This window comes from Amborella trichopoda, chromosome 1 (genome assembly GCF_054954075.1).
Source record: "Amborella trichopoda isolate Santa Cruz 75 chromosome 1, AtrichopodaSantaCruz75HAP2 v2.0, whole genome shotgun sequence".
In the NCBI taxonomy this organism is placed as follows: domain Eukaryota; kingdom Viridiplantae; phylum Streptophyta; class Magnoliopsida; order Amborellales; family Amborellaceae; genus Amborella; species Amborella trichopoda.
The window spans coordinates 54,718,317-54,778,059 of NC_142336.1; the positions used below are offsets into that span (position 1 = coordinate 54,718,317).

General features: G+C 36.7%; 4 protein-coding genes across 11 annotated transcripts; 2 read left to right on the forward strand and 2 right to left on the reverse strand.

Annotated features, from left to right (window-relative positions):
* Positions 1-1,428: 1,428 nt before the first annotated feature.
* Positions 1,429-3,308, forward strand: ATN (cyclin family). Its single transcript, XM_020671149.2, has 4 exons — positions 1,429-1,636; positions 1,753-1,895; positions 1,992-2,050; positions 2,152-3,308. Exons 1-4 carry the CDS (start codon positions 1,541-1,543, stop codon positions 3,126-3,128), a joined length of 1,275 nt encoding a protein of 424 aa, XP_020526808.1. The 5' UTR covers positions 1,429-1,540; the 3' UTR covers positions 3,129-3,308.
* A 12,018-nt stretch (positions 3,309-15,326) lies between these two features.
* FZL (FZO-like protein) lies at positions 15,327-26,319 on the forward strand. Of its 4 annotated transcripts, none has more exons than XM_006851044.4 (11): positions 15,327-16,156; positions 17,010-17,560; positions 17,695-17,763; positions 19,254-19,451; positions 21,300-21,431; positions 22,171-22,257; positions 22,424-22,864; positions 23,036-23,203; positions 24,383-24,613; positions 24,753-24,868; positions 25,918-26,319. In XM_006851044.4, the coding sequence occupies exons 1-11, from the start codon at positions 15,580-15,582 to the stop codon at positions 26,201-26,203; spliced, it is 2,856 nt and encodes a 951-aa protein (XP_006851107.3). In that variant the 5' UTR covers positions 15,327-15,579; the 3' UTR covers positions 26,204-26,319. The 4 variants fall into 4 exon arrangements, 3 of the variants coding, with proteins under 3 accessions (XP_006851107.3, XP_088730808.1, XP_088730812.1); XR_016061450.1 differs by having other exon boundaries at positions 15,328-16,156; positions 23,793-24,613; XM_088874686.1 differs by lacking the exon at positions 15,327-16,156 and having other exon boundaries at positions 17,331-17,560; positions 17,695-17,814.
* Positions 26,320-27,741: 1,422 nt separating this feature from the next.
* LOC18440908 (RNA polymerase sigma factor sigD, chloroplastic) lies at positions 27,742-30,574 on the reverse strand. The gene is made up of 5 exons (XM_006851043.4): positions 30,077-30,574; positions 29,435-29,665; positions 29,062-29,202; positions 28,630-28,830; positions 27,742-28,082 (listed from the first exon to the last, which is right to left on the reverse strand). The coding sequence occupies exons 1-5, from the start codon at positions 30,566-30,568 to the stop codon at positions 27,798-27,800; spliced, it is 1,350 nt and encodes a 449-aa protein (XP_006851106.1). The 5' UTR covers positions 30,569-30,574; the 3' UTR covers positions 27,742-27,797.
* Positions 30,575-32,203: 1,629 nt separating this feature from the next.
* SMC5 (structural maintenance of chromosomes 5) lies at positions 32,204-56,758 on the reverse strand. 5 transcript variants are annotated; one of them, XR_016061447.1, is made up of 31 exons: positions 56,617-56,758; positions 56,050-56,209; positions 55,672-55,849; positions 55,407-55,560; positions 55,117-55,190; positions 53,365-53,514; positions 53,132-53,236; positions 52,891-53,036; positions 51,955-52,066; positions 51,618-51,773; positions 47,064-47,185; positions 46,830-46,974; positions 46,662-46,727; positions 44,569-44,697; positions 44,358-44,456; positions 43,942-44,107; positions 43,709-43,854; positions 43,567-43,630; positions 42,908-43,032; positions 42,389-42,466; positions 41,981-42,048; positions 37,173-37,276; positions 34,979-35,095; positions 34,828-34,905; positions 34,425-34,524; positions 34,285-34,339; positions 33,322-33,370; positions 33,146-33,233; positions 32,983-33,055; positions 32,782-32,885; positions 32,204-32,587 (listed from the first exon to the last, which is right to left on the reverse strand). XR_016061447.1 is itself a non-coding variant. In XM_088874668.1 (31 exons), exons 2-31 carry the CDS (start codon positions 56,127-56,129, stop codon positions 32,523-32,525), a joined length of 3,201 nt encoding a protein of 1,066 aa, XP_088730794.1. In that variant the 5' UTR covers positions 56,130-56,209; positions 56,617-56,758; the 3' UTR covers positions 32,204-32,522. The 5 variants fall into 5 exon arrangements, 3 of the variants coding, with proteins under 3 accessions (XP_088730794.1, XP_088730797.1, XP_088730800.1); XM_088874668.1 differs by having other exon boundaries at positions 41,981-42,053; XM_088874671.1 differs by lacking the exon at positions 56,617-56,758 and adding an exon at positions 56,370-56,521 and having other exon boundaries at positions 41,981-42,053.
* Positions 56,759-59,743: the final 2,985 nt, after the last annotated feature.

The following is a 59,743-nucleotide window of genomic DNA, read 5'->3' on the forward strand; positions in this document are numbered from 1 at the left end:
TTTAATGGTGATCCTTTGTGGTCATACACACATGGATGTGGAAGGGTCTCATAGGATCATTATATATATATATATATACACTTGTTTTGAGTGTGGAATCCAGAATAAACAGGGTATTTTGATAATTATTGGCTACTTGTGTCATAAGCCAAATTATCAAAGTATATTTGTTTGTTCATGATTCCAAATAAAAAACAAGGTTGTGACATTCTCAAAAAAAAAAACACGGTTGTTTTTAACAAAACATTTGAGAAGATATTTGAGTGAAATGACTTTTAAAGCGTTCACTTATTTCGATAAATGACAAAAACTTATATAAAGTGTCAACTTTATTCCATTGAAACAAGGCATTCTCACAAATCGTCGGAAAAGGTTGTTCTGATATTAGAAGACCATCAAATTGATCATCTCAACCTTGAGATTTATGCATATGAGAATAAAATAATTTCAATCTTAAAAAATAATGCATATTGTGATGTCATTATCTACCATCTATTTTTAAAATTTTTAGTTGTTTATAGTTCTGTTCAACCTGCACCACTTTTGGAGCTAACAGATTTTCATGTCATGACAAGGCTTTGTGGCATGAAAATTACAGCTTTTGGCATAGTTTTGAGATGTACCTTACTATTGTTATTTAAGGATGCAAGCCTCACAATCAATAAATGGGTTTTTCCGCTTCGCTTCTTAAAGTGATGCAACCATTTTAATTATTGGAAAATTTTTATCTAAGGTTGACACCTTAAAATGTAGAATTACGATATACCTACAAAACCTTTGAATAATAGTTTTGATGTTGGAAAAATGTCTAATTGATCATCTCGACATCGAGATATATAGATATGGAGAGAAAAAAAGATTAAAAATAATACATCTTGCAACCCATTCTCTAGACAATCTATTTTTTATATTTTTATATATTTTAAATTTTATAATTAAAAATAAAAATAGATTTCCAAACATCCTAAAAGATTTTTACCGCAAAATTGCATTGATTGTTTAAGATTGCAACCTTACGCAAGCCACACCGTTAGTTATTTATGTAAGTTATTCTCAAAAATTTTGAATTCATGGCAAAGTGGTCTTAAGTTAAACTTGAAACACAAAAATTAGTGGATCAGATGGACGGTTCAGATTTTCCGCGCTTTTCTTATCTAAGCCGCTGATTAACCACGATGCGCTGGGCCCACTTAAATACATTGGAGGCGTCGGGAGCGAAGTTCCAAGTTTTAAAGACGGGAAAAGTAGCCGTTGTGTTCGACTTTGAATGTTACCGTTGTGGGATATAGCGCTTTTTGAGAGGCAAATCTCTTTTGACTCGCGTAACAATATCCTACATAAAATGTACGAAGTTAGAGAGAGAGAGAGAGAGAGAGAGAGAAAGATGAATCCATGACAAGATATAGAAAGGCGAAAATCTATGTTACAGAGGTGTAGAAGTTAGAGAGAGAAAGGTGAATCCATGGGGAGAAGATAGAGAGACAGTGTGTTAGAGAAAGGAAGAGAGGTCTGCAACATATCCCTTGTAGGAATCAAGAAAATGGTGGCTAAGACTCCTCCATCCAAGGAATCTCACCGCCCAATGGACCAAATGTCAGCATTCAACCCAATTCTTGTGAGAGAAACAGTGAGAAAGGTATCCATTGCAAACCTTTAAATGCAATCGCCATTTCTTTGAATCGATTTGTTCTCTTTTAAGCTTTTTGCGGAGAGCTAACTGGCGTTTTCTTCTCATGTATATGGTTTCTAAAGGTGGATAAAGTGATGGCTCGGCTTCAAGAGCTACAATACACAGTGACAGGAGGAACAAAGGTGATAGGAGGGGTTAATCTCAGCCCTCGCAGCACAAGAGGCTACATAAGAACCAGCCTCAGATGCAAGCAAGAATCGATCAGGTTTCATAATCTCTCTCTCTCTCTCTCTCTCTCTCTCTCTCTCTCTCTCTCTTACATGGGCTTATTGATCCAATTGGGTTTCCTGAATTTATGAAGGATCCGTAACACAGCTCTCAGGAAAGCTCCATGTGCCGAGATTGAAAGGAACAGCACTGGTAAAAACCACATCTTTGCAAACTGTACCACACACACAATCTCTCTCTCTCTCTCTCTACTTTTCTAACTTTTTGTATATTGGGTTTTTGTTTATTTGCAGGTGAATGGAGGAGAATGTCCCTTCCGGCCATGTTGGTCGGAGAAACAGTTGGAGAAATTTTGCAGGCAAGCAAATTCGCAAAACAATTGGTTGATGCCACTCGGGTTCTCTCTAACTCGAATGATCCTAAAACTCCAGTGGGCACAAAAACAAAGCCTAATAATAAAACCAGAATCGAATTGCACACGAGAAGGAAGAAAGAGAAACAAGAGAGAGGAAAACCAGAAGTCCGAGGATCCCCACCTCTCAGAAGGGCGCGATCACGCATCAATTTCAAGGTTTCAGCTGCTAGTGAGAGACTGATGGCCTCTAGTGAGAGAGCAGAGGCGTCTAGTGAGAGAAAAGCGGGAGAGAAGAAGGACAATCAGCAACAGCATGCGGCCCTTCGAGTTTCGCCAAAACACAAGCCATGGGCTAGGAAGGCGGTTCTCTTTCCAAACCCACTTTTTCTCTCTTCTCCCTCTTCTCAGAAACCCAAATTCATTGGAAAAACCAGATCGCCAATTATAGCTAGAACTTCTTTTGCTTCTCCTTCACAAACGCCCAAGTTCACAGGGAAAACCAGGTCCCCTCCATTTTCACAAAAACCCAAACTCATGGGGAAAACCAGGTCCCCTCATAAAACCAGGTCTCCCCCTCATATATTCGCAATAAAATCACCTGATCCTCCACCTTCAATGAAATTTTCAGTGAAGATCAAGAGCCCACCATTGAATATAGCTAAGAAACCAGGTCATTCTTCTTTGAAGTCTCCACCTAGTCGAATGAATAGAGCATCGAGGGTTTATCGGTCGATTTCTCCATCAAATTTGGCCAAAAGATTGGGTTCGCCATTGAAGAAAAGATTGGGTTCGCCATTGAAGAGTGCTAAACAAATGCTGGTTGGTAGTCGTAGTTTGAGACAGGGGAGCTCTGTTTCTGAACTGTTAATGAGAAGATTTAGTGGATCATTCTCAGGTATTCAAGTGGGTTCTTGAAGAAGCTTTGGTCGTTGAGAACTTGAGATTGTAACTCTCTCTCTCTCACTCTCAGTATATGATGTTTGCAGATCAATAATTTATCACTACTTGTGACATGGATGGTTTGTGTAATATAAGAAGCATACATTTATTAATATTGTTACGATTCTTAATAATGCATTCAGGGCTATTTAGTGATATTCAAGTGAGTTCACAAAGCCTGTTGGCTGAGATTGTATTTTTTTTTTTAATTTTTTGTGTGATTTTGGATGTCGCAAAGTGGATTTTTTTTTGATATATATATATATAAAAAGAGAGATCATTATACACTTACTTCCTCGGGCAAAAGAAATTTTCATTCTCAATTTTTTGGTATAAGCTTTGGAATCACCAGATTAGTATTTAAAAAAATGGATTTTGAGTTCCCAATGACTTAGGTCAGACTATCCAAATATCATGACATTATCTTCCGGGTGAAAAGTGTATTACTGCTGATAGAGGGCTCTAGACAGAGATGGCCTCTAGGGAGAGGGTGGTCCGGGGTGGCTAGTTCCACTATGAAACTGTCAAGAGTTTCATTCTCAGGCAAAAGAAATTTTCAGTTTTAGTATATGCTATGGAATCACCAGATTAGTATTTTGAAAAATGGATTTTGAGTTCGAGAGTACTTAGATCTGACTATTCAAATATTAGGACATTATCTTACGGGTGCTAAGATTGTGTTAACTGCTGAGAGAGGGCTCTAGGTAGAGGTGGACTCCAGGTTGAGGTGGTTGGGATCACAAATGCCACAATGAAACGTCTAGAGTTCCATCCTCACCAGGTCTGCAGTTAACATTCCAATAAAAAAGGAGGGAAAAAAAAAATGAGGACAGGTTAGAACTTGCGTGTGGGAGGCTTTGAATGCAGTCGAGCCCGGTGGGTTTGAGGGAGATGGATTCAAGAACTATTCTTGAAAGTAGATTCTAGAAGTGTGAGCGTGTTCAAGAGTGTTGGTGAAGGTAAGTTCCGAGGCTTTGAGCCCAGTGGGTTTGAGGAGTAGGTGCTAGTGCGTCGCAGGTTAGGACCCATATTGATTGATATTGGTCCTTGTTGATGTGTTATTTGGCAAAGAGGACTAGCCTTTTTCTGCCTCTCTCGTCCTTTGGGGAGGCAACTTTTTCACCAAAAGAGGTAGGTCTTCCTTTTGTTTTAGCTTCTAATTTGTTTTCAAATAAAGTGTAAGATGTTTCCAACTTCCCATTCTTTTGCATTGTTTGCTTCTGGAGTCTTTGTTTTCTTTTCATGATTTTAGTTTTTTTTAGATTTGTTTGAAACCAGAATTAGAATCCTAGTCTTGGGCCTGGCCTGATTCGAAAATCTTAATATTTTCGACATTCAATCTTTTGGGAGGTACAAACCCAGTACAATACATGTCCGGAAGTGTGAATTGGTTCCATCAGAAGGCTCCAAAAGAACAAGGTTTAAAGTAGTGAGAAATGTTGAGTTCATGTGGCTTTTAAAGGCCTTATGGGTGCTTGTAAAATGAAATGATATAGTGGATCATGAACTCAGTGGAGTGGTCCCGCGTGGACTATACTAAGCAAACGATAGTTTGCTGATACCGATATGTGCTTAACGATCTAGGCCAGTCGGTTGGGAAAAACTCATGTTATCTGGGTATAAAGAACAAACCAATAAGGGTTTTAATGGATTAGCTCTTGATGAGGTCGGAGAATATGCCCGAATGAGTGAGCTGAGGGACTGTGTGACCCATGTGTGTGATGGTGGCCTATAGAGACAGGGGTCAAAACCTCATCCATGTACCATCACACGGCATGCATATCGATAGATCATTTGGGAAAGCTAGAAATCCAGCTTTTAGTGTGAAGCGCATGAATGTGCGAGAGATACCCATATACGCCATAGAGCTGTGGTAGCGTAAGGTCTTGGTGACTTTGACTTGTCTCTAGAGGAGAACCTGAAATCCACATACTACGATTGCGATCCCTTGGCTCATCGGTTGGACATTGGTGACCCGCTAATGAGCCCCTGCTTAGACTGTGGGTCATGAAAAACACTAGGTCGATCTGATAAAGCAAGTGTGGTCTGTAGTCTACAATTGAAGGTGGAGTGCCCCATGATTGTTGATTCCTAAACCATATGGATCATTTTTCCATCAAATTAATTTAATTGTATTTGTTTTATGATGAAAATTATTTTAAGGTTATTATTTGAATTTTTATGAATCCCTCGATATTTTATTTATAATTTTTGGATTTATAAAATTAAAGATATTGATGTTACAATTATTTAAATATTTAAATAATATTCTAAATTTTTTTTATTAATTTTAAATATATAAAAATATCATGGGGGTCCATTGTGCACATGGGCCCGCCATATTTTTAGAAGATGGGGCTTATGAGTGCCTCCCTTGGCTGGCACGCCCCACCCTTATTCTCTTTCATATTTTTTGGTGATATGGCATATGGCCATATGGTTGGAAGTTATTAACTAAATATTGACTTGATATATGTTTGAAAGATTTTGTAGAAAGATTGAGTAGATTTGTGCTATTTTATGGTATACACAATATTTTAATTAGATTTAATTTATTTAATTTCTATTTATGGGAAAATGATTTAGAAAAGGGGGATAATGGTTCATGCACCTTCTATAATATTGATAGCCCATCTATGGAATTGATGGCTCAGATCTCTCACCCCACAAGTCACCCTTTATCGACAGTCTATGCTCAATCTCACAAGAAGAGGCAAGCCAAAGAAAACCCTAATCTTATTCAAAAGCCTATAAAAGAAAATTGTCTCTACCAAAAAATCTCTACACCTTATCTTTTTATTTCTCTCTCTAAAGAAAGTTTATCTCTCTCCTGTATGATCTCTCTCTCTCCCACATTGTGAAAGAACCTAAGGGTTTAGGTTATGGAGTGCTTCTCTCTTATCTCTCAAATATGGATTTATGGCTAAGGGTTTTAGTTTAACAAAAAACGAATCCATCTCTCTCAAACTAGGTTGTTAAGAAAATTCACCTAGGGTTTGAGTTTGTGATCAAAGGGGTTCATGTTCCATTGGTGGGGCCTGTTAGAAATTTGTTTTCTCAGTTCGAGATTGAAGCTAGACCGTTGATTCCGCGCCATCGGATGGTGGTGACTTGGTATGAGGTGTAATAAACTCGGTTGAGGTAATCTCCGACACTCTTCCTTTTGTTTCTTGCAATCTTATCTTTTATTCTCAAATCTAGTGCATAGTTATTTCAATAGCATCAAGTTGCTAAGATCTTGGTTTTAATGTTATATTGATTTTATTTTGAAATTTATCTTATTATAATAAATACCACCTGTAAGTGATCTTTTGCCGAAAGAAAGGGGTGAAAAATAAATAAATAAATATATATATATATATATATATATATATCTATATATATATATTCTTCGGTAAAAGATCACATAGGTCTTTCTTTCATTGGTATCAGAGCTATTGATAGTTGATGTCACTAGTTATCATTTCTCTTTATTGCGTTGAAATCAAGCTTGAGAATGAGATATAAGAAAGCTAATGACCTTTGTGGTCAAGAAATACACCAACAGTTAAGAATTATTGAAATATTCCAACACCGAAAAAGCACTCTGCATAATGAGTATTCTGGACTATTTTGGAGTAAAGATATGAAGAATATAATGAGGCATTTTTTTATTACATACTTCAGTGCTATTTTGTGTATTTAAGAGTAGGATTTACCTGCAAAATTTCAATGGGAAATTATAAGGGAATTGAGAGTTATGGAATCATCAATGAAGGGTGCCAGTTTTGACCCTGTAAAATTCAAGAACTGTCCATTGTGTTCCATGATTTTTTCCACCAATCATATGATTTTATTTCTTGCTGAAATTTTACTATAACTCACAAAATTAAGTCTACTTTCAAGTAAAAAATTCATCAAGAAATTCCTTGTGGTTTGAAAGATATGATCAATTTATTGAAGAGTGCGCAAGTTTTGTTTTCTGTAATAAAAATTATTTCCATGACTTGGAAGTCATGAATTTATTTCCATACTTAACAAAATGTTGTATGGTCCACACTAAGTTTTTAGACTTTTATTCTAAGCCTATTTTCCAATAAAATTTATTTGAGAGAGAAATATCCATGGGAAGAGAGGAATAAAAAATTTAGAAAAGAGGTCATCCTGAATTTTCTGTAATTTGGTATGTCTTTCATTGAATACATGAATAGCTATATTTATCAAGCCTACTTAACAGAGTGATATAAGGCTTATGAAAATATATGTGTTACTATTGTGTGTCTAATTTCAAACAAATTTGGTTTGAAAGAGAAACTCCATGATTGTAGAGAGAAAATACAATTTTACTAGATAGTGTTCATCTTGGAATTCTGCAGTATGATTTATTTTGTGACGTAAATGTCACTTATGTATTTCTCTGAATGAAAGTACTATTTGGAATTCAAACTATGATGTTATGATTTGGTTTTGAGTTTAGTTTTCAACACAAAAGATTTCATGAATAAATTCTTTGAGGATTGAGAAAAACAAATTTTTTATTGAGAGGTGCTCAACCTAATTTTCAACTGAAAAAATTGCATTGTGACTTAAATGTCACTAAAATGAATATTCACTGAATGGTATGATTTAGGGATAGAACTGAGCACTATTTTATATTTTTTGAGTCTATTTCAATACTCAAAAGGATTCGAAGATTAACTTTTTATGAGTTGAGAGATATCATATTTTTATCATGGGATGCTCAAGTTCTATTCTGCAATAAATTAAAAGGATGTGGCATGTTAAGACATATATTTGGATTCCTAATTATGAAGACCTTTTTTTTTTTGGGGGCTCATTTGAAAAGGTTTTATAGTGTGCTATGAGTATGGTTTATTATAATAAAACTTCAGAGAGAGGTAATACAGAGTTGACAAGATATGACACTCTATGTGAAGAATATTTGATTTGAGAATAACATAAATAAGAAGAAACACAATACCTATAAAAACATCTTAGTTTCTTCGAAATGAAGGGATATATAGAGAGACTTAGTGGTAGCATAGAAACACTAAAGATTAGTAGGAGAATCGAAATTATGATATTTGAAATAATGGAATGAAGAAGATATTTTCTTCATTATGTAAGACAGGAAAATCCAAGTGTCGAAGAGATGAACACTTCGTGACATGTGAAACCAATGACGAATATATTCTCCATCAGTTGTATGCACTTCCAAGATCACAAAAGCTTGTCGAACAAGTAAAAGCGATTAATCAAGAAAGCCTAGGTACCACACTACATGGTTTTGAGGTACGAAATCTATCTCACACTATATGGTAAGGTCATATAGGGAAAGAGGATTCAATAATTTTTTTAACGTGATTTGGTTATATTTTGGCTAATTGTTTTATGAATATGTATGGAGTGTATGGACATTAAGTGATAAATTCTAACAAATTTGAAAGTGCCGATTTTGAATACCTTGTGTTTTTATGTCTCATTGTGTTTGAGTATGAACTACTTAAGGTAGTGATACATATAGAGATGTGATTTGATCAAGGGCTTTGAGCCCTAAGGATAGAACACAAGAGATGGTTGTGGCTTATTCAAATATGTAAGCACAAAGGAACTTGGTCTTGGTGACCAACCTCTTAATAATGTCTATAATATGATGTGTTGCATGTGATGATGATCTCTTGATAAATTCTCTATAATTGTTAAAAATGAAGTACTTTGTCAAGGCTTTAATAGACATTATTTAGTCGTGCTTTATTTTGGATAAAATTATGAGATGATATATATGATTTGTTTTTATGGTCATGAAGTTAACTTGGTAATAAATTAAAGGTGAATGTGGTAAAATGATTTATGAAGGCTAAGCATATATTTTATAATTAAATTGGATGATTTGAGAAAATCCTAAGTCTATAAATATGGTTTTTAGAAAACCACATAGTCTTGCAAGGTCCATTAAGTTTTTATGAAAATCATTTTAAACTGTCATACTATTATATAACTATTGCTTATGAATGCATATATATATACCAAGTCAACTTTTTTTTATTAAAAAGAAAAACATTATGTCTTGAAGGTATTTATAAAAGTGGGAGAAAACTATCATACACTATTTTTTTTAAAATACCTATATGTCTTGACCCATGTTTCTAATTATTTAGAATCATCAATTACCTAAGACTTTGAACTATAGGGAATGTTGTAGAAATGCCATCATGCTGAGCTTCTCTGACACATATTGTGTTGATTAGATAACTTGGTTTATATGAATTTACTACCAAGATGTCTAATGTGGTTGCACCTTTGTGGTTCATGAAGGTTTTTGCATATCGTGAAACCATCGGGTATTGAATTACATATTGCATGAGACTTGATATGCTACTTCATGATATATGCATAAGAATGTTGAGAATGTATGTTGTATGTGCAATAATTGAGTGGGAGCTGCTACAGTCCTACGTTTTTTTATCTGCTTGGATATTCAGATATACAAGTGCAAGCTATCTCACAGATCTAGATGATGCGAAGTCTACATCTGGATATGTATTCATGCTTGGAGGGGGTGCAATTTCTTAAAAACAAAGAAACAGGATTTGATGAAATTGTCCACTATGAAGGTAGAGTACGTGTCGTGCTGTTTGGTGATTGAGGAGACTGTATGGATTAAGAAATTTTTTAATTGACCTGACTTTCACCTCGCGCGTTGTGAGGTAGTAAGAATTTTATGCGACAGCACGGTGACGATATGTGTGTCAAAGGAGCCACTATTCTATAAGAACTCCAAGTATAAAAACCCAGGTTTTTATCACCTGAGGAATGAGGTGAGATTGAGAAAGATCGAGATCCAGATAAACTAAATATTCCAATGGGAGCACCTGCTAGTATTTGACATGCGAAATGGAACAAAAGACTATAATGTTGTTCACTCATGGAACTCAAATGTTTGGTGCTGGTTGTATGGCTACAAAAGGGAACAACTTATTTGAAGAACTCTTTTGAGTGCATGAACATACGACCCATGTGATGAGGGTACGTGATGGTCTTTTGTGACAACAAGTCCATGATTCACGGTACGATGTGAAATATGAGCTACGACCACTTTTGGGATGAGATCCGAACAGCAAAGAGAAAAATGTGTTGCCTCTATAAATCTTTTTTGTGAGGAATTGATGGCGAAAGCCATGATTAATGTATTGAAAAAATAAGTAAAAATGCTTGAGAGAAATTGTAATTGGGATAAAGAAATGGGAATGAGAGAAAGTGAGAAAGAGAGAATGTAAGGCCTTCAAAGGCCAAATGGGAGATGTTGGGTTTATATGGCCTTTAAAAGCCTTATGAGTGCTTGTAAAATGAAATGATATAGTGGAACATGAACTCAGTAGGAGTGTAGTCCCTCGTGGACCATACTAAGCAAATAATGATTTGCTGATACCGATCTGTGCTTAACGATCTAGGCCAGTCGATTGGAAAAAACCCATGTTACCTGGGCATAAAGAATAAATGGAGAAAGGTTCTCATGGGTTAGCCCTTGATGAGGTCGGAGAATATGCCCGGATGAGTGAGCCGAGGGACTATGTAACCCTTGTGTGTGATAGTAGCCTACAAAGATAAGGCCAAAACCTCATCCATGTACCATCACACGGCATGCATATCGATAGATCGTTCGAAAAAGCTAGAAATCCAGCTTTTAGGGTGAAGCGTATGAATGTACGAGAGATACCCCTATACGCCATAGAGCTGTGGTCGCGTAAGATCTTGGTGACCTTGACTTGTCTCTAGGGGAGAACTTGAAATCTACATACTACGATTGCGATCTCTTGGCTCATCGGTTGGACATTGGTGACCCGCTAATGAGCCCCTGCTTGGACTGTGGGTCATGAGAAACACTGGGTCGATCTGATAAAGCAAGTGTGGTCTGTAGTCCACAATTGAAGGTGGAGTGCCCCATGATTGTTGATTCTTAAACCATATGGATCATTTTCTCATCAAATTAATTTAATTGTATTTGTTTTGTAATGGAAATTATTTTAAGATTATTATTTGAATTTTTATGAACCCCTGGATATTTTATTTATAATTTTTGGATTTATAAAATTAAAGATATTGACTGTACAATTGTTTAAATATTCAAATAATATTCTAAAATCATTTTATTAATTTTAAATATATAAAAATATCATGGGGGCCCATTGTGCACATAGGCCCCCCATATTTTTAGAAGGTGGGGCCCATGAATGCCTCCCTGGGATGGCACGCCCCACCCTTATTCTCTTTCCTATTTTTTGGTGATATGTCATGTGACAATATGGTTGGAAGATATTGACTAAATATTGACTTGATATACCTTTGAAAGATTTTATAGAAAGATTGAGTAGACTTGTGCTATTTTATGGTATGCACAATATTTTGATTAAATTTAATTTATTTAATTTCTATTGATGGGAAAATAGTTTAGGAAAGGGAGATAATGGTTTATGCACATTCCATAATGTTGATGGCCCATCTATGGAATGGATGGCTCAGATCTTTCACCCTACAAGTCACCCTTGATCGATAGTCTATGTTCAATCTCACGAGAAGAGGCAAGCCAAAGAAAACCCTAAAAAACCCTAATCTTATTCAAAAGCCTATAAAAAGGGATTGTCTCTACTAAAAAATCTATATACCTTATCTTTTTATTTTTCTCTCTTAAGAAAATTTATCTCTCTCTCGTGAAAGAACCTAAGGGTTTAGGTTATGGAGTTCTTCTCTCTTATCTCACAAATATGGAATTTATGGCTAAGGGTTTTAGGGTTTAACAAAAAGAGAATTCATCTCTCTCAAACTAGGTTGCTAAGAGAATTCTCCTAGGGTTTGAGTTTATGATCAAAGGGATTCATGTTCCATTGGTATAGCTTGGCTGAATTTTTTTTCCCGGTTCGAAATTGAAGCTAGACCGTTGATCCCGCGCCATCGGATGGTGGTGACTTGGTGTGGGGTGTAATAAGCCCAGTTGAGGTAATCTCCAGCACTCTTCATAGTGTTTATTACAATCTTATCTTTTATTCTCAAACGTAGTGTATAGTTGTTTCAATGGTATCAAGTTGTTAAGATCTTGGTTTTATTGTTATGTTGATTTTATTTTGAAATTTATCTTATTATAATAAATACCACTTGTAAGTGATTGTTTGCCAAAAGAAATGGGTGAAAAAAATAAAATAAAGAAATAATAAATAAATAAAAATTATATTCCCCGATAAAAGATCTTATAGGTCTTTCTTTCAAGAAAATTTTTGGGGACTTATAGTTCACTAAATGTATGACCATTGATAAAGCAAAATGACAAATGACGATTCGTATAGTTGGCCCCAAATAGTTGGAAAAATATTGTGATGATGATAATAACGAATCTTTGGTTACCATTGGTGGAAAAATATAGACCATGTGAACCCATCCTCATGTTTTACTGAAACAAGGTGGTGAAGGATAAAAGAACATGAATGCAGATAACTTCATCATGGCATTGGAAAAAACCTAGAGCAATTTAGAGAAATATTGGATGCTATGATTTGAAGGGTGTTTTCAGGCCAACTTTAAATGGGTATGAGTAGGATTATCAATTTGAGAGAGTTTTATCATGGTGAGCTTGGATCTTGAGTTTATGATCAGCACTTAATTTTAGAACTCGCTTGGAGCTAAGGATGGTAGCAGGCCAAGCTAGGGCTTCCCCGTGCTTGGCTCTGAACCTTAGGGGCTCGGCCGTGCAATAGAGATTAGACTTGTTTTAATTCATAAAAATAAAGAAATAAAGAAAAAAAGTTCAGGTCGGTCCATCAATCTTGGCCGATGCCATGCTCAGATTGGAAATAGAACCTAGATTTGGATGTGGTTTCTATAGAGCCGAGACTCCAATCAAAGTAAAGCGCACCTTTAAATAGTGTCGAGAAATGTGGTTTCAATACTAAAAATCTTTGTGGTTGCCTTAAAATATATTTTCATCTTTAATTATAAAATTTAAAGATTAAAAAATAATGTAGATCGAGCAAATCTATGAAAACTTGAAAATCTTGAAAATTGACGGTCCAAAAATGCGTTACAAGATGCACTATTTCTGAAACTTGAAATCCATTTTTTTCTCATGTCCATGCATCTTGATGTCAAGATGATTAATTTGAGGATATTTGGGCATCAAAACAACCTCTTCTAATGAAATTTTTGAGGTGGGCTCTAATATGATTACTTAGAGACTCAGCTCTATATAAACTTTTTCCCCTAGATTTTAGATCTCAGCCTAGCACTCCAGCCAAATTAACTGCCCTGGGGCTGGGCTAGGTCGGCCTGGCCCATAGCATCTGAGATGATCAATATGCCCTTGTGTCATGTTCCAAAGATTATTCAGGAAATGGCAGCTAACTGGATAGGCAAGCTAGATCGGCCTGGCTGTAATGGCGGTATGGACAATGTTGTAGATCGGCCAGGATGTAATTGTGGTATTGACAATGGTGTAGATTGGCCAGGCTGTAATGGTGGTTTTGACGATTTTGTCTGGTTGGCATTGCAACATAGCCTTACTGACCTTGGGATGGAACAAGGAGACCCTACACACTCAATTTGTTCGGATCATGTATCAACATACATGTTCAAGGAAAAAGCAACGCTTCTGGTGTTTTACAGAGGAAACCCGATATTTTGATGACTCTGTTGCCAAAACTGAAGCTCGAATGGAATTGTCGCAGAGAAGATAAACTCATACTGAGGTTACGGATTTTTGGGCAGGTTCTTGAAGAAGATTTGGTTGTGGGGGTCCATGCCTGTGTAGCACTCCTCTTGCCTTTGGCTTTGGGCAAGTCAAGCGACCATCTTTCTAGGACCCTGGTCTTTCATTTTCTCGAGAGAATTTATGAGCGCCCATATGCAATGTCTATCTTAAAGTTTGGGAAGGACAAGAAAGGGAGCAACTTGGTTCCTGCCCTCTACTCTAAATATTTGTTGAAAGCTACTAAATTGAGAACTTCAAGCATCAAGGTTGAACAGGTTACCGAAAGGATGTACGAGGATTATCCATTATTGGAGCTGGTTCTCAAAACATGCTTCCCCCGAGAAAGTTTGAATGATAGATTGGCAAGAGAAACAGAACTTATTGAGTTGATTATAGGTCGAAGAAACAGGACACTCTCTTATGACTGGATCCACATTTTGTTATGGTGCTTCGGAAACAGTGAATCGTGTTACTGGTTCGTAGACTACATTCATGCAATTACAGAAGATTTTGGAGAAATTGAACGAAGAGAATTCCCGTAAGGCCATCAGTCTTGAAATACTCGAGCAGACTGTTGAGTTCAGGAGGATAAAGAACAAAATGACTGTTGGAAAGGAGGCTACAGTCCTCTGGTAGTAAGGCTTTGATACGAGCTGCGGACAGAGCTCTACTTTAAGATAATTACTAGTATTCATCTAGGATGTGGCAACCGAGTCTGGGTTTGTTTGTGGGATTTACATTTCTAAAATTTGAATTAAGGCATCGCTAGGTTTTCCGTATATTAAGATTGTCTATTATCCATATTTTATTCTTTTGGTGCATGTTTGACTGCCCGCATATATTTGAAAGAGAAACAATGATCTTTCGAACCACCGGCTAGAGCACCTCCTGCAAAGGTAAATGCCCACATCCCTCAGGGGAGGAAATGTTTCCTGCCCTGGAGATTTGAACACCACCATTCAGCCAGCAAACCTATGCCTTGAGGTTGATAATGGGAGATCCAGATGGAGCGTCTTGCATACATTTTCACTTGATCAGACTGTCCATCAACAAATGTGGAATTCACCAAAAATCTAGAAATCCTTAAAAATCCCAAAATAATACAGACCAGATGAGGTTTAAGAGCAAGAGATAGGTATAGTGAATAAGTACCCTAAAAAAAAAAAAAAAGTATATTTTAGGGAAAAAAGTGAGAAAAAAAATTTGTTTGCGGTTATTTGTATTTTGAGTAGGGGTAAGTAAAATATAGGCTCTACCCATTTTAAAAATGGAAGTCGTTAAAGTTGGAATGAACCCCACTCCCGCCAATCTTAGAACACTTAAGTCTTTGAATGTGATGTGGCAGCTGGACAGCCCCGAGTGGGACCACAATTTGCGGGGCCCACCTTCCTCCGCCCACCACGTCTACGACAAGGGCCACGCCCGCCAAGAGAAATAAAAAGCAGAAAGAAAAAGAATGCCGCGTTTCTAAAATTTCAGTAATTTGCGGGGATAAATTGGCGGCTGAGAAAAATCTCATCTCTTCAAGATAAAGCTTCCCCCTCTCATCCCTTAACTCTCTATCTTGCTTTTTCTTACTCCTCTCTCCTACCCTTCGGTCCCTCTCTCTCTCTCTCTCTCTCTCTTTACTCCATGGATTCTCTAGCTCATCCTACCCAACTCTTCTTCTTCTTCTTCTCTCTCTTTTCAGTATGATAACTTTGTAGACTTCCAATGCGACCTCTAATGGCCGCCACGGCTTCCATTCTCTGCAACTCCTACTCTTTCCCAGTCAGTTGTTTCCAATTCCCCGTGAAAACCAGCTCAGCCTCTTCCTCTCTCTCCTTACTTTCTTCTTTCTCCCAGGCTACTTTCCTCCTTCACTCTATCTCCTCCTTCTCTCCTTTCTCTCTCTCTACCTTCTCTCCCTCAAGTCATCGTCTCCATCGCCGAAGACCAAGTTTCAGATCCCAATTTGGTTCAACGAGATCACAAAATGAACCAGATGTCAAGAAAACCCTATTTCCTGGAGGGTTCAAGCGTGCAGAGATCAAGGTGCCAACCCTAATTTTGCAATTGGAAGTTGCAGAAGTTCTTGAAGGAGGAGATGCACTTAGGTTTACAGATGCAGCGGTTTCGGAAATGGTTAGCATGGTTGTTTTGAATGGTGGGGATGAAAGTGCGGGGCGTATATATGAAGCTGCTCTAGCTTTGAAGAGGGTGTTAAGGGGAAGCTCTTACCTTCTCATATCAGAGCGTGTCGATATAGCATCTGCTGTTGGAGCCAATGGGGTTGTTCTCTCTGATCAAGGTTCGTGACATTTTGTCTTTTGCTCAAAACTACTTTTCTTATTGCCATTCTTGAATTGGATAATTCAGCTAAATCCACAACACTAGACTTGGAATTTGGAATTTGAAATTGTATCAATCATGAGTAGGTTACAAAACGAGAATCACCATCTGTAATCTCGTGTTCTCATATGCATTAGAAAGAAACTTTGTTGGTCCCAGTTCAAACTGTTATTTAAGATACTCTGTTCCTTAATCTTATGGTTGGTTTACTTTTTGCCGCAACAATGAACACTCCATTAACTGTGCCTTTACTGCTTCACCTATTAATGGTCCTTGTGCGTAAAAATTCTGAAGAATCATTTATAATTTTTGGGTAATCTGTTATCCACTGGACTATATGAAAAACTGTTGCCCACTGGGCGCTGCCCACTGAAATATGGTCACTGATGGGTGAGAGAGAGAGGCTTTCTCCAAAACGTAGAAAAAATGGATACAGAGCGGGATCCACCATTTGGTCATTGTCCTCTTCTTGTTGGCACCACCCACCCTCTCTCCATCATGACTTAACCAGCCATCATCTCATTGGATGGTGATGACCCCAATGGACTATAGTTTTCTCCGTAGTCAATTGATTGGAGCATATTTTTGCATTTTACAATTTTCCATGATTTGCTTTAGAATGGGGCTTCTATCAAGATCCTTCAACTGTTTATTGGTTTCTGTGTGAGATTAGAAATATATTGTGGTCTGGATGTTAATGTATAAAAACATTTGGTTATCTGGCAAAATAGTTATTTCTTGTCAAAGTAATGTTATGCTTCAGGACACTACCTATGGATTCCTATAAGCTAGTGCTTGCTCCATTACTGCAGGCCTACCTGCAATTATTGCAAGGAATATGATGATGGAATCCAAATCTGAGTCTATAGTTCTCCCTTTAGTTGCAAGAACCGTGACAACAACTGAGTCCGCGTTGAGTGCATCAAATTCTGAAGGTGCTGACTTTTTGATATTTGCTATCAATAATGAGAAAGACGTTGAGATGCTGTCTCGCTCTGTAGTCCGTAATGTCAAGGTACCTGTTTTCACTATGATTAATTCACTAGAAAGTGGTGAATTACATAATGGAGCTGCAAAATTGCTCCAATCTGGTGCAAGTGGGTTGGTCATATCATCACATGATATGCAGTTTAGAGGTGATGTTTACAGTCAGTTGCTCTCGTCAGCAATATTAACTGAGAAAGGAAATCAAGAAGAGCTTCAAAGCCCTGAGAAGATAAAACTGATGAATGGGGAGGATTTCCATGCAAATAAGACTGTTGATGGAATTACCAAAATAGAAGATATAGAAAAACAGATCATAGAAGCCGAGAGGCCTGTCCTATTGGAAGCTATTGATTTTATTCGCAAAACTGCACCACAGGTATGAAACTGTTTGTTAGGTAACATATTTAAAATATCATAGTTTTGTTGGAAAAAGGATTGTGCTACTCTTTGAATCCATATCTTTTATTGCCGACCTTGACCTTGTGTATTACTGTTGGTTCTGAATGTTAGATGGAGGAGATTTCACTTCTTGTGGATGCAGTTGCTCGATTGGATGAGCCATTTTTGCTGGTTATAGTGGTAATAGTGCGTTGAACTTCAGCAAACTCTGGTTACACGCCTTATCCATTGGTATTAGCCCTGAATTTTTGTGACTTTCTTTGTAAAATTGCCATGTTGGTCTTCATTACTTAAAAGAGTTTGTAGATTTGCCTAGTTCTGATAACTGCTGCAATTCATCTGGTGTTTTGGGATTAGTAATTTGTGTTTTGTTTTGGATATATACATTTTTCAACATTGTCCTCACATCTTCTTCACATGCTATGCCATTTGTTTATGATTGTTTTTATTTTATTTGTAAAACATCATATTATTGTTTATTTAGATAGTGATGCTTTGATGCACTTTGAGCAAATGTTTGAAGAGTTGTTGCTTCCTTTAGAAATCTGGAGTTTGAAAGATGCATTCACATGGCAAACTATGTCGCTATTATCTGTAACATCATGATTTATCTGCTGGAAAGAGCCGTTTTCTTATATTTCAAAGTTCTTTATCGACAGGCTTCTCATTTGTTGAATTTCACCATTAATGCTTTGGGATTTTCCTCGTTACTTGGAATCATTATGCATTTAACTTATTCATTACCTTGAAGTGTATATTGCAATTTTCCTCATTACTTGGAATAGTTATGCATTAACTTATTCATTACCTTGAAGTGTATAATCTGTATTATTTTCAGGACACTGTCAATTCTTGTGCCTTGGGTTGGGTTTGTCATTTAGTGCTTTGTAAGATGTACATGCCATAATCTTCCTTGAGCATCATGAGTTTATATGAACGAGATTTGAAGAGAGCGAATTTGAAAAAATAAAGATGATAAAGGGCCTTTGGTGTCTTATAGTGATTAGGGCAAAGGTTTGTTTCCCTAATGCCTAAGGTTTAGTTCCCCAGCTCACCTGCCTGTTGCATCAAAAAATAAGGAAGAAAAGGATCACAAAACACTTTATGTAATAACTAATAGTGATGAGTAACACTATGTTTGTTATTGAATAGACATAAGTTTTGAGTTTGTAACATAAAATGGGATATAAAGCGTTGTCAAGCCGCTTTACAATATTTTCTTCAGAGCCTATATGCCATTGTTTGTGTTTGGTTTCAAACAGGACAGTAACATCCTCCTCAATCCATTGGCTGGAACCTCCTCAAACATTCATTGGCAACAGATGGTTGAGGAGCCTGTTAATATCCTGTTTCTTAAAAACAAGTACTATAGAATTCTCTTCCTCTTCGTAATTTATTCTTATTTGTCAATCATCCTGTTTTTGTTACTTGCATCATATATTTTCTTCAAGTCATTTAATAATATGTCTTTGATCCTCATTTGATGTAGAGGATAATATTCCTTGAGCATATCATAATTGACGCTTGGATATACTAACATGTGCTTTTACATGAGCAAATACAAAGTATAGGTTAACAGTTTCTTCTGTTTCATATCATACTTGTCAAAGTAGTGGTCCTGTGCATATATTTGTCTTTAGGGTACTCATTTGGTCTTTGAAAATATTCAGGGTGAATTTAACTCTGGGAAATCAACTGTAATCAATGCGCTTCTTGGAAGAAAGTACATGGAAGATGGGGTGGTTCCAACCACGAATGAGATAACTTTGTTATGTTATTCTGGGTCAGGTTCCAATGATTACAAACGCTGTGAAAGGCATCCTGATGGGCAATATATATGTTATCTACCTTCTCCAGTTCTTAAAGATGTGAGTTTGCTTCCCTTGACTGTGTTGATATTATCATTTTCATCATCACTCTACCAATTAATGCCACTCTTTATTGATTTTATTACGATATGCCTTCACTAAAGTGAATTAAGAGAGCATTTTTAACTAAATCATGACTATCATCTTCGTCTTTTTTTTCTTTTCTTTTTTTTTGCCTCTAATTTGGAATTTCTGTAACACAACATGGCAGTTGCATGCGGACTCTTTTTTTCTTTAACAAATAACTGTGTACAATATAAAATGCGATAGAGATGCATTCAGTAGTCTCGCTGATTATTTAAATTCTTATTTGGAGATTTCACTTGTTTATAATCTCTATTTGGTAAGAGAACTTCCATCTTGCAGCTTGGTTTACAGCTTTTGAATTAGCATCCCTATGGATTGACCATTGTACATTATGCAAGATCTAGTGCAGAAGTCTTAAATTTCACTGGAGCCACACCATGCATTGCGGTGCCTCCACTGCTCAACAGGAACATGACATTGATGATGGAATCTTCTCATTCTCAGTCTATGTGTATGATGCTTGTTGATCCCAAGTCTCTGTCCTAGATGAAGCAACTTTTATGCAGTTGCACCATTATCATGGTTCTACCTGCGAGAAGTGTTATCCCGATCATGTCGCCGGATACAACTCAATCCATGCTAAACCAAAATAACCCCTGCTCCAACCATCAGTATTCAATATAAGACAAGTCACTCAATGCCATACATTGTGCATAATAGATGATGCCTTATTGCACTCATTAACCATGATATTGCCATATCAAAATGACAAACCAAATTGACGTTGAATGGCTGTTAAGAATTGCTTCCTTAAAGTATGTTTGATGCGAATGCCATCCACAAGCAATAACAACTGATGGAATAGGACATCCAGTTGTCAATCTTTCCATTGGAGTGTATAGTCATAAGCAATGCCATTTTCGTGACCGTTGACTGTTACCCATTTATTGTGCCTTTTTGCTACTGACAGTCTCATTTGCCAAGCTTTTGACCTTACAACTCCAGTAACATAGTTGGAATCTTCCCAGCAGGAAGAGGCACAAGCTCCCAATATTATTTTTTCTGGAGCTTTGATTTCCTTCTTCATAGCTTGCCTCAACAGACAGGATTTGGGGCTTCATTGCGGGTGACAATTGTGTGAAGATACAAATTTCTATTTATTTATGGAAAACGTTTATGTAGAGCCGAGGTTCTAAACAGTGAAATTAGAGCCCACTTCAAAAATTTCACTAGAAGAGGTTGTTTTGATGCTTAATATCCTCAAATTGATCATCTTGACATCAAGATTGCATGGACATGAGAAAAAATCGGATTTCAAGTTTAGAAATAGTGCATCTTGTAACGCATTTTTGGATTGTCAATTTTCAATATTTTCAAGTTTTCATAGATCTGCTTGATCTACACTATTTTAAGCTCTAAATTTCATAATAAAGATGAAAATATATTTTAAGGCTATCACAAAGATTTCCGATAGTAGAACCACATTTATCGACACTATTTGGAGGTGTGCTTTACTTTGATTGTTTAGAGCCTCGGCTCTATACAAACCGCACCCTTTCTTTATTGCTGCATCTTTTCCTCTCAACATATGATTATCATATGTCGCTGGTTAATTTATCACCTTTAGGTTCAGTTACGAATCTTCATTTCAATTTTTGTGCCAACGAACTATTTTTCAATTATGTTTCGGATGCCTTCTCTATTGATTGTTGATGCTGGTGCCATCCATATTCTTCTTTTTCAATTATTTTCTTCTTATCTCATATCCATGTGAGATCCCTGTAAATTATGTCAACTGGTTTCGTCATCTTTTTCTTGCAGATGAATCTTGTTGATACACCTGGAACTAATGTGATTCTTCAAAGGCAGCAGCGCCTTACAGAGGAGTTTGTTCCTCGTGCCGATTTGCTTCTTTTTATCATTTCTGCTGATAGGCCGTTAACCGAAAGTGAGGTATGCCCATACATAATACTGAAAGTACATGTCGGGTGCAAGTATTTGAGTTTGTATTTTGTAAATTCATCTGTCTTATTTACACTCAAGCAATGGGTCCTTAGAAGTGAAATTCACATATGATGCAAGGTTCATTGGGAAAGTATAAGAGGTTCTGTACACTTTTCTTTTCCTCTGTATCTTAAACATGTGTGTGTTCTCTAGTGCCTTGCATTCCTTTTCTAGTTGTGATTTTACATGCTCATTTTGGTTAGCTTTGGGGTTCACAGGGAAGAGTTGGATCCTTGCCACTGTCTTTCCATTGTTATTTTTTGTTGTGGTATTGTCCCCTCACTATCCCTTCTTTCCCTTAGATTTCTCACTAATAAAAAATAATAAGAGACAATGATCCATCAGTTTGGCACTAACCGAAATGTAAATACTGCTCTAGTGAGGTTGTGTTTTTATGATAAAGCTAGAGACTTGAGAATGTAGAAAATTCCTAGCATTCAATAAAATCCTATAGAAGACTGAAAATTATGGAAGGCGTACATATCCTGGGTGATAGACTTTAAAGGTCACTCCTAGGTAGCAGACATGCAAGACTACGATTTACAAGCATAAAAATTGTGGGTGTGCACTCTCTTTGTTATGTGAAATGGTGTTACTGTATTGTGTAGAAATATGTGGCACTGGCATTTGTAATGTGTAATTTCGTCGGAGGGAGTTAATGTCAAGTTGTATTTGCTATACATTGCAGGTCAATTTTCTTCGTTATGTTCAGCAATGGAAGAAAAAAGTTGTGTTCATTTTGAACAAATCAGATCTCTATCAGAATTCTAGTGAGGTTTGATTTTTTTAATCTTTTAGTTTTCTTGATGCTTTTGGGTGGTTGTTGCTTGTAGTAAAAATCCTCTTACCATGTGAGATTTGGGCTTCTCCCTTTGAATGTCTTAAGACTTGGAGACTGATTTCTGTTCTTGTTATGACCCCTTCCATTTCCCTGACTTCAGCTTGAAGAAGCGACTAGGTTTATCTCAGAGAATGCACAGAAGCTTTTAAGTGCAGATTCTGTAACATTATATCCTGTATCTGCACGATCTGCTCTTCAAGCCAAAGTTTCAGCTACAGGAGACGATGGACAAATAGATCAAGAAATATTTTCAAGTGACCTTAGATGGAAAACTAGTGGATTTTATGAACTTGAACAATATTTGTTCAGTTTTTTAGATACATCAACAGATATGGGAATGGAAAGGATGAGGCTTAAGCTTGAAACACCAATTGGGATTGCGTGCACTCTACTTGCAGCTTGTGAAAGGCAAGTGATACAAGAATGTGAAAAGACCAAGAAAGACCTGATCTTAGTAAACAAAATTGTTGGTAGTGTAAAAGAGTATGCCAATAAGATGGAAAGCGAGAGCACATTCTGGAAGAAACAGGCGTTATCACTGGTACATATCTGTATGGTTGGGGAGAACATTCCCGAATGACTTATCTTCTTGTTTTATGTAGTTTTAGTGTTGTTTTGATGTCATTATTTAACAACTGTCCCCCAATTTTATTCACACGGTTGAGAATCATGGAGTTCTTTTCTTTTTGATAGTTTGAATTGGAATGTACAGGTTGATACAGCAAAAGCCCGTGCAGAGAATCTTATCAATTCTACGCTTCGATTATCTAACATTGACATGGCTGCTTCGTATATGTTTAGAGGAGAAGAATACAGTTCAATTCCTGCTGCCTCAAAGGTTCAAAATGAAATACTTGGTACTGCACTCTCTGATGCACAAGTAAGTTTGCAGCCCATTCTGTTGCAGAAATGATTCATTAGATATTTGAGGAGTATACATGGCTTTCTCCGTCATTGATATTTTCTTCTTGAATTGTATGTCATAATTGTTTCCCTTTGAATGTATAGTTTATGTCTATAACAATGTTGAAAGAGAAATTTCGGAAAATTTGTGGTGGAACATATTTTATTGATGAGCAAGAAGTTTACTTCACATCTTTAACCTTTCCTGTTTATCTTGCTGCATAATGGATGCCCAAGGAATTACTGGCTTTTGTTTTCATTATGAAGCACAACCCTGTCCTTGTTGTATCGAAGGATATTTTTTGGCAATTTTTTATGTTGAAGTGTAGGAGGAAATCAAGAATTCATGCACAGAAACTCTGAATATGACATCACGATAGATTCATATGTATGTTGATAGTGTTGAGATTTTAAATATTAATAGACATGAGCAAAAAAAATTAATAACTACACAGGCAAGCAGAAAAAAAGCTGAAGAATGTTTTGAGTTGGTTATGTGAGGTTATTCTCAATGCATCATGCCATTGGAAATTGAAAGAGCTCACCTCAGAAGGTGTTGGACACAGGTAACCAGTTCTGAGGACCTAACTTATGCTGGGCTCTTGCCATGCACATGGCTATAATCAAGTACAACTGCCCTGTTTCAGCCACAAACAAACTCAAGTTCAAATGCTCGGTGTAGCTGCTATGACTCATCTTCTTATTCAAGTCCCTGTCTTACTCTCTATCAGGGAGGAGATTGCAATTCTAATTTACTAAGTGAAATGATGGCAATTCTCTTAAAAAGTGTGAATTTTAGAGATTTTCTAGAGTGTAGTGTACGAAGCAAGCTTGAGCCTTTCTTGTTGTGGAAAGGCATATCTGGCTTTTAAGTAACTCTTCCTTTGGTTAGCAATGGTTCTTTTTATTTAGTTGCCATTTTAAACCTTCATTAATATCACTTTGATCAAGCGTTTCCAGAACAGTCTGGCCCTGATTTACTAAAAACGTTTGATGGTATTACTTTTGCTGTTCCAAGTTTTAACTTGCACTTGTCACAGGTTTCCTGAGCTAATGCAATTGCGATTATTGGCCTTTAAGATGAAATTTCAATAGTTCTCCATAGTCAACTTTCCATATTGCAATTCCTAATTCATCATACTGGGTGGTATTTCAGAAACTTCTCGTGGATTACTCAACATGGTTGGACTGCAGTAATGCACGTGAAGGAATGCAATACACGCAAATATTTGAAAAGGAATGGCCTGGGTTTGTATTTCCAGAAGGGTTGACTCTTTCAGAAAAAAATCAATTGTTGGATAGAAGAGAGGAACACAGCATTAAAGTATTGGAGCAATTCAGTGCGAGTGCTGCCACAAAACTTTTTGATCAAGAAATACGTGAAGTGGTGAATAATTAAATTTTCATACTGCAGATAGAGCTATTTGATTTTTATTTTACCCATTTTCTCAAGAGCTCCATCTCCCCATGTTTTAGCTGTATTTACATAGTAAATGGAGCTTCTCATTTTTTCCTTCTAATCTCAGGTATTGGGAACAATTGGAGGATTAGGAGCAGCTGGTTTGTCTGCTTCTCTTCTAACAACAGTACTAGAAACCACAGCAGAAGATCTTCTAGCTTTAGGGCTTTGCTCGGCAGGCGGGTAATAACCACTTTTTCGTATTGTTTTAAAACTTATGTTGATTCTTGTGTTAGCACTTCTTTCTCTTTCCATAGAAATTGAGAATCCAGTCATTTGCTTCCACAATTATTTTCTGTTAAAGATTTTGGCCAGGATGGATGGGAAGAAAAAGAAAAATAACTGAGAATATATGCTTCAATTGTATGGAGAATTTTGCTTCAATTGAGTATGGGCTCTTTGGTTGAAGAACCATCGCTTTGGCTGAAGAGGCCTATAGAGCCTAAAGGTTAAAATGGAATTTGGCTGATGCAAAGTGAAGCCAAGAACTCGCTTTTTTTTTATTTTTGGGTCTCTCATTCATTCGGTGACTCATGACTTCTTTGGTGACCAAACATTTTGTCTTTTGAAACTACGAAAATCATTCTATCTATGCTAGCAAATTTTATCCTAGTCTTTCATTTATTTGTATTAGGCAAATATTTGCAGCTTTTGCTTTCATAGAATCTTAATAGATTGAACTTCTTTTACTAGATTGGATTTACTTGTGAATAAGAGCTTGAGCAGTTTATTTCTGTAGCACAATAGGAAAAATGAGTAGTTTTATTAAACAGATTTTGTAAGGAAGGTAAGCTGACCTCAAATACTTGGGATAACGCTCTGATGATGATGAAGACGACGATGATTTCATAAGGAAAATAATATGGATAAAATTGACTTAAGGCAGCTCTCTAAAAGTGTCCTTTTTTTGGCTCTTCCTGTGCACAACATGCATATTGTGGTTATAAGCAGTGTAGTTGTGAGTTGCTGTTTGGGAAACAAAATTTGTGTAGGTAAATAGAGTACAGCTGGTGCACATGCTAACAGTTTTGTTGGAAACCATTTTCTTTCATACATACAATGTAACTGCTATTTTAGTACTCTTTCCTAAGAAAAAAGGTTCTCTTGTATGAGTGTTAGATGACACATTTAGTTTACCATCACACTTGAATGGGCAAATGTTGGTGTTATTGTTACTTTCAGTTTCATGACCATGTACTTCTTTGATACAAATTTTGTTTATGCTGTGGCAGTTTATTGGTGATATCAAATTATCCTGCTCGTCGAAAGGAGCTAGTGAATAAAGTGAATAAAGTGGCAGATTCATTAGGTCGAGAACTTGAATTGGCCATGCAGAAGGATCTTGATGACACCATAGGAAATCTTGCTGGCTTTGCGGAATGTATCAGTAGGCCATACCAGGAAGCAACTCAAAATAAATTGAACTACTTGTTAGATATTCAAAAGGAACTATTGAGCACTGGAGAAAAACTTAGAACATTACAGAATGAAATTCAAAATATTCACATTCCTCAATAATTAGAAGTTTTCGAGCTTCTAGATTTGTGCTGTAATCTGTGGATGAGATCATGATTTGTTGAGGTATTCTTTTTGTTCAATGCTCTCTCTCTTTGGAAATAAGATTTGATTAAATTTATGCATTTGTTCACTATATAATAGCATTGAGATCTTATGTTCTGTAGCACTTCTAGTAACTTCTACTTAATGCAAGACACTGTTCTTTTTCTTATTACTATTACGTTGGTGGTGGGTAAAATTAACTTTATTAAATAAAATATGTACATAAATTGGCATCAAAGTGAGGTAGAGGCAACACCTGGATGAGCCAAAGCATCAGCCTTCGAAAAGGGCAGGTTTGCTTAGCTTGTTAGTGACACACTTTCAGGTGTTAGTGACACACTTTCAGGGTGCAATGGAAGGCCTCCTACTTAACAAAGGGGATTCTACCATTAGGCCAAAGCCTGAGGGACTTCAACATTGTTCCACTGAAATAAGTGAATAAAATTTTCGTGGCCCTGTGTGTGTGTGTTTCCATATTGCCAAATAGTGTGAGCTGAAGAGGGAAGCAAGTAGAGGAAGAATTTTGAATGTCAGGTGTGTGTGTCTCTCTCTCTCTCCATATGGCCAAATAGTGCGAGCTGAAGAGGGAAGCAAAGAGGGGGAAGAATTTTAAAGGGGTCAGGTGTGCTCCCTCCGCATTATTTGGATACACCATTGTTGGCCGCGTGTTGGAATTTTCAATATTTGTATTATGTTGATAGACTCTTCCAATGTTTCTTGATCTCCATTGACAGTTGTTAGCAGTAATGCAGAAATCAAAATTGGGCCCTGAATCATCATGGGCCCTGTCCCAGTCCTCCTGATCCAATTTGGGCAATTCTCGAGTCAGAGAGGTCTACAGTTAACAAAGAGAATAGATCAGAAAATTTGAGAATGATAGTGAGTCGGGTTCTTCAAAGTTCAAACCAGAACAGATAGGCGCTATTCCATACACCGGTGTAGTTTCTTGTATACTTTGTGAATGACTGGATATTAGCACTTTCCCCCTAAAGAAAGTCCGGATGTCTATTATTATGTTTTGTTCTTTGTTTTCAGAACTTGTATTCCATGAAATTCTTTTTCTATTTTTTTCCTTAACTTTCCTTGCATTCCATAAACTTTCTTTTCTCAATATTCAAATTCCGGTTTAGTTTTTAAATTTGGGATTGTCTACAAAGAGATCATTTGACTTTTGTACATAGAGGTCAATCATTATTGTCCATTGAACTTTAAAATGGGTGGTTGTAAGAATGTATAGACAAATATTTTTAAAAAAAATCTCGGACCTCATCACTCACCCAAGCTATCTAATTTGATATCTGAGTGGGAATGATTTTGACTTCCATGCACAATACGTAAATGGCCTCTTTATAAACAATCCCCTCAAATTTAGCTACTTGTTTGGGGAGCTTTACATCTCGTATCCGAAGCTTTCCCATTCAAAATAGCATTCCCACCTGTCATTTATGTGTAACATGTACAAGACATAAATGATTATGTCTCACCCCTAACATAACTTTAAGAAGAAAAAATAACTTGCTTCTGTATTAATGAATTCATTGAATTGGTGATATCATTTGGACAGGTACAAATGTCTAAGGTGTTGTGTGGCATGCTGTTGCCTAAGCTTGGCTAATGCAATATAATGGATTTGGCGGACTCTCTCTCTGGAAAGGTTCAATAGTCTCCCAATCTCATCACAAGATTTTGGGGTTTCCCCATTCATCCCGAACTGCAATCTCACTATGCATTCTTCTCTCTCACTGAGTGTTTGCAGAAGCATTTCCATTGTCCCCTTCATCCATTCTCTTTTCACCATTTCCTCTGGACGTGTCTCCTCTGGTCCAGCAATTATGTCCTGGATCACAATGTTGAAAATAGTGTTACCAGATGTGTAATTGACTCGTTATGTGTCTGATCTAGTCAAATTTGGTCCGACCTAGGTGGAACTAGCAAGCCCGGATTTTAGAAAATAAATAAAATAAAAAAGATAACTTAAAAAATTGAAAATATTATAAAAGAGGTTGTTGAACTTTCTTTTAGCCAGTTAAAAAAACAATTGATCTGAAACAGATTAAACGGGTCAAATATTAATTTGACCCATTTTCAATCAAATCAAATTTTTACTATGGACTAGGGCACTGGTCTGCTGTGTGCTTGGTAAGATTGCTCAGTCAGCACGTGACAATACTTAGTTGAAAATATCTCCAAGAATTCAAAAAATAAGTGCACAGATTCCTAAAGAGTCTTTATGTACGATGTAGAAAGTGAAAGAGAAACTTAAAAGAGAAAAAGGGGGCAAAAACATGCAAGACAAAGAAGGAAGCATGGCGTAGAAGAGAAATCTTAAAAAGAACAGAACGGAGAGAATACGTATTAATGCAAAGTGAGAAGCATGGTTATACCTTGAGTGAAATGTCTCCATGTCTTCCTAAGGGTTGATCAATGGAGAGAGGTAGTCTACATCTCTCAGTAACAAGCCTCACCCTGCTCAGCGCAATGCCTGTCTTCTCTGCAATCTCCTCTTGGCTTGGCCTCCGTCCAAGCCTCGACATAAGAACCCCACTCGCTTCTGAAACTTTTGCCACCGTTGCACACATGCTTCCCTGCATGTCTATAGTTTAGAGAGAGAGGGTCTATCTGTTCCTATTTCATTTCTAGAGAGAAAGTCAATAGTGGTCTCAGTTGGGTTTTAATGCTATTTCTCTTTGTTGTGTATGCGAGTGAGTTTTTTTTTGTTGGGGGAGGGAGTCTGAAGTGTTAGTCTTTGGGTGAACGTCTCCTAGTGCTATTTAGAGAGAGAGAGAGAGAGAGAGAGAGAGAGAGAGGGGCCGTACAGGCAATCTGACGATCCTTGACTTGGTTGCAATGGCTTTGATGATGGCTTGTTTGATCCACCAATATACATAAGTGGAGAGCTTGTAGCCCCTCCTGTGGTCGAACCTCTCTGCCCCTCGAAGAAGCCCAAGGCTCCCTTCCTGCGTAGCACTTTAATTCACTCTCTCAACAAAGCTAACTATAACTTCTAGAGAGAGACTGTGTCACTCTCAAATCTCAACATAACCGAAACTTTTAGAGAGAGAGAGAGAGCTGTCAATCTTTTTTTACAAAGAGAAGTGTCGCATTCACAATTTCAAGTCTATTCTTTCTCAACAAAACCAACTAAAACTGAGAGAGAGAATTGAAAGTTTTAGAAAGAGAGAGAGGGACCTGAATGAGGTCGCTGAGGCTCATGCCTTTGCCCGGATAGGAAGTAGCAATGGAGACGACCAATCTTCGATAACTGTTAGTGATTCTATTCCTACATTCCCTTGCAATCCCCAACCTTCTCTCCATGCTCGACTCTCTCATCCCAACTGCCTCTGCCCATTGCCCCCGACTTGGCTCTCTCCCTCTCTTCTCTCTAAGCTTCCTCCGAATTCCCTCAAGCCTTGCCCCTTCCTACAAAATGCACGTTCGCTTTCATAGAATAATGCATGAGAGAGAGAGCTGTCAATCGATGACCTCCATACAAAATTCATAATAAAAAAAGAAATACGTAGACAGAGAGACCATATCATCACTCAAAAAATAATAATATTGGTTTCTAATAGACTATGCTCCTTGGTAGAAATTTTCCAAAAAATCTGCTTCTCTCTCTCACACACACCCCATTTCTCTCTCTTTCTCTCTCTCTTTTGACAAATACCCCATTTCTCTCTCTCTTTTTACAAATACCCCTCTCTTTCTCTCTCTCTCTCACACACACATTTCATCGCCCGCTTCCAATCTGTCGAACTTTTAACTGGAAATCCATCATCACACTCACCAATGTATTCAATAATTTGGACAAGTTTAATTGAGGCAGTTTACCCGAAGGCAGAGTGAGAACTCTGCTTCCTCTCTCCTCGTCAGGTAGTCCTCCGAGGAAGATGACTTCTCAAACAATCCGACTGATCGTAAAACCCCCGAAAGCTCCGTTTCCGCACTTTCTCTATCCTCTCTTCTCTTCCTCTTCTTCTTCCTCCTACGCCTGGCGCATTCCCAACTTGCAAATTCACCTCTCCTCGACAATTCGTGGCTTCCATCGGAAACTCGAACTGTGGCTTCAACTGCTTCTCGTGCTGCCTCTGCTGCCGCCTTTGCAAGAGAAATGGCTTGTACAGCGGCTGCAATAGTTTCTCTCTCCTCTAAGGCTTGGCTTGAGTCCACAGCTCCATTACAACTAAGCTTTAGAGAAGAAGAAGAGGGGAAAGAGGTGGGAAGAGATAGAGAGAAGAGGGTGCTTTTGGGAGGAGGCTTGGTGGTGGTGGGGTTGAAAGTTGGAATCGCAGATGGGTTGGGGAGGAGAGAGGTAGTGGCCATTGCATTGCTTGGATGATCAAAAAAAGATATGGTTTTGAGTGTGTGGGGTGGATATTTTTGGTGTTTGCCTGCTGATATTTCTGTATTTTTGTTTACTGTTACTGGGGCATATTTGGATTGCAATGAACCTCTCTCTCTCCCTTTCTTTTTTTTTTTTTTTTGTGTACGTTAACACAAGTCTCTCTTTCTCTGTCCACCACTCTCTTTCACTCCCCTCTCTCACTTTTTGCTGTTTCCCTCTCTCCTCCTTTTCACCCTCTCCCTCTCCCTCTCCCCCTCCCCCTCCCCCTCCCCCTCTCCCTCTCCCTCTCCCCCTCGTCTCTCCCTCTCCCTCTCCCTCTCCCTCTCCCTCCTCTCCCGTTTTGCTGTTTCTCTCTCCCATTTTGTGGTTTTTGGGGAGGAACTTGTTAGCGCCCCAAACCTTCGCACATTGTGTTCTCCGAATCTACCTATTTAATATTGGGAAAAGTTTATATAAGAAGGTTGCAACGGTAGAACTATTAATATTGGGAAACGTTTATATAAGAAGGTTGCAACGGTAGAACTACATATGCACCTCAAAAATCCATCGGTAAAAGTTGTTTTAATGTTGAAAAACCCTCTAATTGATCATCTCGACATTGAAATGCATGATTATGAAAGAAAAAAAGATTTTGAGTCTCAAAAATGATGCATCTTACAACACATCATGTAAACCGTCCATTTTCAAGATTTTCATATGTTTATAGATCTATTTGATTTTAATCATTTTTGGAGTTTAAAATTTTATATTAAAATTGAAAATAGATTTTAAGATAATCTTAAAAATATTTTACATCAAAATTATATGTTACGATAAAATTTGTAGGTGCACTTGTCTAAGGTGGCAACCTTATGGAAACCATACCCTTTAATATTTAACCAAAACAACTTGTTCTTTGAAACATGGAATAAAATGGAAATTTTGATAATTTATTCCTACTGGTATCTAGAGCCAAATTATCAAAATGCCACTAATTCAAAATTCCAAATACTACATGGGCACTTCGAATAAAATAGTTGAGGAAGTACTCGACTGAAATAACCTTATCAAACTAACCACTTTGTTGAAAAATAACCACTAGTGGCTTTGGAATGCCCAAAAAAAGGGTAACATTTTTCGATAAATCAATATTATTGTGTTTTTTTCCAAGTTATTTAAATATGGGAAAAGTTTCTACAGGGTTGCAACCCGCAACCCTTAAACTATAGAATCACAGATGCACCACAAGAATCTATCATATATGTTATTTTAATGTTGAAAAAAACCCTCTAATCGATCATCTCGACATTGTGATGTATGAATATGAAAAATATAAAAAAAAATCGAGTCCCAAAAATAGTACATCTTGCAACACATTATCTAGACCGTCAATTTTTAAGATTTTCATATATTTATAGATCTACTTGATTTTAACCATTTTTGGATCTTAAAATTTTCTAATTAGATATAAAAATAGATTTTAAGGTGCATGCATGAGAAAACCACCTCTTTTTTGTATGGTAGTCCCTAATGAAGGGCTCAAAAAGCCACTGAAAAGAACAGACCCACAAATACGGAGAACCCATGATGCCAATGTCTATAGCTACTGGATATTACTCAAAAGAAGCTGAAGCTCTTGAAAACAAGGATTTGGATAGAATACAGCGGATATTACGAGTTCTTGGTGATGGAGCCACAAGTCAGGATTCAACAATGGAGCGTGTGGAGATTCCTTATTATGCAGGAATGGACGCTGTAGAAGTGTGTGAAAGTAGGGCACAATTGGAAGAGGATAATATAAGTACAATCACCAAACAACATATAAGGGTTTTGGATACATCCAATAGTTTAACCGGTACTTACTGAATCTCGTGCATCCAAACACACCCTTACATTATTATTTGTTATAACCTTACTTATCAAAATGGCTGGGGTGTATGGTTCTTGTTTCATTCACATTGCTTCTTCTTCACTCCTCAAACCCATTACTGTTCCCCAACAGTCCCCGCAGCTCCATGCTGATAATCAAGACAAAAAAGAAGAATAAGTAACATGGCTAAAACAATGGATCTCTCTCTCTCTCTCTCTCTCTCTCTCTCTCTCTCTCTCTCATACATTGTATTGTGCACACAAGCAGATGTGTGGAGCTTTATTTTGGGGATAAGTTTCTGTTTTTCTTTTGACAAGTAGAAATAAGAAAACTCAAAGTTACCTTTTGATGGCTGTTCGATCCAAGGTCCATTCATGATATTAAGAATGCTGCAAGCACTACTATATTCCAGGTCAGGAAGAAGCTTTGGGGTGAGCAAGAAACACCTGGGCAAGCGTCCAATTAATGGTTAGATAGTTTTTTAAGATAACGATGGATAACATTCTTCCAATAAATACAATGAATCTAATGATTTGGGCCTACTGTGGTGTGTTTGGCTGACTGGCAGCCCTCACGAGCTGTTGGAACATCTTCCTTTCATTTATGGGATCCATTCCTACACAGTCAAGCGTTATGCGAGCAGGTCATAATCTCTCTGTCTCTCTCTCTCTCTCTCTCTCTCTCTCTCTCTGAGCGTGTGTGTTACCTTGGTTGATCTCATCAACCACACGGAAAGGGCAGTTTGTTATGTCTTGCAGAGAAACAAGGTAGAGAATAGTTGAAACAGAACGCTCCTGATATGACAAGCGAATCACAGAATGATCAACCACGCATGTATATGATTATTCGAAGATCAAAATGAGAACGTGGCTGGATTTATACCCCTCCGGACTGATGATGAGCACTTAACACTTGAAGCTGTCCTGTTTGCCTGGAATTTAAAGCATGATATAACAGCATAAATGATTGGACAAAAAATACATTGGCCTTCTTATTTGGAGCAAACAAAAAAAATGAAACAAAATCACTAACATCAGGTGCCAAAGAAGCATGAGAAATTTAGTTTAGTAGTATGGTATGGGCAATATTTGCAACCAAAAGAATACAACATAAACCAACTCCCATGGAAGGATAAAATCATACTGGAAACTATACTGGAGCAACTGATATGATTCAATATGCAAGGGCCACCACCTTGAATATACATGTTAGTAAATGACTAAATTTCATTGAACATAAGATCTACCAAAGATAACACAAGCTGCATAAATATATATGGACAAGATGGCAATATCTGGACAAGGCATTTATTTTAAGGGCAGGCATTGAAGAATAAAGAAGAGCTAAATGAAGCAAATGCAGAATTCTACTAAAGGCCATAACCCGGTGCTGGTCCCGCCTAAGCAGGTTCCCAGAAATGTAGAATTCTACAATAGGTCATAAAAACATAGCAATGTTCGGGAGGGACACGACTTTAGTTGTAGACATCCTTAAGAAAGCAGCACTTGGTCACTGGAGGAATACATTTCCTGGCAACGTCGGATGGAAAAATGCTCTTATGTAATTTGTAAAACAACTTAGCTGTCTAACTCACATACAAAGTCAGATGCATTTCGAAAGCCAATGGGCCAGACATCAAAACATAGGCAACATGATCATATCAAAATGCTTATCTCTAAACCTAGATGGATTGGTTAATCTTATCATGTCTAAGGTTCCCTCGGAATAGACTACTTGAGCAAACAAGGTGAATTTTTTTATATATTTTCCAAGATTCATGAATGAATATTGCATAGACCATGAAATCTAGTTGGATTGTGACCAATCTAAAGGTCGCTAATTTACCTGAACTTGACTTTGATAAGTATCCCATATTTATCAAAATCTGTGCCCTGCTCATCTGTGATATAAAAGCAAAAGAGATTCAGCATAGTATATATGATTGGTATACAGACTTCTCATATAAAAAAGAACTTAAGAGATACCGAGTGTAACTTCTCCTGCTACAGCCATCTCCTGAAAGTTGCGGCTGAAGGTTGCACCAATCCTGGCGACAAGGTCCTTCAATGTTGGTAGCCACTTTTCCTACATCAATCTTATGATCAGAATACAGCTATTGTCATGATGAGCAAATACAGCAGATGCTTATCATCTTAAACAAAACTTGGTACCAGGGAGAAATAATACTTTGGAAAAGGTTAACTTTAATCTATAGGATATGAAAATCTCATAATTCATTGGGTTATTATCGTCCATCAGTGGGACCCAACCTTGGAGTCATGTTCTGTTTCAGTAGGTCCCATTCTCTCAACAATGGTCCATCAACCAAATGGATCCAGGCATCCCCATATTCCACAATAACATAATAAACTTTCCTAAGGTCCTCACCTTGAGGGACTCGATTTCTGATAAACAATTATCCAGTTCCTTGCTATCTGCTTCATGTTTTTCAGAAATTTGATTTATCTGTATGAAACAGAAGAATGGATGAGACAGAAAGACTGCAACAACGAACAATGAAATAAATGAATGGGAATACCTGAAACTGTCGATTTTCATATTCCTCCAAAACATTGTGATTAAGGAAAAGAATAGAATTGGCCTCAGAAATACTATCTTGAATGGAAGCCTCTAGTTCCTCTACTGTAGTAGGCATCTGCCACCATTTGTTAAATAATTTAGTCAAGAAGGAATGATACCTCCCAAGCGTCACTTTCTGCTAAAAAGCTTCACGAACGTGTATCAACTAAGTGGAGCATAATTCCTTCCAGCCCACAAATTTTACTAGAGCTCAGCAACAAGCAAATAGAAAAGGGAAAATAACTACTTTGAAAGATACAGTAGTACAGTCCATAGTGGAGTTTCTAAAGCCAAATAAGATTTAGAGAAATGATTAGGATAACCCACAAAGAGATCCATATAAAAGTTGAACTTCCTAAGAGAAGAAACAGATTCATCATACAGTCTCCGGGCAAACATTATTATTTGGAATTTCATTCCAATGATCAGATCTTGAACATGGAAATAAGATAAGATTTTAACCGAACTAATATTAATCTGAATCTATTTTCAATCTGATGCCTAAGAGCAATGTAGGAAGAAAAAAGTTTGACTGAAAATCAGTCAACTATAGCAAGGTATACACCGCAATTTTAAGCTGACCATTCCTGATTGGGGCGAGACCAGCAGAAATTTAGAGCGAAATATCAATTAAGGGATTGAAACCCCTTAAAAAATCAATAAAGGGGTCAAAAGATCATAATTTACGTTTGAGGGTTTCCTTTTTAAATCCTTCTTCAATGAGGTACGCCCTCTAAAAAAGTAAAATAAGATCAAATAAAAAATTTCCCAAATTGCCGCTGTTGTGGATTGGGAAGACTAAATAATTGGGGGGCATTTTGGTAATATCACCCCCAAAGACACCTTAACGGAATGATAGAAATACTATTGCTTGTTTGGACTTCCCTATGTCAAATGACATAAATACCCATTATTCTTCCTCATCAAATCCCGAACAATTTGTTTGTTATTTCTAATTCAAACAAGCATAAGCATTTCTGTCATTTTGTTGAGGCCTCTTTGGGGATAAAATTACCAAAATGGACCAAATTACTCAGTCTTCTCAATTCCAAATAGGGGCAATTTGGGAATTTTTTACTTAGGATGTACTTCATTCAAATAGAAATTTAAATGGGAACCCTCAAATGTAAATTATTATCTTTTGACCCCTTATATTGAGTTTAAGGGGTTTCAACCCTTTAAATGATATTTTCCCTAATTTCTCAAACTTGGTTGACTGAGCTTGGATTCATTAATTTACTTCATTCATTTACTTATGATTTTATGGTAACTAGTTTAGTTTCAAATTAAAAAAAAAAAAAACAGAGAGAGAGAGAGAGAGAACGAATTTGGGCAGAAATTAAACTGAAATTTCAGTGATTTCACATAGTTCCAATGATTGTAAGACATCCCAAAATCTAGGATTCCGATTTCGAATAGAACTGATCCAATATCTAAAATCTAAAAACCTCGTGCAAAAATATTTTTGAGGTCAAGTATGTCAGGCATTCTCAAACTATGGGAGATACAACAATAAAATCAAACTGATTATAAAACTAGAATAAGAAATGCAGAACAAATAAAAATAACAACTCTCAATTCTATTACGGATAACTGAATGAGTTATCCCATGAATATAGCAGGCTAAAGGTTCAAAGAAAATCATAAGAATTGATCCATAAGATTCATAAATCAACACCGCTTGAGGGAAGTTTCTCTTTGATTAAACATCTCTTTGGACGACCCATTTAGAGTTCCCAATAATCGAGTATTGACAGAACTTGCAAATCCAATATCAGAACTAGAACATTGCTAGAGTTATTCCCTCCTCCAATTAGAAGATTGTGTTTTATCAACTCATGGACAAGGTGCAACAGTTGTTAGGTGTTTGTTTCTGTTAATGCATTGCCTCTAAGTTGGCCCAATTTCGCCCAAGCTGAATACTTGTTTGCATCTATTGCAAAAAGCATCAGATGTTGCATGAACAATGTGATACAAATCAAATACAAGCATCAAGTGATTAGTCAATCATGTTAACACATAACACAGCTAGAATTTAAAACTTACTACATAAGAAATATTTATCAACCTAATTCCTATGTGAGTCACACTCACAATGTATATGAAGGTAGTAAGCAATTAAGACAACCACGTCTTAAGACAATTTCTCACACCTCAAGAAATGCTCCTGCAAGTTCGGGAGTAATCCTAGCAACTGAGTCTGCATGCTCCTTGGCTGCTTGCAGCTCATGTCTGCATTTCTCTGCATTTTCTTTGGCTGCCACAGTTGTTACAAATAAAATGATTTTCTTTTGAAGCATCAAATATATAGAGATAAAAAACAACATTCTAAGAATAAATCACTTCCAAACAAACATACAGTACCATGAACAAAATTGAACAAAATACCATCTAAAATTTAAAGGTTCAGTGTCGACTTATAAACAAGTTAGATTATACTTCAAGCTTCCCCCAAATGACATGGAAAAGATTAAAAAAATTTGAGTCAACCCAAGACACTGAGAACTTGACCTAGACACTTGCCATGTCATTACTTGTAAAATTTGATAAGAGACTCAACCCAGTAGTCCAAATCCTTTTAGAATTAGATTTCATCTGCTTTATCCTATCATTTTATCTAGTGTCAATAAATTCAGACAATTACAACTGGTAATAGAGAAGCTGATGCAAGGTGGAAGAAGTAAACACCATGTTTATTTGAGAAAAGAAACAAAACGTACTGTGACCGCTAAATAAAAATAACATAAACAAGTTATGAATCGACATAGACACTGAACTAGACCGAGGGCAAGCCATGAGCGTTGGGAGAGGGGGGCTGATACTGATATTACATACATATTCTGACAAGCAGAAAATAAATCACATCAGGTCATGTGGGAGGCAAACCATAATATATTTAAGTTAAACAGTTCCTTGGTTATAGAAAAACTAAAACTTCCTTACAAGAAAAGCATATCAAAATGATTAAAATAGAATTGGCATGGGAATATACAAATGATGCACACTACACCAAAGAAACAAGTGGAGTACTTAAATAATCACTCTCAAACTCAAGTAGAGGAACAATCCACATATGAAAGTTGTCAAGTAAAAAACAAAAAATCATCAGAGTATGTATGGATCTCCCCACAAATATAAAACTCAAAAAAAGCGATGTAAAGAAGAGCAGCAGTGATGTCATCCAGGTTTCTCTTTTGTGAAGCAGAGATCCACCGCAATATGCTTCGATGCAATCATGAAAGAATATGTTGGAAGCAAAATGAATCTCCCATTTATGATCAACATTGATTTATGCAGCAAAGTTATCAAAAACGGCTGCAAAACACTTTATGCGGCCACATCAAAGTGGATGCCCCATAGAGCGCACCACATATGTCCATGCATGTGGGCTAGCATGATGTGCCCACAAAGGTGTCACATCACCTGCATATCCAGGAGCCTGCTTGTAGGCGGAATGATGCTCACAAGAATGGGCATTTTGGTCATTTGACCCTCCCAGAAAGCAGGGGAATTTGGACAGGGTATATCCCCCCCATACGGTCCTCAGAGCCACTTTTCATGCTTCTAAGGGGATTAAAGTAAAAAATCAAGAATCAGACTTCTCTTTCCATTTTGAAGATTGAGATAACATTTCTGGATTTTTAAAAAAAAGTTCACATTGATAGATTGACTCATTCCAAAAAAAAAAAAAAAATTAAGTCTTATTCAAATAAAAGTTTGCATTGATTCATGTCCTATCTTTTGAAAGATTTAAGGCAAAAACTTATTTTTAAAGCCATACTTTTGGCTTTTGGATGTTATATACTTTTTTGAAGAAATAAAATTCACATAAATCTAATTGTATCTCCTCTTAATATTAGTTTTTCTTTTAACCTTTAAATTATTTGATTTGGTATAAAAAAACAAATGTGAAGCGTGACAAAATTCAGATTCACTTTGGCATGTTGCTTTTTTTCTTTTTTTTGCATTTTAGGCTTTCATCTGAGAAGTTCACCTCAATCAAATTGCTTCCCCTCTTAACATTTGGATGTAATATACTTGTGAAGTACTTTTAAACAATTAGACTTTCTTTCTCTTTTGTTTTTTGAGAAAAGGTTAACATTTGTATTGCTGTAAAATCATATACATTCCTTGTCAAAAAAATCGCATCCCACATGTTGGGCGGTCTATACATCACAGAGAAAGGGGCATACAAGGCCCTGTACATCTTCATTGCTGCAAAATCATATACATTCCTTGTCCAAAAAATTGCATCCCACATGTTGGGCGGTCTATACATCACAGAGAAAAGGGCATACAAGGCCCTGTACAAAGTCCAGAAAAGAGATTTGACATCCATATTTTGACATCTATATAATCAAAACACTAAAAATCAAAACATTGCAAAATTGGTCTTTATCGCTCAAAAAGTTGACAATTAAACCCTTTAATATTTGGTTGGGTTTTGGCTATTTGTTACAATGTACATAGTTGCCAGATGCTTTTTTATTTTTAAGAACTTGGTCAGTAACTAGGTATGATACATTTTCTTATGTGTTTTATTTAATTTACGGTAAATTTATCAAACTACCCATAAGAGATGCACCATTTAACATTTTACACATTTGCAACTATTCAAACTCATAATCGTGTGTCTTTTTGCTATTTGTTACAATATACATAGTTGTCAAATGATTTTTTTATTTTTAAGAACTTGATCAGTAACTAGGTATAATACATATTCTTATGTGTTTTATTTAATTTATGGTAAATTTATCAAACTACCCATAAGGGATGCACTATTTAACATTTTACACATTTACAACTATTCAAACTCATAATCATGTGTCTTTTGATAGGTATTTTAAAATTAAATCAAACTATTTGGATAAACAACTAAATAGTTCATCATCATCATGATCATCATCAATTGAGCCTTATCCCAACTATTTGGAACGGTTACACGAGTCATATTCTGCCATTCCACTCTATCAAGGGCTTACATTCATGTAGATCATAGGTCACCATATCTCTTCTCACTATTTTCATCCATGTCCTTTTGGACCTTCCCTTACCCTTTTAGAGCCCTCCAATTGAACCAACTCGCCCGTCCTAACCGGTGTTGCTCTAGGTCGATGCTGCAAATGACCAGACCATCTAAATCTACTTTCTCTCATCTTATCACCTATTGGAGCCACCCCTAAGTTCCCTCTAATGTATTACAAATTCTATCTTTCTTTGTCTTGCCACTCTCCTATCTCAACATCCCCATCTCAGCTACGACATTCTATGAATATGTTGTTTCTTGACTGCCCAACATTCGGTCACATAAAGCACGGCTAGTCTTACAGTATCATATAAAACTTCCCCTTCAGTTTCATTGGTATGTGACCATTACATAAGACTTTGTAAAGCACAATTACTTCCACCCAGCTCTAATTCTACGCACAATATCTTCTTCAATCTCTCCATTCTCATGGATTATCGACCCAAGATAACAAAAATAATCCCTTATGTGTTTCATGACCATCAATCTCAACTAATTTCTCATTTCTTCTCATATTATTACCGAACTTGCATTCTATATATTCTTAGTCCGTCTAATTTTAAAACCTTTAAATACTAGAGTATCCCTCTAAAGTTCTAACTGTGTGTTGACACCATCTCTAATCTCATTAATGAAAGTCATGTTATTCATAAAGCTTTGCCAACTCCACCATGGCTGGTCCCAAGCCCGGAGAAAGGAGGAGGGTTGTGTTAAGTGGGCTGCCAACAAACAATTTTGCCATGTCTATTTCATGAATCTTGAACTAATGTTAAATAGTTCATCTCTCATAGATATTTTAATGAATTTCCTTCCCTTAATTTGATGTAGGGAACAAAGATAGGTCTTTGTTACTTTTTATCAGGCTATCAAGGACTCAGACATTGGATGTCTTAGAGTCAAATACCAACGAAAAAATGCCCACTATCATATACCATGTTGTTCTTTGTATTCCTATATTTTCTATATTTTTATTTTTAAAAAAATTATCGATCACATTAGAAGTGATGCACCTGCATTGAGAATACATTCAGCTGCATAGTGCATTGGATACCCTATCATGTTGATTCCTTATCCCACATTTGATAACCTTGTTAGGCAATTATATAGGAAACCAACAATAACAATGTAACCTAAAATCTATTTTTTTATTTTTAAAATTTATTTTTATATTCCTACTCATCATTGTTGAGATTTCCATTCCCTAAAATTTTGAATCCAAAATCCACATCTAATAGATCTTGGAGAGAGGATTCATTCAAATAGATGAGTCGGCCAACTCATAGAAACCTTGTCCTTTATAAATATCACCAAAACCTGAACCAAGAAATGAAATTACACTCACCTCTGAAGATTGAATTGATTTCGACTTGAATCAGTGACCTTTGGTTACTGAAATACCTCTTTAGAAACCACTTCAAGTATCAAAAAGTTTCAAATTGAAAGCTTTTTCGATTTCGCAAGAAATGAAAAAGTTTGAAAATTTTCTCAATCTTCAAAAAAAATCTCAGAACATGGCTTTTGAAATTGTTTTTCATGGAGAAAATGAGGGCTAAAATGCCACTATCAGTTTGTGCCCTTAGTCGAAGACCTTTTTCTGCTTTCATCCAAGTGTATCATCAGGTTGCCAAGGTGGGAGGCATGGTACATTTTCGCACAGGGCCTCACATAGGCCCCATTTGATTTGCATTGTCCCTGGGGCAATCAAGGCGCCCAGGCAGGTGAATATTTTGCTCACCGTTCTTAGTTTTTTTCGGTGGTGCATACATGTAATAATTCAGCGGGAAATACAAATCTCACGTCAGTGTCCAACAATAGATTCCATAATTGCAACAAAAAGTAATCATATACTTGATGTTGCTAGTCCAGGAACCAATCAGTCTTTCAAGGTAAAAATACAGTTCCAATACGAAATGGAAATCAAATTAAAGAACTTACAACACTCATATTGTTGTGATGCCTGCAATGCAGCCTTCTCTTGTTCTTTGAGGCCTGCTTCTAGTTCCCTAATCTAGAAAATCCAATATCAGAGGAAAAGAAGAAACACCGTAATCGTAGATTGATACAGATACACTATTTTATTCCATTCTCGAAAACAAATCTAAAAAGAATACGAAAGCTGGTGTATAAACAAGGAGACACAATGAATAAGTTTCAAGATGCAAGCATCAATGGTCTGATTTATTAACATGTCAGGTGCAAATATTATGCTTTGACTAAATCATTAATTAACAAATATTCAACGATGCAACAATACAAAGATCACAGGTTTTTCTAAAATGCCTATGTGGAGCCAAAATTATGCTTTCTATCCCCAAGAAATGACATCTAGAAAAGGGATCATACCTTCATGTCAAGTTCAATAGCTGAGAAATGCTTTTCAGCATAGCTCCACTTCAAGGCAATGGCTTCAATAAGCAAATTCTGGGAAGAATTAATTCCAGTTGACATATTAATTCATGAAAGTAAGTGCAAGGAAAAAGAAAAGGTCTAACAAGGGTGAGGCCCTTATTCCCTTAACCCATCCCAAGCCCATGTAAAAGAGGTGGTTGTGTTAGGTATGCACCAAGTGTAAAACTTTACCACATCTCATCATGAATCTTGTACCTATTAGAGGAACAAAATTCATGTAGCCGACCCCAAATCATTGGGATAAGGCTTGGATAATGATTATGATGATGATGATGAAGTGCAAGAAAAACAACTAACAAAGCCAGACATGAGAAAGTGAGAAAGAGAAGGGGTTGGTGTGTGTGTATGGGGGGGGGAGAGAGAGAAAGTGAGAGAGAGTGAGAGAGACCCAAAAGTTCATAAGCATTTACAGTAGTATTAACTGGAAACCCTAATTGTAATGGACAAATCCACCTTAAGTTCAATAGCCTTTTTGACCCGTTGGGCATTCAGGTTAGCAGCTTGATCAATGAGCCTTCTTGTGGAAATCTCAAGGTCATCCTCTTCCTCCATAGATTTCAGTTTCCTTCTCCGCTGGTCTAATCCCAAAACAGAAATAGTACAACACTTGAATGAGAGATGACACATCAAACTACGTCACGGTTACATAGTTTGAAAACAAATTATGCAACTTCAAATACAAAATTTAGAGGGAAAGCATACTATGCAAATGGGCTGTTAAAGGCCATGCCTATTGGGTTATCCTCAAAAGAGAGATGCATTGTGATGGAAAATGAGTGGAACCTACCATTTGGGTCGGGTCTTGTTCTACTGTGCTCTCTCTCTCTCTCTCTCTCTCTCTCTGCACATGGATAACTGGAAGCCATGGCTTCCTGTTACTGTAGCACTTTCTGTGTTTAATAACCGAAGTGCCACGCTCTTTTGGAAGCTGCCACTTCCCATGACTTCCGCTAAAAGAGAGAAGCGGCGGCTTCCACGCTCCCCATGGAAACAGTCACTTCGGAAGCTGATGGAAGATGTAGCTTTGGAACCACATCCTCCACCAATCCAACACGCCCTCTCTCCCTCCAACCCTCCCCCCCCCCCCCCCCCCTCCACCATTCAATGCTTACCAATACGATTTTCCATGTCTTGTCGTTTTTTCCTCTCCAATTTAGCAATGTTTACAATCTCCTCCTACAAATTGAAAATAATCAAACATATTAATAAAAGTAACATAAGTGGTTCATGTCTTTCATATTTTATCTGCCATACTCTTTGCTTATGCAGTTTTGCTTCTTCATCCTCCAATTGCCTTTGTTCACTTAAAAGTGTTTTAAGGTTCTCCTCCAGTCCAAGAATAGTCTGCTCTAGATCTCTTTTCCGAGATTTAAGGTTGTCAACTTCCTTAGAATCCAAACCTGACAGTGCAAAATGAATAGGTGGGTCAATTTACATGTATTGGTCCATTGGAAAAGGAGGAAAAAGCATCTCTTGTGAGAACGTACTAGAACAAAAGAGGCGTGATGGATGCACCACTTCAACACTAGCAGATACATGGTTACCATATCTAGATTTAGACCATCTATAGTGGTTTTCCGGAGTCCAAAGATCCAAAATCCCTAACCGTGCCACTTCATCAGCCCTCTTATCAGCTTCAGCTGACCCAATAAACTGTGGAATAGTCCAATGACAAAAATGGCTATAAATTAAGTCCAAAAGAGCCACCATAACTATGCATCTGCACAATGTGCTACTGAAATTAATGTGTGCTCAAGTACCAGACCCAAAATCTCCACAGAGAATATAAATTAAATGATGTGTGATATTGTGACTTACAGTGTACCAAACCACAGTTATAATCTGAAACCTGAAAAAGACTAGAATGATGCATAAGAAGTTGAGATTGAGAAGCCATGTGTACCGAGTGATCCAGCTTAGATTGGCTAATCAGAACTTCTTTCACAGCTTCAGGAGCCTCAAAAACTTGATCAAGTCTTGAAGTGATACCCAGGTCCCGCATCTGCCCATTATAGAAAATATGTAAAAATGACCGATATAGGGGTGATGCAGACAATGCAGAGTTCTGAATTCCACAGACAATGCAGAGTTGTGGGTACTGCAATTGAGATTACCTCATCTGAAACTTGAAATGGCACCTTGGCAGAATTTATATTGCCTACATAGTTCAGGACTGGAATCTCAAATGCCTTTAAATTGTTTACTAGAAGATCACGATCAGCAGGATCCAGAGTTATGAAGGACTGTGGATACATAGTGAGTAAATGAAGATAGCTAGGGAACTTTTAGAAACGAAAGCAGCCACGAATAATTGATTCTCAGACAGCCATATTTACGAGTGCAAAAACTACAAATTTCAGGAAATTAAAATGAATGTAGTGTGAAACAGAAGAAATTATATCAGATGTATCAGGTCAGTGTCCCCTCCAAGATACAATTGATGACTAAGATATAAAGCAATATTTAAGTTGGGAAGAACCTACATTAATGGAATATCAAAGCACCTGCATTGCAGTAAAATGCACTATTGATCCCAGAGCAATTAAAAGGTTTGCATCAGCTAATAATGTATGCATGTTATATATGAAAACTCTATATAACATAGATATACGTAATTTGATGTGCAGTAGCCAAGTCTTGTTAAAGCCCTCGTTGTTGAGGGCAAAGCAATGTCAAAACATTGGCAGGGTAGGTCTGTGAAGTCTTGTAAAAGCCCTTGTTCAAGAGAGTCATGAACAAGAGGAAGACTTACGCCATAAAATCCAACATTAGCCAGGCGAGGAGTGTATTTACCACTATTCCTCCTATGAAACAAGGGAGCGGAGGGAACCATAAGAATCCTCATCCAGCTAGAACCAACTACAGCTTTCTACCTTGCTGTCTCCCTCCCATGTTGCTTTCATTTCATTGAACCTTCGGTTCAATTTGCTTCTCTCTCTGGTGAAGCTCAAACGAGGAAAGGCTTACAAACCTGACCTAATGTAGGCACCCAGAGACAGAGATGATGAAGGGTATAGCAAGCTATGCCTTAGTGAACCCCCCACCTCTTCCTTCTGGGGCAGGGGACCCTCTGAGGGTGGAAAAACGTAGCGGGGAGGGGGTTTAATGTTTCATCTTTTCCTGCCCACTGCTACCCGTTCCCCATGAGCGACACTCTTGGAGGGAGCTAGAAAACCACTGAATTTTTAAAAACTTCTGACCCAGTATATGGTAATTGCCAAAGCATACCACACACCACTGAAAAATGGTAGAAGGTTAACTGTAGGGGAATCCAGCATCTGCTCTTGAAAATCGTGGAAATTAACCATCCCAATGATGGTCATTCACTGGTTTACAGTTAATCTCTACTATCCTTTATGGGGATGTATGTGTCTATGCGTACCACATGCAATACACTAGAGGTGCATGCTATATGTTCCTGTTGCAACAAGGATAGTGATTCTACGCTGTTTCTTGGATAATTAGAATGGTGCTACCCCAAACACTCGAGGTGCGTGGTACATGTCACAACTGTAATAAGGATAATGACTACTAGCTGGTTCTAAGACTATAGGTCCTATGCTGCTCCCACATTCCCACTCCCTCCTCTCTCTCTGTATTAGAAATACTAGACTACATAAATTCTTGATTTATTGCCATCTGCACCCCCACAGGGAACAAGAGTTTAACAAGGACCAGAAATCCCTTGGAAGGACTGGAAGCAAAATGACTAATTATGTTCATATTTTAAACTTGAGACTCTCCTTCCCCGCAGGACCCACCCAAAAACTACAATAATAACTTATTCAATGTTAAAAAATACAAAGTAACTCAAATTAAATAAATCACACATTCCCCACTACCATTTTTGTACAAACCTCACAATGAGCTTAAGGAATCTCGTAGAGAAACACCTTTGGCACTGAAAGGGCCACTGAAAATGTAACTGCTAACACACGCATACCCATATATTGTTTATGACTTTGCGTGTATCATAAGCAAGACACAAAAAAGAAAAGAAGCACATCATAAGCAAAAACCATCAAACAAAGCATAAAGGGAAAAAAAAAACGTAATCAGCTATGATGCTATGACGTATGCAAGTGTAAGAGCAAGTGCATGTTTATAGTTCTATACAGGCAAAATTCAGGAAGTGAGCTACCAAACAATGAGGCATCATTTTTCTAAAAAAGATGCCAATACATTAAAAGTCAAGGAAAAATGATACCTTCCAAATATAATGTGCGACATGACCTTCCAAGTATGCTGCATGACCTCTGTTTGGGACATTAACCTGAAAACACCAATAAGAATTTTGGAGCATAGATAAAGTAATATGCTACTCATAAACAAGGGTAAATGGATAAGTCTCAAAACGCAATTTCAATACAAATACCTCAAGAAGAACAGGACCAAAGACATCCTTCTTCAACTCATGTCGATGGCTTTGCAACCACTCATAAGCTTCAAAAATTTTGTCAGCACCAGTTCGCTGCAATGCCTGAAGGAGTTTGACGTTTGCATTTTCCATCTCCTTCAGCCTTCAATAGAAATATAATCAGCTAACAATTCCATATGCCAGGAGAAAAGGGAAATGTTAATATTACGTTCTTCAGGATTTCGAAGCAACCTATCCATGCATTGCCTCAGCGTTCCTTTCTTCTGAGATAAATGATTCTCCAGATCCTTCCTATGAGTCCTCTGTTCTTTTGCAGCAACCTCAAGTTCCACAATCTGATCACCTAGTCTTTCCTATTTAAGCAAAGAGAGCGGATAAAGATTACAATTGATAAAAAGTTGAAATAACAACCAGACTTCCAGTATTTGAAAAAGATAATGCAGCCCTCAGAAATTGGTTAGACATGCACATATTATACTTTCTCGGTTGGAGAAACCATTCTTCTCTTTAAAAATCCATAGTTTGCAACTTCCAAGGAGAAATTAAACCAAGATCATTTATAATATAAAGCTGTTTGAAAAGTTCGGCCTAGAGCATAGACATCAAGCTTATTAGACCATCCAGGTCTTCTATTACTAAGAAATCTGTCACCCCACTAAACACAAAACCTGAATTGTCTACTGAGAATGCAAGTTGGACAGACTTGTCCAATCCCTGCCCTCCTACCGATCACTCGGTCTACACCAATAATTACATAGGCTCAAAAATGCAGTTAGAAATGCATGATATCATTAACTGAAGACACAGATCTCCACTACACCCTGCCTTGCATGGCACCCACCTTAAATCTTTCCACCTTCCCTAGGGTTTATCTGATTTAAAAGCAAGAACCAGTATATGAAAGAGACAACCTTTCAACTTTCTAAAGAATAAATAAAGATAACATGTCAACCTAAGCAGAGCATATTGGAGATAAAGCGTATAATGTCAAACATAGTTTTACAACCCATCATGAGTTAGGAAGAAGAATAGTGTGCAACCTCACAAATTCATATACCATCACACTACACAAGAAACATCCAGACATGTAGCTGTAGTATCAGTTTCAGCAAACCTGGCAGTAAAAATTACCACTTAGGCATTCCGAAATTGTTCAAAGAGTGATGCTACTCAAATCTCGGGCATACAAGGAAACAAATAGAAACATGATGAGCTATTCACAAATTAATCCATATTTACGTACATTACAATCTATTTATACTAGGCAATGTCAAACTCGAACATAAATTAGATACTATAATTTGAAAGAAGGACAAGAATGGAAGAAAAATGAGACGCTAGCCATAACTTCCCCCCAACTTATATTTAGAAAGGGTAATACCAAATCAAAATTATAGTTTTGATATTTCTAAAAATGAGGTTGAGCCAATGGCAACATTTCAAATACATTGAACGAATTTGATGTAACTGGTGAGAAAATCAGCACATGAACATAGGAGCACTTTGAAACATTTTCTACAAAAACACTAGAATAAACACATAACTACAGAAGCCACAGCATTAAAATTTCTGAGTTAAAGAAAACTCGCCTAGCTAACTTGGACTTGGAGAGTTACTTTTGGCTGCAACCTGCCGCGCCCGGATCCGGAATAACCCCAAAGTTGGGGGGCATAAACACCTTGTACAATACTTGGGCGAGTATTTTAGAAACTATCCCAGGTAGTGTAAAACTTTACCTCCCTTTTTTAAGTCATTTTATAGAATCTCAAGTGTAAAGAGTGTGGTTTGAGTTTAAATTTGATCCATAGACTAATTTTGCATGATATAGCAACAAGTTAAATAATATTTAATAACAAAATAAATAAATAAATTTGACAGCTTTGAGCAATCGAACATTTTGGTAAAGGTTGGCCCAATTTCAAAAAATTGTGATTTATTAGCAACAGATGGTCGATATTCAATTAGATTTATTCCCTAAGCCTATTTATGGGTTGTTCATCCAACTGTAGGCTTTTTTCACAAAAAATCACACAAAGAAAAGGATTTGCAAGATTTCAAATTCTGATTTACTATTCATCTGAATCTTTCAAGGGCTCAAATTGTCTAGATCCAAACTCAAAACCCAAATCTTGTAAGAGGTGAAAATTGGGGATTGGCCTACATTTTCAGGTAAATTTCATCTTTTTTCAATTTTAATTCATATATTTGATTTATTTTTTCCAGTATCACTCAACCTAGTAAGATTTTACCTATTGTTGCATTTTATCAAAAAATGAGTAATATTCCATTTTTCTATTTTTGTCTTGTATATCAAGAGACTTTTTTTCCAAGTACACAGATATAACATTCTATCTGTCATTTTAATGATTTTATTTTTAGGGTGATGATACTAATTAAGATTAGGGACTTATGGCCTACTGAGGGTACGGTCTTTAATGAAGCAGAATGGTAGACCAGGATTCGTGTAGCCGACCCCAATTAATTGGGAAAAGGCTATGATGATGATGATGATACTGATTAAGATTCTTTTTGTGGTTTTCTTATGCGTCTAGCGTGCTCCAATTGGTTGGGAAGTAGTGCTCTCTCTCAAAAATCCAGCAATTTAATTTTTCATTATTCCAATGCATAAAAAGAGGTATTTATAGATGTATTAACTCAATATTGCTAATGGTTTTCTTTTCATTTTTATTGATGACAGCAGTTACATTTTTTATGGATTTTTGTGGATTTAGCATGCCGCATAAGTTTTGAAAGCAATATTTCCTCTCAAAAATATTGTATTTTAAATTGTTTCATGTTATGATGTATAGAAAAATGCTTTTATAGATGTATTAAAAGGATGTTGCTAAGGCAATGCGCTTGCATTAGTTAAAAGAAGATGGCAGTGTCAGATGGCTTGGAACATCATTGATGACAAGTGGGCTGACACACGCCACCGTCATATCCATCCAGCTATTAACTTTTAATTTCAAGCATTATTTATATTCATATCTCAACTTGTTATTTATGTTGACCTATTTGACTCGATCGTTGATATTATCAATGTATTCAGGTGTTCTATTGAACAAGGATTATCACTATTAACAGGGTCAAAGCGATCATCCTGAGATCATGGATGGGTTGAAGTATTGGATCGGAAGATTATAGCCAAATGCCAAATTGAAGCCTCGAAAGAAGAAAGCTTTTGTTTAAAACTTTAAAATGTGAAACAATATTGATCCTTATCTTCTTGTAGTTCCTAAATTGAGGATATGAAATTTGTCGTTTTAGCTTGCTTTATACATTGATGCTCAAGGCATGGGTTCATTCTCACTTTAAGAAACTGAGCACACATAGAACTAGGTTAGCTTTCAATTTTCCATCAGCCATAAATCCTAGTATAACTAGTATGTGTGCTTGTACTCCTATACGGCTAATTTATCTTTTGTCTTTTCAGTAAAATGGTGAGGCACATGAATGCGAAAGGATCACAATTGGAATCGTCAACCAAACTTGGTTCACAACGGTGCGTAAGAGAAAGAGGAGTACATTCCATTGAATCTATGCTCCAAGGAGGAACACGTTGAAAACTGAGAGGCTGCACAAGCTAGATTATTTGCACTATAATATAAATGTAAGAAAGAAGTAGCTGAGAAGGGAGATGAACGATTACAATCATATTAATTAGGATTACATATTCAAAGAGGATCCAGCAGAGGAATGGCTAATGGAAGGAGAAGAACTAACAATCAATAGGAGGGCTCTTGAAGCACAAGTTGTTGATGAGCCATATGATGTCGAAGTGGAGGGGGTGCCAAGTAGACAGAAAAAGAGGTACAACCACAAGAAGATCTATAGGGTCAAGGTGGTGGGGGGCTCTAGTGAAGAGGAGAACCAAGGTGATGCGTGACATAGCCAAGGTAGTGAGCAATAGAGAATGAGGGCTGGACTAGTTGGCAACTTTGGGTTAGGGACCGCTCTCACAATGAAATGGATATTTCAGAGAGAGCATGTCACTAACACCGAACAATCCTCCTATTGGTACTGAGTGTAGATTGATATCTTTTAATATTGGACCCCTCAATGAGACTATGAGTAAGTGTTGGTGATAGTCTATCTAGAATGTTGACATTGTAGAGTGCAGAGTGATGTATTAACTTAAGGGTTGCTCTGTAGACAATCCCTTAACTTAAGCTTTACTCTTCAATGTGAAATGGAAATTGATGGGCCTCAATAGGAATTGGAATTAGCATTACAATAGCAGAAAATTACAAATTACAATATCATTCGGTGCTACATCAAATTTTCATCAAATTTTCTGATAATTTATATACTTTTATGTTGTTTATAATTTTTTATTTTGCTATTTTTAAGATTTTTTGGGATTATCTCAAAAAATTTGGGCTTTTTTGGCAACTTTCAGCAAGGAGCAGACTCAAACGAGTCTATCTGGACTCATGCAAGTCTCTCGGCTCACCCAAGGAGCGAGTTTCAATCGAAACCCATGTAATCTTTCATTGCGATTCCCAATATAATTTCCAAATCTCGTTTGCAACTATACTGCAATCGTAGATGGCTTGTAAGCGTTTGAAAGCTTTTCATAAAATTGCAGATAATTACTAGATATTTGCCCATAACTTGGGCTTACCTCCTGAATTGAGAACTTTAGAATGCAAACAAATATTTGAGTAAACCTTTCTCACATGAGGAGAATGATTAAGCATATCAAATGTTCCTTAACAATTTAACGGATTTTTAGTATAAAAACTGCAATAAAAGATCAAGCTATTATGGACAGTGGCATACTATTTCCTCCCTTGGGGGCTTAAAAGTTGACAGATTCGACAATTCCAATTCAGCAGCAGCAAGGTCCTCTTTGGCCTTTGCAATCCTTTCTTGCCGAGATTCCTCCCGCTTATTTAGCTCCTCAACTTCATTGAGCTTCGCACGAACTTGGACACCCTGGAAATGGCCCGTGCATAAATAAATCTATCGTGCATTTCTATACACATATATAACTGCATATGGGAGTTCTTGAATGTAAAGAGATCGACAGATCAAATTACTTGTTATCAATGAGTCAATTTAGCAAATTATTAAAGCTCAAAACTTGAGAGTTACATGTAAGACAAACATTTCTCACCAAATAATTTTCTTTTTCTAGAATCTGAGCACGCTTCTTAGCATTTTCATCCACAATTTTTTGAACTTTTTTACAAGAAGAATCTTGCTTTGCTTTCAATTGTTTTTGCTCCCTGCAAAATGGTTGAAAATATTGTGGTTATGACAAATTCAAGAAACCAGATTACTGCTATATGAAAATGTGAGCTAACTGAGTTTTTCTCATATTACCCCATATAAATATCAATTTTGTAGAGAACTGTCTTAAGGGTTTGAACAGATCAAATAGATGGTTGCAACAGAGTTTGAAAGAACAGCTTAAGAAGCAAAAAAACCCATGCTGACAAAAGAAAAGAGCAACAGGATGTAGCAAAAACAAAAAAAAAACAAACAAGAGCAAGCTATAAAACTCCAATAACCTATCCAAACCCAGTAAAACCACGACCTTTATTTTAGTTGTGTGACCCACTTTATGTGAAGTAGGATGAGGGATTGATTTTTGCCCCTCATATAGACCAGCTTACCAATAAAAAAAGTAAAGAGAGCGAGAGAGATGGACCTACAGAGAAGCCTCCTATGGTTCCACCCGTCTATAACATTGTTGGCTAAGTGAAGATGAGTATGTATATGATCATCACAGCAAATCTAACAAGCTGGGAACTCATGAATACCCTCTCAAAGCGATGAGATGAAATGTCCCTCCACAACTATTGCATCATCCATACTGTTACGCCATCCATTCCCAAAGGACTTACACAGCAGAAAAATCCTCTAAACAATATCGCTTTGGAGTAACCATCTAAGGCATCCCACAAATGGACCACATGCATGACAATCATTGACTATATGTGCTTATTGATTATTTTCAAACCAAAGAGGGAACTGAAGACATACTTGCACTATAAAGTTCATCCAATAAAACAACAAGGACGGGAAAATTGTTATTTGCAAACCATACTCGACCGGTTTTGTAAGCACATTCAAGAGCTTAGCAGATTCATCCAACTTTTTTTTCGCATCTTTCTCTAGCTCTTTTGCTTCCTTATACTTCAATTTCTTCACATCATACTTCAACCAAGGTAATTTCTTTTTCATGGATTCAACCTACCATAGGAAAAAGCACATGAAACAATGTCATCAAGTCCACCATAAGGGAAGAAAAGAATGGTAAACAGAAGAAGATAGCTAAGTTTGAAGACCTTAGCGAGGAGTTGTTCTCTTTGACGAACACGTTTGACATCCTTCTCTTGCTCAGCATTAAGTGCTTTAAGCTGATTCAAGGTATCACCCATTTGCTTGACAGTCTAGGAAATATTAAGGAAAAGTCTTAGAATTTTATAATAGAGAATCTTATTGGCAGTAATAGAAGAAATTTCAAAAACGTATTTAAATAAGGAACATCAAGAAAATAAAAAAGCATATTAATGCTCACTAATTCAAGTCTCTTCAAGTCTCGACTTTTATCAATCAAAGCACGGTGTTGAACTGGAAGTTCTGGATTTCCAACCGCCTTTTCAGTCTCTTCTAGAAGTTGTATGGGAGTCAGCTTGGCAAACTCACAAACCCTGTCTTGTGGTAAGAACTGGAATAAAAAGCAAAATGTGATCCCACAATTGGTAATGTTCTAAACCTTTAATCACATAAAACGCATTTTATGCTGTAAAAGAAATGGGGAAAACGTAATGAGTACGTCAAAACCATAGCCCTTGGACAAAACAACATCATCACAGAACTATCAACACTTAGGAAACACCCAGATTAGGTAAAGACACAAGAAGCATGTTAAAAGATAGATAAACCAATCGAAGCAAGAACTTGGAACTCCATGCACTGATAGATAAACCAATCGAAGCAAGAACTTGGAACTCCATGCACTGACAGAAGCGCTAAAACAGATGTAGCTTTTTAATTAATGTCACACCAAATCATCCAAAATCCATCCCCAATTGACCTACTAAGCATAAAAGTTGTTAAGTATAAAAGAGAACTAGAAATAAACCATGCAAATACACTTAACGCATGCAATATAACCAGCCACACTACCACGGGTACAGAAAAATATCATCATCGTTGACACATGCTAGCAGCCATAATTCATAAATTTTCCCGGTCAATATTCCATCCAAAAGATGTTGCATTCACCAACCTATGCAAGCAATCTCATTCAGGGCTACACTCTCCAATAGAACCACCAGGTGTCAACTTTTTTGCATCAACAAGTTCTTGATCCCCCGTGATAACTTCACAAATTAAAGATAGATACATTTCTTGCATTGTGCACAATACAGAATCTTCAAATCTTGTATGAGGTTGATTCTTTAAAGTTTTACATTTTTCGGGGAAGATGTGATTATATTATCGTATTCGAATCACTTAAATTGGACATGTAGAGCTCTTGTATTCTTTCTACTAGTGCACGTCTTGTTCACCAATGTCTAAGTGATTAAGGTTCTATATCTTCTGCAAAGATAGGTGAGTCTCCCCAGACGATGCAACACCGGAACATGAGAGTTTTGATGTCTTTTTGGAGAGAGACACCCATGTATGTGCTGGATGGGAAGGAACTGTTTCTCCAGTAGTTTTGATGCAATTTATTATTGCGGGGTAAACGTTATGTCTTAAACGTGTTACTTATTCATCTTTATTATGATCACTCCTAAGTCATAATAACTGGAAATAAAAGAAGATTACTAATGAAGAGGGTGATGCGGAATAGCATCCCACAATATAAATCTAAGTCGCATCATTTATAATCCATACCTTATGGAAGTAGTTTCAATAAACAGTTCAGAGAATCAACATACTTTTTAAATGCATAATATCGCTGCAACGGCATCCTAGGCAGTGATTTTTCAGCACACCCAACAACAAACCGTCCAAATCATACAATTACCAAGTCATCAACATAAAACAAGCATACATAAATTCCAAATAATACGAATAAGATGATCAAATAATAAACCTAAGGGGTATTCATTGTCATATAAACAATGAACTTTATGATTTCCATCCAGAAACCATATTTCTTTACATTGTTATAAACATGTCATTTAAGCAGAGCTTTCTACACAAGTTTCCAAGCTACATATATCATAATCTTTCAAGAAGTACAAGTGCCGAGCATTTTAAGTTAGAGAAACAAAAATGGGTTCAACAATGCACTGAACCTTTACAAACACATTACCTGAGTCAAATTCCCCACTTGGATATTAAATCTTTGAATGACTTCCAGAACATCCCTTTTTGGTAGAACCTTACCTAAAATCAAAATATTAAACATAGAGTCTTTAGATACATGACTTAAGACAATTCCACAAATAACAGGTCCATGTAAGGAATACAATTAAAATGGGAGCATATTCATTTACACATTCCTAGAGTTCTCAAAAGAAAATAAGCACAAATTCTGCAACGAAAATAAGCATATATTCGACATGAAAAGAGAATAACAAAGGCTAAAGAACATTATCATACCATTGATCATCCACTCGGACCTGTTATGGATGTCTATCTTCCGAGTTATGCTTATTTGCTCTGATGGAGAGTAACCTCGCAAATAAATTTTGATGTATCCATTCTCCTCTCCTCGTTTCACATATGCCCCAATACTCGAAGCTCTTCCCAATAACTATGTAAACAAAAATATTGTAAATGAAACACAAAGGGTCAATGCATTTTCCAAGCACTGATGTGACTGATTAAGTAGATGTAACTAATACACAATAAAAAAACAACAAACCTGAGGCTCGCCAACGAGGCCCAGAGCAATAGCACAAACAAGAGAACTCTTTCCAGATCCATTTGGTCCAATTACAAGATTAAGACGTGAACCAGGCTTGCATTTTAGATGATTGTATGTCATAAAGTTATGTATCTCAATTTCGATGATGTTGCCAGGCAAATAATCATCCTCACCCCTGGAAATAAAAACAAGTGATTAATCACAGTTGTTCTTTCTCATGGTTAGGTGCATGCGATGGTGATGAGCAAGGAAATTCTAGAAATAAGTAAGAGTCAATAGGAAATTTAACTGAAATGTAAATCAAAAGGAGAACATCAGAAGCCTAAGACCATAAATCATAAATTTAGATCATCATATACTACATAGAGACCACACCTTGATCGCGAGCACCTCCACAGACAGCTCGGAAACAATGGAATCACATTAGAGCAGTAAGGAGAAGTTTCAAAGAGCATTATCGTTCATCCTCGAACTATTATAAAAACCGAGTATAGTTATCATATTACCCACTTCTCTGCTTCAGTATCGAGCAAAACTGCACCATTTCCCATAATATAGAGATAGGAAGACCCAAAAATAGTAAGGACATGCAGAGGCGCAGAAGAAAAAGTTCAGCTAGGGCAATGTCACCCAGTTGAAAGCTTAAATCATCAACCTCAAACTATTATAATAACCGAGTATAGTTATCATATTACCCACTTCTCTGCTTTAGTATCGAGCAAAACTTCACCATTTCCCATGATATAGAAAGCGGAAGACCCAAAAATAGTAAGGACATGCGGAGGCGCAGAAGAAAAAGTTCAGCTAGGGCAATGTCACCCGGTTGAAAGCTTAAACCATCAATTCACTAGAAACCACAATTAATCCATGATAGAAAATCAAACACAGAGTAGTCTAGAGAGAGAGAGAGAGAGAGAGAGAGAGAGAGAGGAGCGAATGTACCTTTCATTGGCTTTCCGGCGCTTTGCAGAGCGTTCCTCCATTGCTGGAGAAAAACCCTAGGTCTATGGGGGAGAGAGTAGCAGCTCGACCTATAAATTCACATGACAGAGGAAGAGAAAGGGAGAGAAAAAAAACTGTCAACAATTTCAAAAAATAAAAATAAAAGAGGATAGAAAGAGAGAGAGGGGGAGAGACAGATCCAACATAGGAGAGAAAGATAGGGAAAGAGCGTGCGTTTAACTAAGCGTGCGGGAAAAGGCGCTTCCCGCCATTTCAGAACTGGGGGTCAGATTTGTACGTGTACATTTAGAAAAACAATACGCACGTGCCAGATTTCACCTCATTGTAGAGGCAGTTTTTTGGGCGAATATAATCATTTCACCGTTCAAATTCAATTTTTCTTTTTTGTTTTCTCTGTCCAAGTTTTTTTTTTTTTTTTTTAGGTTTTAACCATGTAAATAGATTTTAATGCCTCCGGACAAAAATGGGATTATATACTAGGAGAGCAATTTAAAATTTGTTGGACAAGAGCGTTTGTGACAAAGATAAATGTTCTCCTTATATATATTTTTTAGATAAATTTATGTACAAGCAATATTTGAGGGGCAAGGGAGTCAATTTCAAAATGAGAACAAATTTGTCCAAATTTACGAGCATCTGTACCTCTCCCTGCATTTTTTTTTTTTACAAGTTACTCTCTCTCAATAAGTTTTTTTACAAGTTACCCCTGATCAATAAACCAAACACGACACAAGTTGATTTTTTTTTGTTTAAAAAACATGAAAAAACAGTTATTGTTATCATCCTCATCCCTCTCCCGGAGAAAATGCAGCAAATAAACCCCTTTTCTCACTCTTTCTTCCTTAAACCATCTCTTTTGCTTCCTGTCATTTTTGAGAGAGAGGACAGGAGAGTAAAAAAATGGGAAGCATTTATTGTTATCATATTGCCCGTAAGATTCTTTACTTTTTACAAACCAGGGACCTTGTTAGAATATTATACATCTAATCGCATGGGTAAAACTCATACTATAAATACCTTTTTGCAATGTAATGTCTAAAAATAAATAAATAAAATACTCTCACTCTCTATGAACTTAGAAACATTGGCATCGAAATACCGTATTGGAATTGTCCAATTTTTTAGAAGAAAAATATCTAGATGTTAAAAAACTCGAAGTCAATTATTTTATTTGAAAATAATGATTTAAGTATGATCCAAAAATTTAAATGAATAAATAAAACCTCTTTAAACACCGTAACACTAACCAATGAGTCGACGTCAACAATAATGGGGGTCCTCATATTTAATCTCTCCAACAAGCAGGAAAATGGGTTAGGGTCGTAGTGACAACAACCCCCATACCTTGGTTACACATCGTGCCTCCAATTTGATTGAGAGCTCCAAAAACCTAACCATTCAAAGTATGAGTAGGAGCTTGTGTTTCCCATGGAATTACTCAAAAAATAAACATCTTCTCAACCGAACTATCCTCCAAGAGCCTCGTAATTGCTCTCCTCAGAGGCCTTACACCATATCCAGGCTTATACCCCTCCTCCACAACCGTGTCCCAAAGCCTCTACCTGCAACTCCATGTCCTTTGCATTGAGCCTCTCCAACACCTGTCAACATCAGCAGTTGCATGAACACTAGCATCTCATCGGCCCTATTCAATAACTCGAGTCTAAAATATCACTTCGTTCAGTCGCCTCCCTAATTATACACAGTTGTTTAGACAATCCATCCTCCATGAATTGCTGATGTAATACCGACTTATGGACAAAGGCACGGGTTATGGGGGCATCAATCATCTTCATGACGATGGGAACTAGAGATGCTTAGATTAATAGAGGCCGTCGATTGGAGTGAGATGTTTAGATATAGGTATTAAAATTATTTTTTTTCCCAATATTTTCGGATATCATTATTATCATTAGATTAATAATGATAGTAAATAAAAAAAGCAGTTTCGAATTTGTTAATATCTATATCTTGAAATTCTCAACTTGAATGATCATGATTCATTATTGGAGAACACAAGTTTTTACCATATCTAGGATGCAAATTAAATTTTATTTTGTATGAGATTGAGTATAAAGATTAAGAGCGTGTGTGCAAAAACTTGGGTCATACAAATGCGAAAAATATGTCTTTCTAGAGGTATGTTTCATTTTAGCACAATGACACAATGGCATGAAAACCACATTTTCGATATTCGGGTCGATAATCTAATAAAATAGAGAGTTCCATAAAGATGTCGTACATAAAATTAGAGTTGGGTGGCTAAAGTGGAGATGTACAACTGGAATTCGATGTGATCGCCGTATACTGATGAGATTGAGGGGCAAGTTCTATAAGACAATGGTGATATCAGCTTTGCTACAAGAGACGGACAAAAACAATATACCCATAGAATGACTGTAGGTGATATGAGGATGTTGAGATTGATGAGTGACAAAGCGAGAAGGGATATAATTTGAAATAAATTTATTAAACAATCAAAAATAGCGAGGCTCATTTAAGCTTATGGAATACGCAGTTATATTTTCGGTTATTTAACATTCGAAATTGTTATATTTTCAGTTGTTCAACATCTGAGAATATCATATTTTCGATTGTTCAACATCGGAAAATGTTATATTTTATGTTGTTGAACAACAGAAAATAAGAATGTAAATTCCAAACTTCTGTCCTATTTTCGATTGTTCAATCGAAAATATGACATTTTTAGATGTTAAAAAATGAAAAATAGGACATTTTCGGCTGAAAATAAAATACAAATTATTTACATTGTTCAAAAACATAAAAAAGTAAAACAAACATTTTTAAATTTTTTTTTATAAAATAAAAAAACAGATATTTCAATGATAACGGAAACTATTTGATATTTTGATAATAACAAATATATACTGTTTTTTTTTTTTTTTGGTAATAGTGGACGAGCTCCAATTTTTTTAAAACGTTAATGGTTTTTTAATACTTTAGGTGAGAATGGATGTGCCTCTTGCTGCTACTTACAGGTGTATTCATTGGCTTGTCGCATCAAAATCATATCCTAAAAGTTTATTATTTTTTATTTTTTTGTTAAAAGGCATTTTGGTAATTAAATTTTTTGCCTTGAAGCTTG

Coding starts and splice junctions, on each gene's coding strand:
- SMC5 (XM_088874668.1), bottom strand. CDS start 56,129: ATGCTCTTTGAAACTTCTCCTTACTGCTCTAATGTGATTCCATTGTTT. Junction 47,186..51,617: donor AGCCCCCAAGGGAGGAAATA/GTATGCCACTGT, acceptor TTGCTTAAATAG/GAAAGACTAGGTGATCAGAT. Junction 43,855..43,941: donor ATCACGCCTCTTTTGTTCTA/GTACGTTCTCAC, acceptor TTGCACTGTCAG/GTTTGGATTCTAAGGAAGTT.
- ATN (XM_020671149.2), top strand. CDS start 1,541: ATGGTGGCTAAGACTCCTCCATCCAAGGAATCTCACCGCCCAATGGAC. Junction 1,637..1,752: donor TGAGAGAAACAGTGAGAAAG/GTATCCATTGCA, acceptor TGGTTTCTAAAG/GTGGATAAAGTGATGGCTCG. Junction 1,896..1,991: donor TGCAAGCAAGAATCGATCAG/GTTTCATAATCT, acceptor GAATTTATGAAG/GATCCGTAACACAGCTCTCA.
- FZL (XM_006851044.4), top strand. CDS start 15,580: ATGCGACCTCTAATGGCCGCCACGGCTTCCATTCTCTGCAACTCCTAC. Junction 16,157..17,009: donor GGTTGTTCTCTCTGATCAAG/GTTCGTGACATT, acceptor CCATTACTGCAG/GCCTACCTGCAATTATTGCA. Junction 24,869..25,917: donor GGGCTTTGCTCGGCAGGCGG/GTAATAACCACT, acceptor ATGCTGTGGCAG/TTTATTGGTGATATCAAATT.
- LOC18440908 (XM_006851043.4), bottom strand. CDS start 30,568: ATGGCCACTACCTCTCTCCTCCCCAACCCATCTGCGATTCCAACTTTC. Junction 29,203..29,434: donor GCCTCAGCGACCTCATTCAG/GTCCCTCTCTCT, acceptor AGTGCTACGCAG/GAAGGGAGCCTTGGGCTTCT. Junction 28,083..28,629: donor ATGGAGACATTTCACTCAAG/GTATAACCATGC, acceptor ATTGTGATCCAG/GACATAATTGCTGGACCAGA.